The sequence below is a fragment of the Leiobunum rupestre genome, chromosome 2 (assembly GCF_980474605.1).
Source record: "Leiobunum rupestre chromosome 2, qqLeiRupe1.1.hap1, whole genome shotgun sequence".
Taxonomy (NCBI): Eukaryota; Metazoa; Arthropoda; class Arachnida; order Opiliones; family Sclerosomatidae; genus Leiobunum; species Leiobunum rupestre.
Window position 1 is genome coordinate 16,590,510 of NC_143385.1, and position 71,584 is coordinate 16,662,093.

A 71,584-nucleotide genomic window follows, 5' to 3' on the forward strand; every position below is an offset into this window, starting at 1 on the left:
TCTAATTTTCGATTATGCGTAATAAGTGTCGGTGGTTCTGTGGTAGAACGTCCGACTGTTAAACCGGAGGTTTCGGGTTCAAATCCCGCCTGATGCGATCGCAAATTGATACTAAGACGAATACCGGAAACAATTGTTGGAAACCCTCAGCACTCAGTCTGTCCCAAAAAGGCAATAAGAATAAGTTGGAGAGCAAAGACGCATGTGCAAATTCAACACTCACAACCGCCATTACACAAACTCACAACCGCCATAACAAACAAACTCAACATTCCTACACTACACATAAACATTGCAACAAATTCCCATTACAACAGAGCCGAAACCGAAACGACGGCGAGCGTTAACGAAAAAAAACGACTAAACCGCACCCTACGCAACCGCAACTTTACCCGTTAACGCTCACCGTCAGACGGTGGTTTTGCCAACCTTTAACAACGATTTCACGACTATTGGACTTTGCCCCCGGTAACGCGTTCGGACACACACACAGACACGATGATTGTAAAACCCCTCGGAGAGGTAAAAATATTGAACACACATTTAAAGAAATTAAGGTAATAACTTTATATCATAGTAATTTCAGCCTCTCCAGTTCTTTTTTTTTTGGAAGCTAGTCCGGTCTTACTATTGACTTTCAAAAGTCGTTCTAAATTTGGAGGGCGAAAGGTAATTGCACAATTTATTTTAATATTTCCATTATAAAATTTCCGTTTGCCATTATAAAATATACATCACAAAATTACGTTTGTACTAAACATTAAGGTCGGCCGACCTTTGGATTGAGGGTCGAAATGTCCAAGGGGTAAAAGGGTCGGCCGATTATAAACCGTCGACTCTTTACCGCCTTTTAATAGACCTAAGAACCGACTCCGAAACGACGTTATCCCGACTTAGCATGTACTGTATTATTACGTCGAAACGACTTACTTTTTGACATTTTAAGTGACTGAAAATGACCGAATAAAACCGTAAATATAGCTTTATACATGTATGCAGTTGGTCAAGTCCAATGAACGGGAGTGAAACAATGAGTTTATTTCCGTCAATCTGAAAGTTCTTGAATCTAGAGTACAGAGTTCTAGAGTTTCTTGGGGCTTAGTAAAAGTAACGAATTAATCTTCATAAATAATATCTTAGCCTAACATATTTAGCTATACGAATCTAACCTACTTAAGCTGAGAGATTTTTAATAAGGAAGCATTCTCAGATTGAATATATAATCTTTTTCGAAAAAATATAATACAGAAAGGAAGTTATTTTAAAAATATTTCAATTTGTTTTATTAAATCGTCAAAGTTTCACAGTTTTGAGCGATTAATTGGCAAAGCACGACCTTAAATCGACTCTTTGTGCTACAGGGGTAACAATATAATGTAAGGTCTATTTTAAGTCGGATAATGGTCGGCATACCGACCATAAATAGTCCCAAAAAAGGATTTACGGTTTTAGTGTCGAAAAACGTTCGGACGTTTTTAGGTCGGCATTTGGTCGTCGACTATAAAGCGACTTTTCGACCGTATCCCGACCCTAAAACGACTTCATGTGCTACAGGGGTATTCTTAGACGTTCCCTTTGCAATTCTGGTGCGCGACTTCTTACAACCACCAAATCAACCCGCTTCCCTACTTCGTCGACGGCTTGCAAAACACCCATCAAAAAGGCAGCCGTTGATTTCAGTACTTCTCCGGCCCACAAAACTACTTTTCCGGCCCACAAAACGCCCGTTAAAAAGGCAGCCGCCCCTCCAGTAAAGTAACTATTTTTCCCGTTAATGAATTTCTAAAATATTTTTTTTTATTAAATAACGTTATTCTAAAAGGAGAAACCTTTCGGACGATCTGGAGTTTAACGTCGACAGTGACGACGAATTCGACCAATTAGCCAGTTGGATACCGTTCACTTGACGTCGCCTCTAGCGCCCCCTACCACCCCCTCCACTTCTCTACAAAACTTTTCCGTACAACGCGCTCCTATCCCCGTCTAGCACCCCCTACCCTCTCGTTCTCTTTCTCTCTCTCGCAACCCCGTGGCTCATACCATTCCTCTTTCTCTTGCACCCCCCCTCCTTTGAAACTTACTATCAGACGGACGGCCTTATAAACTTACTAACGGACGGACAAAACTTTCCCATAGAACTCGCTGATAAGAGAGCTACGCTCGCTTTGCTCGCTCCGCTCAATAATATGGAGATGTTTAAACAAAGTTATTATTTGCATATTTCCAGGAATGACTGCCGTAAATGATGTATTGAATGTGTCACATTTTGATAAACTTTTTCGTTTGTGGCTTAAAAGTAAGTTCTATTAGTTTCTCGTAACAAGCTGTAATTATCTGGTTTATTATAAACTAAAGGTGGAATTATTTTGTCACAGATAAATTTTGCAGAAGTTGAAGCATGAGTGTCATTGAAATCACACTGTAAAAAGTAGAAAGTTTCGGCAATAGGTAATATTCAATTTGTTAAAATTCCAGGAGTTTCTCGTAAATATGGAATCGCTCCCTCTATGAAGGTCAAAACAATTGAGATAATCATGACAAACTTCTGCTTCGGGTATTTTAGACCACCTTAGTCTGATAGTTAAATTAAAACAAGGAGTGGTGAATAGTAAATACCAATTCGAAATTTGATTAATTTAATCAATAAATCTAATATTATTTGTTTGAATTTGGTTACTTGATTTTTAAGAGGAAAGAAAATGACTAAACTTTATTTAAATTTTTGAGGGGCTACTATGAGATTTTTATGGTGGGCTAATTTTTAATTTCAGGTCACTATATCCCACCGCCAAGGGCCTAGAGACGCCAGTGCATTTATATCCAAATTGTTTACAGGTTCTTTGAAAATGTCAAAGATGAATTCTGTAGCTTTACGAAAATCTGTGTTACTAAAGTGTAAACTGCATATTACCCTTGATGCTGATGTGTCATTTATTTTCTAATTATCACGTGATATGATTTTCAGCCATCTTTCTCGCAGAGTTTCATCACTTTTTTAGATTTGCAATAAGGAACGCAACGCAAAAGCATTTTAATCTAGTTAAGTAAGGGTAACTAAATTGTCGAATAAAAATTATTTATTTTCTAATTACCTGTAAACTGTATTACTACGTTCCAATAGTTTGTATAATCTAGTGAATCCATTGACTTATTGAAAAATGAAACTCAAAACCATATAAATATATGTTGGAACTTATTATTAAAAGGGTTTCAAACAATGTAAATCTTAGAACATATTTATAATAAAAATTAACAAATTCCACCTCAATAAACATTTTATTTTCTTTAGAAGATAATGAAGTTTATATAGTTATATGTATGGAAAAATGGCTACAAGACAAGGTAAAGTTGTAGCTAAAACTATCTAGGGTTAAATTTTTGGCTAAACAATTTGAAAAAAACTGAACTGAAACCTAATTTTTTAGGTTATAAATGGAAATGTAACTTTCAATTATAATTTAAAAATTAAAAAAATTAGCTTTAAGAATTTTGAGGTACTTTTTAGCATCACGTACTCATCAGTTGTTGAGTTTCCCACCATAGAGTCTTGGAGGAATAAAACAAGTATACAGGAGTTGCGGAGAGCTGCGAAATCGGTTTCGTCAGTGACCGTGATCTTGCGCGATTCGGAGGGGTTCAAACGCGACTAGCGCCAACTGCATTCGGGATTTTGTAACTATTCTCATTTTATAGCATTGTTTTCGCGTCGTCTGGTTTGTTTTATTCCCCCAAACAAATACGAGTCATTTTGGAAAAAGGTGCAAAGAATTTAGAAATGTTTCAAAACAAACCAGACGACGCGAAAACAATGATATAAAATGAGAATAGTTGCAAAATTCCGTATGCAGCTGGCGCTAGTCGCGTTTGAACCCCTCCGTCTCGCACGAGTTCACAGTCACTGACGAAACCGATTTCACAGCTCTCCGCAACTCCTGTATACTTGTTTTATTCCTCCAAGATAGAGTATGATGTTAAATCGGTTGTAAAATGACGCGTTTTTAGGGTTGGGAGGAAGCGCTCTCGGCGGACGACGATGACACTAAACGCTAAACTTTAGTTTCGCGCCAATGCATTGATTTGAAATTCTTTGAGCGGGCCGCTATGGGGCGAGAGAACGCGAGTGCATGTGCAGTAGGCCGTGGTCGAGCGAAGGTATCGTCGTATCGTCCGATCGCAGCAATGTGTGCTCTAAACTCAGTAAGTTATAATTAATGTTATTTCCTCGGGTTAATCCAAGGCTCGGGGTCCTTTTCCTTAATTAAATCCGGATTAAAATGATGAAATCCGGATTAAAATGATTAAATCCGGATTAAAATGATTAAATCCGGATTAAAATGATGAAATCCGGATTAAAATGATTAAATCCGGATTAAAATGATTAAATCCGGATTAAAATGATTAAATCCGGATTAAAATGATTAAATCCGGATTAAAATGATTAAATCCGGATTAAAATGATTAAATCCGGATTAAAATGATTAAGTCCGGATTAAAAATATTAGATCATGATTAGAATAATTAAATCGTTTAAATCGTGATTAGAGTGATTAAATCGTAATTAGATTTTCTATGATTAAGAGGCATCCAAAATGGAAGTGACCTGCCCCTCGAATTTAGTCACTAAAATTTTTAAGATTTAACGATGAATTCGAGATTCACGTGACAAGTCTTCAATCGTTGGGGCAAGATTCGGCAACGTACGGCGCACTGTTGTTTCGATTCATGATGAGAAATCTCCCTCCAGAACTTAAGAGTTGTTGTTTTTTTTTAAATTCGACTTTTTCACAATAAAAGTTACTTTATTAAAACAATAAAGGCACTACATGTTTCGACGTTCACTCACTTCGTCGTGCGAAACATTTAGTGCCTTTATTGTTTTAATGAAGTAACTTTCATTGTGTTACTTTGTGTAAAAGTCGAATTTTTAAAAAAATATCAATATACAGAAGAAAACGCTATCTTCAATTTAATTAAGAGTTGATTTCAGCAGAAATACTGGCAACTGCGTTCGTGATATTGAAGAGCTCCTGAAATTCCTGCGAAAAGAAGTTGAATGCCGAGAAAGTACTCACACGACTTGCCCGACGGTTGATTACGAAGCTGAAAGATCACGTAATCCACAATTCTCAAATACTAGGAAGATGTCAACAGGTATATCAAAGATTTACCATCAGATGCGGCGTTAACAGTATACGGCAATGAAAGGAAGGAAGGCTGCTGTTTCTGCGGGCAGTATGACCACAAACGAGAAGAGTGCTCCCGTTTTACTGTTGAAGAACGGCGAAGGTCATTAAGGAGACAAGGAACATGTTACGTCGGCCTGGAAAAGAGACATCTCACGCGGAACTGTCCCAAGAAGAAATAATGCCCGAAATGTAAGCAGAATCATCACGTATCTGTTTGAGCAGTCGATAGCGAGAATACAAAATTCCGGGACAACTAGAATGAAGCTCACCCAGAAGTTCGTCCAGCGACAGATTCAGTACAACTATTGAACTATCCTTTGTCACAAGTCAGTTGGGGAAAGTCTTTCTTCAACCAGCGACAGCGAAGATAGCAATGTCTAACGAGGTAGTTTCTGGCCCTCCCTATCCAGTACGGCGTATTCTGGATAGTGGAAGCACGAGAACGTACATTTTTTTTTAAATAGAGCTAATACGATAGCTTGACTTTCTTCTCCTCAATTAAATCTCGAACGTGAAACAATCTGAAGCTAATGTGTTTAGATATGTCGGACGTTGCGGGGTTCTCCGCTAACTTTATAGCTCCTTGGTTGTAAATGTTAATGGTTGTTGGTGTGCACTACTGTGCAGATAAATTTACTTTGTCCAATTTCCTCGAGTAAAATTTTGTAACAAACAACATTCTTTGGTTGCTTCACTAACAATTTTAAGTGCCACGAATTCGGCTTCGACCGTGCTTAAAGCCCCGCCTAGTTTCACCGCGTAACCACTGAACGATTTTCTATCAGACGCGTCTGAACCCCAATCTGCGTCAGTAAAGATTTCGACTTTCGTCCCTGTTCTTCTAAAATATAGAGCTCGATTCTTAGTTCCATTCAAATAACGTAGCAGGTGCTTCATTGCAGTCCAGTGTTCGTTATAGGGTTTTTGACTAATGTGAGTTGCGGCGAAAGCCAAATCCGGTCTCATGTGAGTTTCTAAATAAAGCAAACTTCCAATAACGTGTCTATAGAGCGATGCTCTTTCTTCGTCTAGTTCCTGACCGTCTTCGCCTTTAGTGTACTTTGTAACTAGGCAAAGTGGTGGCTCTGCACTCTTCGAGTTAAACATTCCCATTGCTTAAAGAAGCTCGGTCGTGTAACGAATTTGGTCCAACAAATATCCATCTTCAGTTTTCTTAACTCTCATTGATAAGATATTACGAATCTCACCAAGGTCGTTCACTTCTAGGTGTTTTCTTAGCGCAATCTTCATTCGTTCGATTTCTTCGTCCGTTCCATAGAGAACTTCATCGTCCACGTAGGTTGTAATTATCAATTTTCTACGTGGTTGATAATAGACACAGGGATATGCGCGAGAGCGCTTGAGCCCTTCAGCTTGTAGTACTCCATCCAAATGCCTGTTTCACTGACGACTTGATTTAAGCCGTAAATGCTCTTGCGTAATCTGGGAACGAACTCCTTCTCTTCGAGTTATTTACTAGTTGGTATATTTGGGAACGTTTTACGTAGTTCTCCTGATAATTCGTCGATGTTATTGGGAACTCCCATACAGACTTCTTCTTCTAGGTCAGCTTTTCAATACGCCGCGGTTATATCCAACTTTATCCAAGTGATGTATCTTCCAATTTCTTTCGGCTGCGATACCAAATAGTAGACGAGTTGTTTTCATCTGTACTACCGGAGCGTAGGTTTGGTCATAATCAAGACCTGGTCTTTCAGTGTTACCCAAAGCCACCAGTCTCGCTCTGTATCTGGCGATCTTTCCAGCTTCGTCGTACTTGCTTTTATAAACCCATTTTGCTCTTATAGTTTTACGATGTTTTGGCCTTTCGGCGAATTCAAACGTCTCATGTCCTAAAAGATTTCCGGCTTCCTCAGTCATAGCTTCTTTCCATTGTTTCGAATTCTGCGAAGTTACTGCCTCTCTCGTTGTTTGTGGGTCCAACTTCGTGTAGTCTTCGACCGTCGCCAAATTACACGGGTTCGTTATCATCAATTACATAATCAACCATCCAGCCTAGTCTTCGCAGTTGTCTTCCAGCTTGTGTTTTTCTTACGTCTTGCCATTATAAAAATGTGTCTATAGAAAACCCTATAAGTCGCTAGCTGACTTGGCCCCCCGAAACGTTTGTACTACTTAATAATTTCTGGAAAGAAAATAAATAAAAATGATTGATTGATTGAACCCACGTTTTATCTCTATAGTTTTGCCTTGGATTTTTAATGGTTTTTCTTTAGATATTTGGGTCAATTTTCTATAACAAAATAACTTTTTCTTTAAGTGCTTGTTATAGGATCAACTGATTTTTTTTTAGAAAATGCCAATTTTTCACTTGTAAATATAGTGGGTTTTTAATGGTGTTTCTTTAGATACTTGGGTCAAATTTCAATCACAAAAGAACCTTTTTAAAGTTTTTCTATGCAATTAACTGATTGTTTTCTTAGAAAACACAAATTTTTGACTTACAAATCTAGTGGAATATTTTTGTATATCTTTAATTAGCCGGGAAATTCCAATTTTCGCTTTATTCTTATTTTTAGAGTTCTTGAAATAGTTTAGTGATTTTAAATTCAATATTTAAATGTATGGCAGTTTTAAACTCATAGTATAGTAAATGAATTTTTTATTAGTGACTAGAATGTGTGGGACATCATTTAGTCTGCTCGAACAATTGATTAATCAAGGGTGAGATTTGTGTGACGGCCACACCATTAACGGGGTGATAATTGGGGATATGGATGAGACACCCGTAGCGGAAGTATTACAACCACCCGTTGGTGGAATGTTGTTTGTTCTCACAAGGCCGTCCACATTATCTGTCTCCAAAACGCTTTGGATTACAGGACTATGCTACTTGTCCCGACAGTTATTGAAATAAACCAAGTTATAAGTAAATCTAAAGTATTATTTTTTAAGACGACATTATTTGTAAGGTACAGAAGTACTAGAGAATCAGACTGTATACCGTATTGAACTAGGTTAAAATTCTACTGGTTCGATATATACGAGGGGTTAGTGACTCCGCGAACTCGGTGTACACTGTCGTACCTTTGACTGTGCTTATAAGAGTTCATGCACTCTTTAAAATCCGTATCTTTAGCAGTACTAAGTACGAGAACTCGGTGTACAGGTCATCCGAGAGTGACTTACCCCTCGAATATATATACAACATATTAGAAAACAAAGTAGGTTATTATCAGTAAAACGTTCTCTTGTTTACAAACACCCTAGCTACATAAAGAAACGGTGTAGCGTAATTTGAATATCGGTTGGTTTTTTTTTCATTTCTTCAACACTTGCCTACGATGAAGACCTTGCCATACGCGTGTTGATTTAACTTCCGGCGTAACGATGGAAAGGCTCTGCCGGTAATAGTTTCGGGAAGATATCTTCATTCGGAACGTAGGCTTTATCCGGGTTGTATTTATTAATGAATCCTTTGCTGAACACACTACTGCCGAACTCTAGCCTTGTGTTTCGTGATTGTTGGAAATGTTATGTATGTATACTTGTTTTTTCCCTTTGTATTAATCCTCCTTGGTTTTCTTTTTTTCTCCCTCTAACCTCTCGCTCGGTAGACTTTGTTAGTAACGCGCACTCACACCCACATATACTTGTACATAGTAGATTGTATTTCTTTTGTTATTTACCGAACTCAATAAAAACAGTTTCGTTTAGACTGATTGCGCTTTCTTTTATAAGTTTTAAGTTCGATCTTTAGGCAGTTAAAATACGATAAAAACCTCAACAGTGATTGTTCCACCTTCATCTGTTTTCACACGGAAAAACCATTTGTTCCGAATAATTTTACGTTCACCGTGGGGGAGTGATCAAGTCGTAGACTCCGTGTTTGTCCATCGCTCTTTTCAAGATCGGAAAGAACTGTTTTGGCAAAGCGTTGCAGGAGGAGGAGGAGAGCAGACACTACATAATGGCTTCCTCGGCGTCGAGCGATCCCGCTGGACAGGGCCGTCTGCTCGAGTTGGACATGTTTTGGGTAGTTCGATGGGTAAGGTATCTGCGACTTCTCGTTTCTCGACGTATTTGGTAGTCACATCATCTCTTGACCTGACGGATCTGGTAGTCGCGTTATCCCCCCTCTCATCTGATTCCGATGTTGCATCATGAGAGTTCGTCGACCGCTCACCCTGGCTAAAGGCATCTTCCGAACCAGGAATCCACGTTTCCACAACGAATTTCTCGGGACTGAACCGACCGTCCCGAGACCGTAAGACATCTGAGCTCAGGAACGTAGACTCGTTATCCATCGGAATTTTCTTCGTAGCCGGCGATCACACCTTTATAGGATTTCTTCCCCAGTTTCTTTCTACACCTTTGGACTGTGAACGAAGCATTCTGTTCCGAAAAATCAAAGGTGGTTAATGGACGAATTCGTCTTCCCAGTCGATAGCTCATACGGTGTCTTCCCGGCAATACGTGTCGGAGCCGTTGAGTTTAATACATACGTCTTGGTATTAACCGCGTAGGCCCCACAGCTTTGGTGGGAGATCTGAATTAACATGTACACTAACATCGATAGGACGGAATCCATAATCGTTCGGTTATCTCTTTTGGCTACCCCGTTCGGATCTGGGGTTTATGGTATTTACTCGAGATTTCATCTGGTGTAACTCGTCGTGTACGTTCTCAGTACCATTGCCGGTTACCAACTCTCGAACAGTGTACCCGTGGGTTTTACATAGAGCAATAAAGTCTCTAAAACTGTCGACCACATCAGATTTCTTCGCCAGAAAATACGTGACCCTTAAGCCTGAGTATTCATCCTTAAGGAGTAGGTAGTATCTCTTGCCCTTCATAAACGGTGTTGGCGATAGTCTCCAGAGATTAGATTGAATCCGGTCCAGACGAGTGCTAAAACTGTGTATGGTCATTTTGCTGTACATACAGGCTTTTCAGCGCTTGACAATCTTCGACTCAACCACTTCATAGTAGAGTTTCTTTAGCGTAGCTGAAACGTGACGCTTATCTTGATGAACAAAGCGCTTGTGCCAGACTTGGAGATCTGCCTTTCTTTCATTATTTGGATCAGCCGCCAGATGTACGGATATTCTCGATGTCCAGACGGAATAGGTGCTAGACCTTCCCAGGTCGACGCATTTTTTGTGTTCCCTCACCATTCTCGTACACGCCGCGTGACTTTTCCGAAGCTCTAATTTCCAAGCTATTGTTCTCGTAACTGCACTTTTTAACGAAAAAACATTACAAGCGAAATCTCTGATATGCTAGACATTGTGAATGACCTCTCGATGTAACTCCTTTCCGATGCGGAATACTACTGCAAGGCCACCTTCAACGTCTGCAAACATCTGGGGTGTGGAATTTCCGGAATCGTGTATACTTCCCACTGCTACCTTGTGTATGGTCACCTCCACCGTCGCCTTCATCCTTCCACGGTCTCATAATATATTTTGAGCAACAAACTGTGAAGCCCGGTAAATGCGATTTGTTTAACCAATAAAAGCGTTTCTTCTTTGTACTTCTTGTTTTAATCGTAAAAAAACCCTTTTTTAAAAAAAAATAAAATTATGGTAATTTACCGCAACACGGTAAATTACGCTGTAAATTACCGCGTAATATACTGTTTTCCTAAATTACGGTAATTTAAGAACTCTAACCCGGATCGCCTCGTGATTCAACGATAGTGGCCCGTAGCTTTTTAAGGCTAACGGCGGCAGACAGTAAGAGGGAACACACCACGCGCCGTTACAACATAAAAGTGGGAACTACAGTTGCGCCTGCATGTTCTCAGCTAACATTAATTCACTCTTGGTAAAACTGGTTCCCCCTTTTTCGACGTTCTCCCCCTTTCGGAAGCGGGCCACCTTCGGGACGCTGAATATTGCACTCTTTTGGTTTTTGTGGCGCGCTAAGTAAGGGCGCGATGTTCTTCTTAAAGGGCGGGATTGTTGAATTTCCATACTTTGGATTGTCTTTAACGGGGCGTGAAATTCTAATCATCTATTTAGTTTTACTTTTAGAGTGCTTGAAATAGACAGTGATTCAATATTTAAATAGTTGTTAAATTTATTCTTAGCTCACTCATTACGCTGATCATAAAAAAATTAACAAGGTTAAAACCGTGTCTGAAATTTACGGCAAAATAGTTTAATAAGATTACGATATAATCGGTAAAAAAGATAACGTCCAAATAGGGGAATAAGATTACCATATAATAGGTAAATATGATTACGATATAATAGGTAAATAAGCTTACGTTAAAATAGGTGAATAAGCTTACGTTAAAATAGGTTAATAAGATTACGATATAATAGGTAAATAAGCTTACGTTCAAATAGGTGAATAAGCTTACGTTAAAATAGGTGAATAAGATTACGATATAATAGGTAAATAAGCTTACGTTAAAATAGGTGAATAAGCTTACGTTAAAATAGGTGAATAAGATTACGATATAATAGGTAAATAAGCTTACGTTAAAATAGGTGAATAAGCTTACGTTAAAATAGGTGAATAAGATTGCGATATAATAGGTAAATAAGCTTACGTTAAAATAGGTGAATAAGATTACGATATAATAGGTAAATAAGCTTACGTTAAAATAGGTGAATAAGCTTACGTTAAAATAGGTGAATAAGATTACGATATAATAGGTAAATAAGCTTACGTTAAAATAGGTGAATAAGATTACGATATAATAGGTAAATAAGCTTACGTTAAAATAGGTGAATAAGCTTACGTTAAAATAGGTGAATAAGATTACGATATAATAGGTAAATAAGCTTACGTTAAAATAGGTGAATAAGATTACGATATAATAGGTGAATTATATTACGATAAAATAGGTTAATAAGATTACGATAAAATATTCAAATAGTCATAGTGATAATTTTGCCACGGGTTTAGAAAAGTCTGCTTCACAAGTTCAACTTCAATATTTAAAGGATGGTGGATGGGCTCTCCTATCGTCAAAAATACCTTTAATTTCTTTCTTTTGAGATGGAATTATCCTTCAGTTGGTCAGGATTATTTAATTTGAGCGTGGGCGCCCGCAATGGGGGGAGGAACGGGGCAAATGCCCCCCTTTTATGAGCTATAAATGCACTAATAAAGGTATGAAGTTCCTTCCCCCTTTTTATTAGGAAAACTTTCTGCGGGCGCCCCTGAATTTGAGTCCTTAAGAATTTGTCCCATAAAAGGTAATGAAGAAGATGATCTTTATGTTAAACGCCTACCTTTCGCATTAAATGGATTTATCTTCCGGATTAAGTGCTAAAACGTAACAATCAAATCAATATCATCTGTTTTTAACTCAAAAATTCTTTAATATCATCGTGATCGTACGGTTGGCTGTATAAAAAACCATGGTTTATTTTTTTTTTAATTTGGCGGTTGGAAACCGCGGGGTACCCACAAGGATCGAACAAGGGTCGAAAAACTGCCTCGGGCCGAGGCTGAGGCCGAGCATGGATTAACAATAACTCACAGGGATAGTTCTCTTACATAGAACTATCATTGCCAGCCAAAAATACGTTTGCTACAAACTCTTCCCCCCTTACAGTCCTACCTCCCCACTTTCCGCCCCAAAAACGATTCAAATCTGGAAATAGTAACACCATCTCGTGTCTGAAATCGGCACTATGGTTTTTTAATAAGGTTTTTAAATATGGCGATTGTCAGTAAAATTGGTCAGCAGATTATTTTATTCGGAATTTAATAGGATTTGTCATTGTTTGCCGCGGAGTATAATTATATAATTTTCAATTATTTTTCGCAGCTCCATCTACCGTGTCGTCGCTTTCCACGCCAAACAAACAAACAAACAACAACAACAACAAACACTTAAGGACATTCCGTCCATATCAATAGTCCCACTTCGATATATATATATGTCGATGTGGAACTAAAAAGCTTGTGTTTTCAATCTTGGCTGTTTTCAAACAAGACTCAAAGAAAACAAACCCGGTTATTTATTATTTAGGCTCAAAATCTAAACCTTAAATCCAATTCAAATTATGTTTGTAGCAGTAACGGAGTTATTATTTACGAAAAAGTACTAAGCAATTAGAAATTGATTTTATAGATTTTAAACCAATAGAATTAGAGTATATTATGTACTTCTGATAAAATGTAATTTCGAAAAATACTTATTTACCTATTATATCCCAATCATATTCGCTTTTTTTACCGTAATCTTATTCACCAATTTTAACGTAAGCACTCTTTTGGTTTTTCAAGCGCGCTAAAAAAGGGGGCGATATTCTCCTTTAAGTGCGGGATTGCTGAATTTCAATACTTTGTTTTGCCTTTAATACCAATTTGGGTATTTTATGGTTTGCCCTACTTCTGGATAGGTGCAATAGTGGACAAATAGTTTTGGATAAAATTTTACCCATTTGACCCAACCTTTTTAAGAGTTTACGGGTGTCGTAACTATCGTTACAGTGGCGTAGCACAGAGGGTTACAGGGGAACCATATACCCCTTTTGAAATTGGAAAGGGGCGCTAAAAATGTATTTTGATAAAGATTAAAAGGGGCGCCAAATTCCATATTCCAACTGTACCACCCTTAATCCAAAACGTTCCTACGCGCCTGTGTCGTTGGAAACATCAGCTCCTGTAATGATTACTTCCGATGGAAGCGGCAATCGTGTACAATCTCCATGTTCAGCTTCGATTACTGGACGTAAATTTGTCGGCGCGCCCAGTGGCGTAGCTGAAAACTCAGAGCCCCCCCCCCGCAAAAATCTCTATGAGGCCTCCCTTTTTAATTTTTTTATAGTTAGCGCCCCCCATCTCCGAAGCTCGAGGACCCCCGAAACTCAAGGCCCACCGCACCGCGGGCCCTGCGAACCATCAGCTACGCCACTGGGCGCGCCATCTTCTGATCAGCCTTAATCTTTATTTCGTTATCAGATACGTTGAAAATTGGCAGATACGTTTCTCTTTCGCTAACAATCGAGCAGACAGATCGTACTGGTATGCAATATTCGCTTCCAGGTTTCATTCTAACGCTTGCTTCAATGTACAGCTCATGGTTATGAAATCCCGGCTCGCGGGATATCAGGTCTACGAATATAATTCGGTGGAAGGAATAACCGTAGCTTCTTTAGCCCACAGATTTATTTTTGGTTCCGGTAACGATGGTATGTCCAAATTAAGAAGTCACATTCTTTTTCATTAGGACGCTCTTCGAAAATGTGTCAATTTTGTGACATGTTAATTTTCATGTCCTTTGGAGATTTCTTTGACCATAGTTTTACAAGTTGGACCCTGACTGAACTCTACCTTACCCTAGACCTTCGGATAATGGTTTATCGTTTTCCTCAGTTGACGCAACAAATGTTCCTTTGGCCTAACTGCGGACCAGATGGTATAACTCCTCGACTTCTCAAGATTATGGCTTCAGCTATTATTGATCCCTTGTGAAGCTTTTTAACTTTTCGCTCTCGACGTCTTCGCTTTCTCGAGTTGGAAGCTTACTAATGTCATTCCAGTCTCTAAAGGGTCTGGAAAGCGTATTGATCTTCCGACGTCTATCATTGGCAAGTTACCGGAATCCATAGTTTCCGAGAAGCTTTCAATACGTTCCTACATGCTAATTCCGTAATACCAGCCCCGCAATTGGGATTCCGCCAGGGACGTTCTTGTACCCACCAGCTTCTACAATCCTGCCATGACACAAAAATGGTTCTGGTGAGTCACCAGTGGTGACCAATTGAAGTAGGAGGACAAGGGATACCAACCTTATACCCTTGCGAATTCGAAATTTCGATGTTAACGTACCATTTAGCTTGCAATAATGAAAACCGGTACGGTGTGCAACAACTGTTTCCTTTTAACCAGGTTTATTTTTTTGACATATTAAAGCTTAACAAAAACACGACGTTCTGTTTCCATTATATCAAAAAGCACCAAACAAACAGTAACTTACAGTACCTGGCTTTCGGAAATATTACTTCTTGGCGATTTCCTTTACGATGTTTTATCAAAATCAAAAATCAAATTTTATTTCATATTGCCAAAACAAAATAAAAAAAGAGACATATGGCCAAGTCTTAAAAGACTTTTAGGCCTTGAACCCGACAGAGAACGGCTTTTGGGTTACATTTATTCTTCTAACAAAGAATACTTTATTTAAAAAAAAAGATTCGTTAATAGGTAGTACACATCGTTTAGTTTAAGGATTCTGTGATTATTATTATATTTCGAATTGAAATTGTTATATTTTAATTTTATAATTCCCTGATAGTTTTTTATTTACTTTTTGAATCCTGTTATGTTTAGTGAGTTTTGAACTTTTCTGGTAAAGAGTTATATAATTTAATGCCAGTGTAAAATAAAGAATTAATTTTTCTTGATGTATTTGCCGAAGGTACAATTAGTAGATCATTTGACCTAAGGTTATATTGGTGGGGGCAAATTGAAAGATATCATTTTCAGGTTGATTTAAAGAGTTAAAGATAAAATTAGACAGTTATATTTATATAATTCTCTTATATTGTACAATCCAAGTGATAAGAATACAGAGGTGGACAAACAATGTGAGCGTTCATTTTTGAAAATCTTCTCGAAACGAACGAGCACTTCAAATACGAAGGTCGGTTGGTCTTGTTAAGCGAGAAAGAGAAATTGAGCCAGCTCAGGGTGATCGCCGATTTGTTCGCTCAGTCAGTGATTTTTCACAGCGCGGTGAGCGAGATTGGCCGATCGAGGCACTAGCCTGCTCAATTTTAAGCGCCACTTCCCCTAGCGGCGGCATAATTCGTTCACTAGAAAGCGCTGACGGCGGGCTGAGTGAGATCGCGCCGAGAGAAGCGCTAGTTTTTTAACATTGGAATTTATAATCCCACTGAACGACGAGGTAGACTGTTTCCTAGAAAAAAATTATTACCGGGAGAATATAAATTTATTACTGGGATAATGGAAATTTATTACTGGAAGTAAATAAATTTATAACTGGGAGAATATAAAATTATTACAGGGATGATATAAATTTAATACTGGGATAATAGAACTTTATTACTGAGATAACATCAATAAATTACTGAGAGAACATAAATTTATTACTGGGATAATGTAAATTTATAACTGGAAGAAAATAAATTTAATAACTGGAAGAAATTAAATTTATTACAGGAAGAAAAGAAATATAACTGGAAGAAAATAAATTTATAACTGGGAGAATATAAAATTATTACAGGGATGATATAAATTTAATACTGGGATAATAGAACTTTATTACTGAGATAACATCAATAAATTACTGAGATAACATAAATTTATTACTGGGATAATGTAAATTTATAACTGGAAGAAAATAAATTTAATAACTGGAAGAAAATAAATTTAATAACTGGAAGAAATTAAATTTATTACAGGAAGAAAAGAAATATAACTGGAAGAAAATAAATTTATAACTGGGAGAATATAAAATTATTACAGGGATGATATAAATTTAATACTGGGATAATAGAACTTTATTACTGAGATAACATCAATAAATTACTGAGATAACATAAATTTATTACTGGGATAATGTAAATTTATAACTGGAAGAAAATAAATTTAATAACTGGAAGAAAATAAATTTAATAACTGGAAGAAATTAAATTTATTACAGGAAGAAAAGAAATATAACTGGAAGAAAATAAATTTATAACTGGGAGAATATAAAATTATTACAGGGATGATATAAATTTAATACTGGGATAATATAACTTTATTACTGAGATAACATCAATTAATTACTGAGAGAACATAAATTTATTACTGGGATAATGTAAATTTATAACTGGAATAAAATAAATTTAATAACTGGAAGAAATTAAATTTATTACAGGAAGAAAAGAAATATAACTGGAAGAAAATAAATTTGTAACTGGAAGAAATTAAATTTTTTACAGGGAGAAAATAAATTTATTACTGGAAGAAAATAAATTTATTACTGGGATGATTGAACTTTATTACTTGGATAATAGAAATTTATTACTGGGAGATTTGAATTTTATTACCAGGAGATTTGAACTTTATTGCAGGGAGAAAATAAATTTATAACTGGAAGAAAATAAATTTATTACTGGAAGAATATAATTTTATTACAGGGATAATATAAATTTAATACTGGGAGAATGGAAATTTATTATTGGGAGAATAGAACTTGATTTCTTGGAGAATAGAAATTTAAATCTGGGAGAATACACTTAGGAAAAATGTCACGTTGAATTTACAAGAACTACCTGGAAACCGGTGAAGCCAGGTGGTTCTCGTAAAATTTACAAGTGATTATGTTTTTTTATCGTTATAAATCACATCTTTCAAGTAAAATTAACGAGATAGTGTTTCTCTAAATATAATAAAATCCCCGTTAGTTTTTACTAGTGGTCCCGTTATTTTAACAAGTGCATTCGCGTTAAAATTACAGGAATTTTAATCATCCCTGTATATTTTACTGCAAACTGCTTTGTCTATTGCACAGTTAAAAACTTTTAGTATTTACTACATGCTGTATTATTTTCACAATTTAATAGATCAATAATCTGAACATACGCGTTTCAAATTAGTTGGTGTGTATTTTACCAGTTCCAAAAATAAAACTCATAATTTGCATATGTTCCGCACATATTTAGTATTTTAGATATAACTCGGAAATGATAAATCCTACGGACCTGCGAAAATATGGTTGGTCTTGACTAAGTTTTTGATATATCCATACCTCATTTAGAAAAAACCACGTTTGTTAATGTAATTTTGATCATAACTGTGAAACTCTTTGACCTAGTCACATTCAACTCGGCGTTAAAAAATACTACAGAAACGATACTGAACTCACCCGATCGCTAAATTAAAAATTCTGGGATTTTTTTGCATATTAGAGAAAACAAGACGTACGACGGTCAGAATACACACAATCCTTCAATTGTGTTAAGTTTGTTTGAGCTATTCACAGCAAACCTGCAACGCGTTCCTCAAACTAAATCTAACAAGTTGGCAAGCCAAAATATACCTCTCCTCGGAAGAATTGCCCCTAGTGGTATTAATTTCGAGATAACCCTTAAAGATATATCTCCGCAATTTAGAGTTATTTGTTAAAAATGTTATCCCAGTTCTATCCCGCCCGGTATAAAATTTTAATTATAATTAAAATAATTGAGACGAAATGACCATTTTTAATTTATTCAGAATATCAGAGTTAAATAGTTACAACAGTGAGTTAGACGTACTATAACAATGCACAATTGAATTAAACCCTTTTTACAGTACAAGTTGATCAGTTGAATATAATACGAAGCAAATTTTAATGAAAGAAATATCTACAGAGGGTATTATAACGACCGTTCGCTTTTTGGTTTATAATTTTAACGGAATCGGGCCGATTTTAATTAAACGATAGTTTATCGAAATTTGGTTAAAAGAATATTCCCTAAGGCCGCGCAATAAATTTACGAGAATAATTTCCCGTCGCCGTTATACATAGCTGCACACCAAGACTTGGTCTCGGGCTCAGTCTCACCAAACGTTTTGATTGGCCTTAGTCTCATCTCGTTCTCCCCATAATTTCCGCAAAAACACGAGAGCTCGTCTAGGGCTCATAAGTTTTTTTCTTTAATTCAAAAGCTCGTCTCGGGATCATATTTTTTTAAACTTAATACGAGAGCTCGTCACGGGCTAATAGTTTTTTTTCTAAGTACGAGAGCTCGTCTCGGGGTCATTTTTTTTAAAACTAAATACGAGAACTCGTCTCGAACTCACAATTCCTCTCCCTAAGCATTTGAGCTTGTCTCGGGCTCATACTTATTTCTGTTACTAACAAGGGCTCGCCCTAAGCTCATAATAATTTGCATAACTCGCGGGGCTCATTCCAGTCTTTTAATATACTACTCAGTTCCGTTGCAAGTCCAAGCTGTCCAACTGTCCAAAAAAGTTTGGCCGATAAATTGGTATTGAGTTTGGCACAATTAGCAATGCCATAATTATTATTTCACTTAGGAGCGATAAAAACGAAACTTCATCCAAGCGTTAGCCTATTATTCATCTTTATTATTTTAACTTTTTTCTTTAACAAGAAATAAAATAACCAATCTGATGGTTATGACCAAACCTTGGAATAAATACAGGAATGGTAAATGAGTGACAAGTGACGTTTCACCAGTGGGCAGTGGCTGAAGGGATGGAGAAGCCCCACCCTCGGAGGCGGGGTTAATTTTTTCTAACGCTTTCTCTATGCAGCAGTAAGTTCAGCAACTATATTCCTATTTTATCTTAGTTGTTTCCATCTGCATAGAGATGGCGATACAACCCCGATTCCGAAGGCGTGGCTTCTGCTGCTCATCAGTCACTGGCGAAACAAAATTTCCCACCTATTTACTACTCTGATATTTATTTCTCCGGATGATAAAATTAGCGAATAAGTAGATTAGTCCAACTTGAACTTATTTATTTATCCAACATACTATTACCTCGACTATTACTTTTAAATTATACGCGCGTAGGCCGTAGCTTGTGATCATTTACTTTTAGAAATAACCGTATTTATGTAATCTTTACGGCTTTCTTTTATCAGCAATAACTTTTCAATAGTTTCTGGTTTCAAAGATGATCTTCTTGATCTTTGAATTCAAAATCCAATAACACTATTATAACTAGTGTTTACAGAAAACCTTTCTCTGTCGCCATGCCCCCACACGTGAATTCCTGTCACCCTTACTCCCAAAAATTAACTGCATTTTACGCATATATAAATTGAGCAGCGATAATATGTTCTAACGATAACATACTTAAAGACGAACTGTGTCTCATCAAAGCCATCGCTGCCGATAGAGGTTTTAACCCCATGATTCTTATAGAGGGATAGATCGGATACTATACCATAACCAAATTCTCAAGCAAACCAAATTACAATTAGCTTTTAAATTAAAAGACATCGCAGTCATTCCTTTTATACCACCAATAGCTAACTCTTTTGGCAACTTATTTAAACAGGTCAATATGAAACCAGTGTTCAAACCTCTTAATAAAATTCGAGATATAGTAGGGTCTCTCAAGGACAAAATTCCAGCTAACAACAAATTTGGCATCTATCAGATAAATTGTAATTGCAACTCGACATCGGCCAAACAAGACGAAATCTGAAATTCCGCACCAATGAGCATAAAAACGACGTAAAAACAACAAGTACTACTCTTCCGCGCTCGCTGAACATTTTAATTTGAATCCACGTAATCGATTTTGTAAACGTAAAAAATATTGTAATGTTTGACAATAGTATTAAATTAAATGTACGCGAATCTTTGGAAATTTTAAAACATAGAAAAAAAAACAAATTGCATTAAATAGAGATAACGGACCAGGCGTCGCGATCGCGGAACTTTGGTTTAAAAAAATTGTGTGACGCGCCCTCTATGAAATCACGTGACGGAGTTAAAAACCGAACTTTCAAGCCCGCTCTAGAATTTAGCCTTGAAGATGCGCCTGAAGAGACGCGAAACTAGTTGTCGTCGCCGTATTTAAATGACATAGGTAAAATATGCTTTTAATTATAGCTTTTATTGCGTAAATAAAGTTGTAATTTTTAAAATTTAGATTATTTTATACGTAAGTAGCCAACATATTTTATTTAAGGTAAAAATACTACAGATATTGTTTTATTCAAAAAATAAATAACTGAACTTGGGTTAGTTACTTCAGAAATTCTCACATCTCTTGCTAGAGTATTTTTTTGTTGAGGACGTTATAATCGTCGGTACTATCTAATCCACATTGCATATCAGTTCTTTGTAGGTCATTTTCTGAAACGCTTTGATCTTGAGGTTCTTTCTTAGCCATGCGTTTGAATTCCTTATTGAATATTTCCAGAGCTGAGGTTTCATTTAGACTACTTAGCTTAAATTCTTGGTTCCAAATTGGATTACAAAATGCATCTTGGAAAAATTAGATACATTATTACTACACAAAACTAAACTAAAGCCAAAATATTTTACCTTGAAACATTCGTAATTTTTGTTGAGGGTCCAAAATTGAGGCAATAACATAATGCTTATTTGCTAAAATACTTTGAAACCTATTAGACAGACCTAAAAGGAGATGTGCTTTTAGATCTGGGAAATAGGTTTTTATTGGAATATCGTAATTGGCATTAAACGTTGCAACGATTTTCATTATCACAAGGTTGGACGTCGGAAAACTTCCCCGAAGGACATCTGTTGCATTTCGAATAGGTTTCAAGAGAGTTAAAAGATCTGTAATTCGTGTGCGCGTGAAATTTGTAGGAGGATGAATTTCTTCATTTCCCGAAGACGCTTCTAGAACAATCTTCTGAAGATCAGAGAAAAACTGCGTCTGTCAAAGATAAACAAATTAAAATTTACAATGATATGGTTTTTCAAATTGTTACCTTAGTTTGAAAACCAAGTATCTTAAAAAAGTAAAAATTTGAGCTGTAAAGTTTGGGCACAACAACCCAGTCTCGGTGGTTTTCTTAAAATCCGGTCTAAAAATATCTCACCTATTTTTTCTATATCGGATTCTGAATAAAACATCATCTTACTTAGTATATTTAATAAAATTAACAAGAAGTGAAAACATACCACTTATTCTTCATCCAGGTATTCTGCAATGTCTTCAACATCACCCGTATCCAAAACATTATCATCTTTATCCCCCAATACAATATTTTCTTCCTCAAGGACACTGGTGACATCTTTCTCATCAAACACGTACATCATATTACACGCTTTAGTCATGTTCGATGCGTTATCAGCCATGAGATTCCTACCTAAAATTAATATTCAATTAAAGATTGAAATATATTTTTCGCAACTATATACTCTACCTGGTGTGCTTTAAGATTCCTTCTATTGATAATGTCCATCAAATTCCTGGCGATTTCTTCACCAGTATGTCTACTTGGGAAATGCACAAACCCTAAAGTTGAACTGAGGATTTTCCACTCATCTGTGATGTACTGGCATCGCACACCTAAGACACCATCTTGCCTCTTGCTTGTCCATATGTCTAGCGATATGTGAAGACATTGACTTTGGATGGGAGAAAGGATTTTGGTAAGGTTTGGTAAAACCTCCTTTTCATATTTATTCTGTATATCGCGAGCAACTGTTGTTCTTGTCTGTATATTGATATCAGGTAAAAACATCTGCATAAAAACCCGAAACCCAAGATTGTCTACAAAACTTAAAGGTAGACCATCTGTGGCAATCCAATCTACAATTGCACTCTTAAATAGTTTTTGTCGCAAGCTGTTCACATCAATTTTTTGTGGTTTTCTTTGTGCCGAAAAAAAGTGTTCTGAACATAATCACTTGTAGAGGCCTCCTTAACTTTCACATCAGGATGCATTGACTGAAAAACAATACAAATATTCTCTATAAAAACAACTACTAGGTATAACAGTATAAGAAGTGATTGTAAGTCATAATCTCAATGTTCAACTACCTAGTGTCTGGCCAACCCTTAACTTTAAAAATGACTACCCGATGTGATTTAAACCGAAAGACTGAAATTTATCAAGAGGCAACACCTGTTGGAAATGTAAACAACCTATACAAAAATTTTGAAATTTAACTTACAGTAAGGTGACGCTTGAAATTGAAAGATTTTGTGCCATATTTTTCTTCTTTGCAGTAATTACACTGAAAGACAGCAGTCTTTGTTAGCTTTCCCTGAAGAGTTTTGTGCCCAACATAGCTGAAATGTTCCCCAAATTGTTTCATCCAATGGTACCTTGCATTGTATCCCCCAGATTGAAAGAGCTTTTTTACGTCCGGAATTATTGTCTTTTCAAATTCCACTGATTCCATATTAGATTCACATTCAGAGTCATCAGTTGAAATATCTGCACCTACAATATTGAATTCTGGGTTATCTTCAATAGGATTCCTGGATTTAGAGTTACTAGTACTTTGATTGATTTTGTCGTCTAAATTGTGAATTCTATCTGCGTAAATAAGTTTCTATGTTCTTTTTCTAGCTCTTCCTCTACCAGTAAATCCAGTACTTCTTGCTGGAGATCGTTGTCTAGTTCCTCCTCTTATTTGCACTTTTGGTCCGTCTAGTAAGGGTGGAGCACTTTTTGACGTTTAAATTCCACATAAGTGACATTACTAGAAATATCATCATCACTATCTATGGACATTGGAGTCCCAAGGCCAGCAGCATCAGTCCCTGGGTTGGATGAAGTTGAAGACAAGGTGTCACTGTCAATAGCACCTAACCCTGGAAAACACCGATCCGAATCCTGAGAAGGAATGACAATTTACAACACCTTATTGATATTCAAATTTAAAGACAGTAAATTCAGCAATTTTACTTTTATTTTCAATACTTCCTGCCATTCCTTCGACACTCTCAGACCGAGAATGGAGCGCTTTAAAAAGATAATAACATAAATTAAAGTTTTGATGTCGTCAATTGATAATTTGTGGGTAAAAGATATACAAATAATAATACATCACCTTTTTAAATCGAATCCAATCCCACTAGCTAGTAGCTATTAGGCTTAGCTAATGGCTCTAGCAGCCAAGGCTAAACCGTAGTACAGTCTCCTTGGGCTGGGCTACCTTACGCACGTGGGTCACCGGGTGACGCTGAACTGCACGTTACAAAAGTAAAACAAAACAGCCGGGCGACCTCAGACCAGGCTGTCCCAAGATAAAACGGACTAAGGGCATTTTTTGCGATTTTCTGAAAATTACAATTTATTAACCCTTATTTGGAGTCTGATATATATGCTTAATTTCAATCGTCTATTCCTTTTAGTTTTTAAGATATTGTAACACATTTTTTATGCAAATTAGCCTATTTCCAATTTTACCAAGGTAAAAAAGGTCATAAAATGTATTTAGATCGTTCTTCCTTGGTAATTTTATATTACGATGGTAAAACGTACTAAATTTAAATAAAGTTCGATTTTCCAAAATAAAGATTTAGTGTTTCACTGAGCAAAACGAACTAAATAAATATTTGGGCCGTTTTACTAAAAACAAAGGAAATAAGTTGCGATATGAAAACAAACTATAATATTTTTTAGTTTGTTTTGGCGGTAGCACTTTTTGTTTTTCGAATGTTACAACACTAACTATATTTGTTACCTCTCCGAGGGGTTGTCCCCAAGGAGGGGTTATTTTTGATTGTTTTTCCATTAGTAAATCTAAAATCTCTTAAAAAGTGTTATGTCGAAACAGATCATATTTATTTTCAAAGATAATTTTTTTTATAGTTTGTTTTTCCATCTGTGACTTTAAAAATCGTATTTTAAAAACATATTTAGTCTCTTATACCGCTATGTATAAGTTTGTAAATTAATATTAAAACGGACTACAAATAAATATAGTTCGTTTTACTGCCAAAAATTCTAAATGAACAAAGTGAAAGACAGACTATATCCAAATATAATTCGTTTTACACGTTGAATTTAGCGAAAAAAATTATTTTGAAGGGAATAAAGAATTTCCTTTATTTAAGTTGATTAATTTGATTTATTTTGAAATTATGAGAAAACCATTAGATTCTAAATTAAATTTTACTATAGGGTAACCTAATATTCCATGGGAAAATATTTTTATTTTTTATTTACTCACGGAAAAAGATAAAAATATTTGAGGCTTCATTTCTCAAAAAGGGGAAAATGCCTATAGTCCGTTTTACCTTAAACATCTTCGAAAATTCTAGAAGGTAGTTTACTTTGGACCAATCGGAAAACGACTGGGTTCAATCACGTTAACCTAAATAGCCAATTACGTAAATTCCGTATTCATGCACCTACACGGTCACACCCAGTAGGTCAGAGCTCTCTTCAAGGGCGACTCTCCCGACACGGCCAACTGTGATCACGCGCTGTTCGCGCTATAGCTTTTCAAAGTTGGTCGTGTGAGTGAGAAAGTAAGCGTTACGGTTACGGCACGTGTTGCTCTGCGTCGCAGCGCTTCCCAGTGGCCAAGGGAAACATAGTCGTGCAAAAACGAACTCACAACCATCTCTTGAAAAATTAAAGGCCTCGTATCGGGCTCGTTACAAAAATTTGGTCTCAGCTCGGACTCGTAGTAACACACTATATTATATTGGACTCAGCTCAGGCTCACAGCAATTTACTATATTTAAATGGTCTCATCTCGAGCTCACAAATATACGCTACATTTAAAAATGTCTCATCTCGGGCTCAAATTAAATGACCACTATGTTTTGGTCTCTACTCGGGCTCGTCTCAGTCTCATAATAAATCCTGGGCTTAGTCTCACATCGAGCTCGGGCTCTTAGTGTGAGACGAGCCCGTTAAGGTATGCCGTTATATCGAAAATTTATTTGATTCGGGATTGCCAGAACTGTAATGTTGTGGGCGAGTGATTAGAAAATAAAATGGCAACCAGAATTATGCAAAATTATAAAAGTTTATTTTTATTCAGAACAATCTATGGAACGTTCTAGATTTAACTTTCATCAATAACCCAACAATATATATCCCTTCTACGTAATTGTACAGAACTGGTACTCAAGTGTCTAAGACTAGATTTGTCTTAGTTCATCGTGATTGAAAAATAAACCAAAACACACTTACACTTAAGTAAATATCATAAATTATACTGAGTAATTTTCGTTACTAGTTACTTCCAATCTACTTAATTACCCTCACATGTTGAGTTGATAATTTCAAGGGTATAATTAGGTTATTCCAATTCAAAAAATAATAACAATAAATTTTATCTTACCGTTGACTTGAGTTAGTTCACAATTACTTTAACACTTTCAGTCTTAAACACGCACTGTTCATACACTTAAGACCATTCGTTCACGTTCCAAACGCGAAACACAATTTAACTCTTTTCTTGACCGAAGACCGAACATACTAATTAAAACCGCAAAGTTACCTCATAACTTTTGACCGACACCAGGACCCCGTCCTGTAGTATTTCGTCTGACAGCCAAGAACTAAGAAAGACTATATCTTCTATATTGACGGCATCGGCCTTATATACTATTATTTTGTGTTTTATTTTGACCCGTCGAGATTTGACTAAAGTTCGAAAAATTGAAGAGATTATATTTTTTACCCGGTTTGATTGATAGTTCTCCACATGGTGGCGCTATATTATTACTTTGATATAGTTTCCGCGGGAGATTTTAATAATTAACCTTTTTCTAAGCGTTATTAAAAGGTAACAATGAACTCCTTTTTGTGTTTTAACGAATTTTTTTTAAGAATTTAACAAAAATTTAAAACAAAACAAAAAACCGTACCAAAGAATAAACAAAATATATAGAGATATTGTATTCATCCGTTTAGTAAAAAAACCCGCCTTATCATAATGGTTCCTTTACTTTAATATTTTCCCTAAAGAAGTCAATGGCTCGGCGGTGAACTATCCGCATTGTTACGATGCGACCCGAGTTCAATTCCTGATAATATAAATTATAAATATTTAATTAAATATAAGATTAATATAATTTATAAATATTTAAAATGATGTAGAATAAATTATAGTACCTAACGTTATAACTTTGTAAAGGACATTCGAAAAAGCGGTTTTTTATAAAATCACCGTAAATTAACAAGCGTTGGTGGTTGAGTGGTTAGAGTACATCTCTTGCACGAGGCAGACCCGAGTTCGATTCCCGGCCGGCGCCAAAAAAATACTACGACGAATACTGTGTACAGTTGGTGGAAACCCTGCCATTGGACGATTAAAGTTTGCATAACACTCAGCACTCGGTCCGTCTCAAAGTCATTAAGAAGAAGTTGGAGAGAAAATGCCCATACAAACACAAAAAACTCAACACCCACAACTGTCATAACACGAACTCGACATCCGCAACAGTTATAGCACAAACTCAACACCCACAACCGTCACAACACGAACTCAACATTTACAACCTACACATAAACCTTACAATAACGAAATATCCAATCAAACTGAATTAAAACTGTCGCGATGGTGACGAAAAAAAGACCAACAAAACCAAATTCAACCGCAAATCAAGCCGTTAACGCTCACCGTCACACGGTGGTTTTGCCAACCCTTCGAGAAACTGCGTACGCAATGATAAACCTTTGCCCCGAAAATGCGAACACGTTCGCAGGCCTGACAGACGGACCCACAGACCGACCCACTGACGGACACGGTAATTGTTTAACCCCTCCTAGGGGACTTCGTCCCCTCGGAGAGGTAAAAAGACGGAACTGAATATTACTCGCCCCTCCTAAATTATGGTTCGCCCAGTCTACGTCTATAGTCTGGCTACGGCCCTGTGTCACTCTTATTTTATACTTCTGATCACACTTATTTGTTACTTTTGGTGAGCCGTTGAGTGTCACACTTATTTCTTCTGGTTATACGACAAAGACTAGTTCGATCGGGTTCATACTTTATTGTTACTTCAAATAAGGTCAACCTTAGTAAATGTAAACTAATAAAAATATGAAAAGTAAATAGTAAGTTTTGAGAAATTAATTGTTTACCTGAATTTTATCCATCGTGTCATATAAAAATCTGTTTCAAATATCAGACTCGAAATGTCTTAGACGCCATGGTTGCAGTTTAATAGGTTAAGGTTTAATCTTTAATATTTAATCTTGTATAGGAAGTGCAGATGTCATTTTTACATCAATGGGTAGCCTGCCTTTTGCATTACAAATGGGAGTAATGTGAATGTGATCCACTGTGTCATATATAAATAAATCTGGTTGAAATATCAGACTCGAAATTAAGTTTGGTTTCTACCTGTCTATCTTTAAATTTGTTAATCGGTAATATGTAGTCTACTAAAACCACCCCCACCGAAATGAATTTATCTTTACACATTAGAATATATTGAAATATAATTCATTTCAATCACTTTTCCTATTCATATTTGATGAAACAAGAATTGTAGCATCATTGTCGTTGATTTCAACAAAATAATTTTTATTTCAATCACTTTTCCTATGGCAAATTTAAGTAAATTAAATTAAAATTCTAAAAATACAATCTGAGTCGATAAATATAAGACACTGGTTTTTTTTCATTATTATATATAATAATGGCTCTTTCGTTATTATTAATAGTAAAAGAAGTGTTAAGTGGAATAGTGGACATGATAATTTTTCCGATATGTTATTGAAGTTTGAAAGCAATTTTAATTTTTGGCGCCGTAGCTATGACCATAGATTAATTCTGTTTCGTCGGATACTCCGTCGCACCGTAAATATTATCTTTTACAACTTTCATAGTTCTAGCAGATTGACGGTGTTTTTAGGATCTGCACTTTGTAACAACCACAGCCTGGAGAGGAGCAATGAAATAAGCTAAACTATTTAAAAAGCTATAGGTCAGTCAATAGATTCAAAAAAGGATATTCTTTAGCACCATTATATTGATATATTAACCTTTATTGTTTAGTTTTGATGTTTTAGTTATGGATCCTTTCAGGCTTTTAACAGGAAAGCCAAGGCCCAATAAGGTATTTTTTTTTATTATAACGTAGGTATCGGTGGATACCTGTGTACAAAAATAATTTTTTGTTTTAGATAAAAACTCGACCAAATGCAGTGTCTTACTCTTGCTACTAGTGTACTTATTCTTCAAGTGGAAGGAGAATTTTATTATTCTTCAAGTGGAAGGATAATTTTAAGGAACATTTTACACTTGATGAACTTACGTATCAGGTGTAATTTTTGTGCAATTCAGGAGAACAAATTAAAATGACCTCACTGTTGTACTAGCTCTTTTACATGCTAATTTGAGATGAAATTCAGTTAGTGTTTCTTTTCTTAATCACCATCAGTCATTTCCAAACCAGGAGTATTTAAATCTTATCCGAAACTTTGTCCTTAAGTAACTGTCCAATCTGTAAGGAAAATGTATGCTTTGTATAAAAAATGATTCAACATTTTCCAGACATTGTACTGCGTATTTCAGAAGAGTATCAGATTTAATTTTAAAATGGGAGTAGCTGACTAAATTAAAACCTCTAAACAAATTGAACCTACATTGATTAACAATTTAGATGAATCGGCCGATTCTGATCAAGAACTCGAGATTAGGTACTTCAAAGAACAATTTTCAGAGGGTTTCCATAGAAGTTCCTCTTGCGTGAATACTATATCTGACTCGAACGAAATCTGTGCTTCTCATCCGAGCAATTGCAGTGGAAATAACTGCAACATTCTTGAAATTGTTTGACAGAAGTGACAAATTACATTTCCCTTGTTTTGTGCGTATTCAGAAACTTGAAATTTCAACTCATATCAATCTCAATCTTTAGAAACGGTACATTTGTTAGCACAAAAAGACGAGTCTAAAGCGTCCTGGGAAGATGGCTTAAACGCTGCAAAAACTGAAAAGACAATTGTGCATGAGATAAAGTATCGAGGGATATTTCATGTCCGTAAATGCAAATCCACTTTCACCCGACCCAAAAATTTACAGTTGCATTTAAGGGTTCATCAAAACGGTAGACCGGTACACTGCACGCTCTGCAAATCCAGTTTTACTCGAAAGGGTTATTTGAAAAAGCATTTACTGGAAATAATTAAAGTGGAAAGGCAAGTTATGGACACATCCGAGCGCAAAAACGAAAGAAAAATTGGAAATCCAACTTTTAATGAAGCGTGGCAACACTTGAGGTCATTCGACAATAACGACAAAATACACCTTCGATGCTTTGTTCGCATGAAAGAATTAAATGTGAAATCGAGAGATACAGAAAGTCGGGAAATAAGGAAGCAACGCGGCCGAAATTCTTTTCTTGACGAAACACACCAAGACGACTTTCCAAATGTAAAGCTTTCTAAAGATGTCAAAGAAGAACCAAACTTTTATTTATGTCCAGATTTCAATATTGAAAACAGGCAAAACATTGATTCCTCGAAAACGGTCCCATTTAAGTTGAACGAGGAAGATTTCATAACAACTAATTTTAAAGTGGATTTGGAACACATTTACCCCATGGAAACTAATAGTACAATCGACCAAAAAGACATCCATCTTACTGAAATTAGCGATGATGATTCTAAAAGCATTGAGAAAGAATCACAAGAAAGTCGAGTACGCGCTATTTCGAAAGAAGAGACACTTCTCAATGGTTCAGTTCATTCCCATTTGCCAGTTCAAGATTCTAGAAATATCGGCAAAGGAATAACTGACCAAAATGAAGTGACAGATAATCGAGAAATAGTTCCTGATCATTCGAATCATGAAAGCGCTAGGAGTAAGCTGAATTGTCCCTCTAATTCCTACGACTCAAAAGGTCAAACCCATACCGAGGGCAAAGTAGATTTTGGTATGCATCTCAGAACAGAAATGAACCTGAATATGTTTTCGTGTGAACACTGTATGGCCAGTTTCACTCGGAGGGAAAATTTAGAACGCCACATGAAGATTAATACCACAGAGAGAACGTTTCAATGTACGTTTGGCGAATCCGTTCTTAGCACAAAGGGTCATTTGAAGAGGCATTTGTTGATTCATTCCGGTGATAGACCCTTTCGCTGCACGCTCTGCCAATCCAGTTTCAACCGAAAGGGTCATTTGAAGATGCATTTAGAAACTCATCGCGTAGAAAGACTGTTTTCCTGCACACTCTGCGGGTTCAGTTTCACCCGAAAGGAACATTTGAAGAGGCATATAGAAACTCACAGCGTTCAAAGACCGTTTTCCTGCATACTCTGCGAATCCAGATTCACGCAAAAGCAACACTTGAAGAAGCATTTAAGTATTCACCACGGCGAAAGACCATTTCAGGGCACGCACTCTTTGGAAAGGCATTTTTTAATTCATGCCAGTAAAAGATTGTTTCCCTGCACGCTCTGCGATGCAAGTTTTAGGAAAAACGAATATTTAAAGAGGCATTTAGAAACTCATCGCAGCGAAAGACCGTTTCCCTGCACGCTCTGCGATGCAAGTTTTAAGAAAAACGAATATTTAAAGAGACATTTAAAAACTCATAGCGGCGAAAGACCGTTTCCATGCACGCTCTGCGATGCAAGTTTTAAGAAAAACGAATATTTAAAGAGACATTTAAAAACTCATAGCGGCGAAAGACCGTTTCCATGCAAGCTCTGCCAATCTACTTTCACCCGTAAAGGACATTTGAAGAGGCATTTAGAAAGTCATCGCAGCGAAAGACCGTTTCCCTGCACGCTCTGCGATGCAACTTTTAAGAAAAACGAATATTTAAAGAGACATTTAAAAACTCATAGCGGCGAAAGACCGTTTCCATGCAAGCTCTGCCAATCTACTTTCACCCTTAAAGGACTTTTGAAGAGGCATTTAGAAACTCATCGCGGTGAAAGACCGTTTCCCTGCACGCTCTGCGACTTCAGTTTTACCAGAAAAGAACATTTGCAAAAGCATTTAGAAACTCATAACGGTGAAAGACGATATCAATGCACGCTCTGTGATTCAAGTTTCACCCGAAAAAAACATTTGAAGTGGCATTCACTTCATATTGATCATGCCCAAAAACCTACTAATCACAGAATTAATGAATTGCTAAATGGGCAACTTCCTGACCAATCCAATATCAGGGTATGTATAAATTCAACGCAGGATGAAAATATAAAAGAGGAACCGAAATTCGATGGATCTAAAACTAGCCCGGATAATTTGAATGACGAAGAAGCATTTTTGAATAAATTGAAAATGAAAAAGGAAAATATTATAATCTCAGTCGGAGATGATTTTGATACCAACACAAACTTAAAGATTATCAAAAATCCTTATGATAAAAAAATAAATGAAGTGGAAGCTATGGACACTCCAAATGGCAAACTCGAAAGAAAAATTGGAAATCCAACCTTTAATGAAGTTTGGAAACACTTGAAATCATTCGACAGTAACGACAAAATACACCTTCGCTGCTTTGTTCGCATCGAAAAATTAAATGTGAAAGTGAGAGATACAGAAAGTCAGGCAAAGACTAAACACCCTGACCAAACTGTCCCTTTTAAGTTGAACGAAGAAGATTTCATGACAACGAATTTCAAAATGGATTTGGAACATTTTTACCCCACGGAAAGTGAATCGTATGGTGATGTTGCTTCCCTTGGCGGAAAAGATTTATTTTCTTCACTAGACGAAAGTTTGCAAATGATTCAAATGCCCGAGGTTTTTGAAACTGTTCCATTTCTGCGAAAGCACGAAGAAGCCACGGCAAATAATAACAAAATAAAAACCATAGTAGAAAACTATCCGTCGACAGTGAAACCACCAGTTCATTTTACGGAAGACGTTTTTGTACCTGATGGTGTTTCTGATGAAATAACCCCAGATACTTGCTTTGGACCACTCGAACAAGACGTTTTTCCTCTAAATAATACAGAAACTGATACTTATAACAATAATCTGAAGCAACACTTCACACCGTTCAGTGCTGACGATAAGACCAATTTTCCCGTTATTATTCCAATTCCTAGATTAGATATGCTTGAAATGAATCTGTCTCAAACGACACGTTTGCCCGATAGTAGAAGGTCAGTCGACCAAGTCGCCATCCCGGTTTCTGAAATTGAAGATTCCGAAAGAAATGGGAAACAATCACAAGAAAGTCCGGTAAGCGCTATTTTAAAAGAACAGAAGCATAAAAACAGTTCAGTTCATTCGCATTTGGCAGTTCAAGATTTAAAAAGTATCAGTGAAGAAATTACGGATCAAAATAAAGTGATACATATCCAAGAAAGAGTTCCTGAGCTATTTCCTCAATTGCTTTCGTGTAAACACTGTATGGCGAATTTCAATCGGAAGGACAAATTAGAGCGCCACATGAAGATTCATATAACCAAGACAACCTTTCACTGCACGTTCTGCGAATGCATTTTTGCCAAAAGGGGTCATTTGAAGAGGCATTTAATGATGCACTCCGGCGAAAGACCATTTCGCTGCACGCTTTGTCAATCCAGTTTCACCAGAAAGGATAAATTGAAGAATCATTTAATGATTCATTCCGGTGATAGACCATTTCGCTGCACGCTTTGTCAATCCAGTTTCACCAGAAAGGATTATTTGAATAAGCATTTAATGATTCATTCCGGTGAAAGACCTTATCGCTGCACACTCTGCGAGTTCAGTTTCACTCGAAAGGAACATTTGAAGAGGCATTTAGAAACTCATAACGGTGAAAGACCGTTTTCCTGCATACTCTGCGAATCCAGATTCACCCAAAAGCAACACTTAAAGAAGCATATAAGTAATCAACACGGCGAAAGACCGTTTCCCGGCACGCACTCTTTGGAAAGGCATTTTTGTAGTTATGACATTAAAAGATCGTTTCCCTGCACGCTCTGCGTTGCAAGTTTTAGGAAAAACGAATATTTAAAGAGGCATTTAAAAACTCATAGCGGGGAAAGACCGTTTCCATGCACGCTCTGCCAATCTACTTTCACCCTTAAAGGACATTTAAAGAGGCATTTAGAAACTCACCGCGCTGAAAGAGCGTTTCCCTGCACGCTCTGCGAGTTCAGTTTTACCCGAAAGGAACATTTGGAAAGGCATTTAGAAACTCATAACGGCGAAAGACCATATCCATCCACGCTCTGCGACTCAAGTTTCAGTCGAATAGAACATTTGAAGTCTTATTTACTTCATTTTGATCATGCCCAAAAACCTACTAATCTCAGAATTAATGAATTGCTAAATGGGCAACTTCCTGGCCAATCCAATATCAAGGTATGTTTAAATTCAACGCAGGATGAAAATGTAAAAAAGGAACCGGAACTTGATGGTTCAGAAACTATCCCGGGTAATTTGAATGACGAAGAAGCATTTTTGAATAAATTGAAAAGGAAAAAGGAAAATATTATAATATCAACCGAAGATGATTTTGATACCAACATAAACTTAAAGATTATCAAAAATCCTTTTGAACAAAAAATAAATGAAGAGGAAGGGAAATTTATGGACACTCCAAATGGCAAACTCGAAAGAAAAATTGGAATTCCAACCTTTAATGAAGCGTGGAAACACTTGAAGACATTTAACAGTAACGACAAAATACACCTTCGATGCTTTGTTTGCATTAAAAAAATAACTGTGAAAATGACAGATAGAGAAAGTCATGCAATGGCGGAACACCCCGACCAAAATTATTTTCCTGATGAAGCTGACATGCCAAATGTGAATATTCCTAAAGATGCCAAACGAGAACCAAATTCGTATTTATATCCTGATTTCAATATTCAAAACACCCCAAAAATACTCTCCTCCCAAACTGTCCCTTTTAAGTTGAACGAAGAAGATTTCATGACAACGAGTTTCAAAGTGGATTTCGATAATTTTTACCCCATGGAATCTGAATCGTATGGTGATGTTGCTTCTCTTGATGGAAAAGGGTTAAATTGTTCATTAGACGAAAGTTTGCAAAAGAAGCAGATTCCCGAGGTTTTCGAAACTGTCCCATTTCTGCTAAACGACGAAGAAGCCACGGCAAATAATTTCAAAATAGAAGCAGAATTAGAAGACTATCCGTGGACAGTGAAACCACCAGGTCATTTGACCGGAGGCGTTTTTGTACATAGTGATGTTAAAGATGATGATTCTGGGAAACAATCACAAGAAAATCGGATAAGCGCTATTTTCAAACAACAGACGCATAAAAACGGTTTAGTTCATTCGCATTTGACAGTTCAAGATTTGAAAAGTATCAGCGAAGAAATTACGGACCAAAATAAAGTGATACATATCCAAGAAAGAGTTCCTGAGCTATTTCCTCAATTGCTTTCGTGTAAACACTGTATGGCGAATTTCAATCGGAAGGACAAATTAGAACGCCACATGAAGATTCATACCGCAGAGAGAATGTTTAACTGCAAGTTCTGCGAATCCATTTTTACCGAAAAGGGTCATTTGAAGAGGCATTTAATGATGCACTCCGGCGAAAGACCATTTCGCTGCACGCTCTGTCAATCCAGTTTCACCAGAAAGGATAATTTGAAGAAGCATTTAATGATTCATTCCGGTGATAAACCTTATCGCTGCACGCTTTGCCAATGCAGTTTCACCCAAAAGGAACACTTGAAGAAGCATTTAATGATTCATTCCGGTGAAAGACCGTTTCAATGCAAGATCTGCAATTGCAGTTTCAACCGAAAATACAATTTAGAGAGGCATTTTGAAGTTCATGCCAGGGAAAGAGCATTTCGCTGCACTCTTTGCGAAATAAGTTTCACCAGTCACGAATATTTGAATATGCATTTAATGACTCATTAAAGCGAAATACCCTTTCGATACACGTGCTGCGATAACTTTCAGCCGAGATTACGCGTTGTAAAATAATTTTGTGATTTATACAGGGATAGACCATTTGGAATGTGCCGATCACCCCGACAAACTTGGCTGCAATGAAAGATCTTATAGGGCGCGGATTTAGCCGAGAAACATCTTTAAAAAGCTGGAAATTCCGGTTTTAATAGCCGGTTTTCCACACGTCAGCGAAATCAGCGCAAAGTCAGAATATTTTTTCTAAAAAATCGTGGAAAATACAGGGAATTAAATTTTATCTTAACATTTTTTGAAGATAATTTCACTCTAGATCTATGACAAATTATCTGATTATTAGTTAGTTATTTGAACGTTTTTCAATTTGTTTCAACGTTGCAATCACTGAAATATAAGTTGATTTAAATGTATTAACTTCTTAGAAAAGTAAAGTATTAAAACAAAATTGGCAAATTTTGGCCTTACAAAGTCATAGAAAATCTTTTTGTTGTCAGGGAAAACTTGAGTATTCAAGGAATTTGAATCTGAAAATATTGTGGTAAACTTGAATATTAATAAACGTATAAAGATTTATTCGGTTTGAAAATCTTCCATTTAGTGCTTAATATTTTCCAAACATTCAATCGCATTCATATTTTAAAACTGCTTTCATTATTAATTATAATTTCTAAATTTAATTTTTGTTATTAATGGCTGTATTTATCATTTTGATTTTAGCACTAAACGGAAATGAGCGGAGCAAAAATTTATTGGTTCAAAAAACGGCAAAGACAATAGCGAAAATTTCGCGAGCGCCAACGGACATTACACGAGCGAGAGCGAGGCGAGCTGAGTAGTTCTTTAATAAAAGTGCCCATCACTGATTAGTCGATGTATTATTTAAATTTAATGCCTAAACTCTTAAAGCGTCATGTGTAATGCAAAAATTTATGGGTCCCAGGGAATTCAATTGGTGTCGTGATCGAGGGTGATTTCCATACCCCAAAGTATCGACGTATAATTTATATTTGCAGTCGCAAAGATTGCAGCGAAATCTAGGGCCGAAATGGATATTGCGACCAGGAGAAAATTGGATACCAGATGTATCGATTATATTTGCCGTTTCAGCGACTTCGGCGATTTGCCGGTGAACTATAGCGTAAAGCTGGTGGGTCATTCCATGACAGATGGGCACAGCATGTCAACCCCACCCCAATCGATTTGGTTCAAAATTTGTATAGGGGATTTTTACTATCGTGAAAACCGAAATCCCAAATTATTTTGAAATCGGAGCAGTAGTTTTGGAGATACAGAAAATAGCCATTTTCAAAAAATGACTTGACCCCTCAAACTGACCAATGCATAACTTCGTCAATTCTTAACCGATTTTAATTATTGGAACGTCATTTTAAAGACAATGCGCTGTACCTTTATTAATACCTGAATATGATTTAAAGTTCATCATATTAAATACTATAAATTGCGATTAAACAATTTGACCTTTGACCTTTGGCTTTAACCACGGTTTTAAATTCAAAATAACAATTTTTTTCGAATTCTCCGCCTGCGGTTTACCCAAGAAGATTCAAACCCCAAATGCATATTTTTGGTTATCGAGATACATATTTTTACATTTTACCCCCGAATATGTTCTCGAGATATTTAGAATTATGTACAGCCCCTATATTTCAATATTTATTTTTACGAAAGTTGTCTGCTTCAACGTCGGTCATATTTAGGATTCTACGACGCGCGATGGATGTGTGTTCCTTTTTTCAAGTTCCGGATAGTTGTCATCGACAATCTTTTACTAAGAATGTCGATTTAAAAGTGCCTAATCAAGTGCAAAGTGGGGTGGCGGAGTGGTTAGCACTTTCGCCTCGCAGCAAGAGGAGCCGGGTTCGATCCCAGCTATTGGCACTGGGTGAAAATCCGGAACCACTCCTTCTGCGTAGAGTTTGTAAGTTCTCTCCCCACTGGTTAAAGGGGTTTTCCACCGAGATCTTCGGTTTCCCCTTCCCATAAAAACTTGCTGAGGTTAACGGTAATAGTTAGTGTAGGGAGCTGTTGGCTCGCGTGGCATGAAGGGCTTGCCACCACCCTCCTACGTATTGTAACCCGGCCACCTGTTACTTGATCACGCACAAGCAACATTGCTTAGGTGGTCGAAGGTGGTGCCTTGGGTATTAGCTCTATTTAAAAAAAAAAAAAAAACGAAAAAACTATCCTTAGCTTACGTACGGGTGTTATCAGAAAATCTATAAAAACTGTATGTTCGCATCATGCTGAGTTGCATTTAAAAAGATATTTGCATAAGCAATTTAAATGTTCAAATATCTTTAATCATCACAAGAAACTTCGTAAAAAGGGACTAACTGTAATTAATTTTGAAGAATACAAACGAAGCAAAGGATTTATTGAAGGAGTTATACCTGGCAAGAAACTTTGTGTTCAATGTTTTTGTAAATTTCGTGAAATACTTAATTTGAATGAACCCACTTGTCCTTCAAATTCTCAAGCCACAAACAGTGAAGAATGTCCAAATTCTCAAATAAGTGTAGAACCTTCTACACCACAACTTACTCTGACTCCCATTTGCGCTTTAATCGATAAAGAAGTGCAACAGGACAAAGTTAATGCTACGCTATCCTTACTTGACCAATCACCAATTAAAAAAAGTAAGAGTTTCGAAGTTTTTCTCAATTAGATCCGAATTTTAAGGAAAAATCAGTAGCAACTACAAAAAAAGCGTTTACTATCATAGGCAAAAAAAAATAAACAAATTTCCCTTCGTCGAATTGACTCTTAATTGCTTTTATACTACTGTTCACTTAAAAGAGTAATTGGTTAAATTTACAGAAGGACTCAATTCTCGTGGATTACAACGCATGGTAAAAAATAAATATAATTCGGCTACTAATAACTTGAAAAGAAAGTTTGAAGAAACTTGCGATGTGTTTCTCCAAGAAGTTGTGGATTCGTAAAGTGCTAAAGATAAACTTAATGAGCATGCTTTATATGAAACAATGATGACCGAATTAGTAGCAAAATTCAACGATCAAAATACAACATATTCGGAAAAATTACGTATTTTAACCATATCACCATTTAGTATTCGTTCAACTCAAAATCGTTTCGGAGCTTCAAAATATTTAGTTAAACGTAGTCGCCAGTTGAAAAATGAAAAGGGAATTTTAAGTGTGCCCGGTTATCAATCGAAAGGGCAGAAACTAAGCAGTAATGTAAAAGACGCAGTATCAAACTTTTATGAGAGCGATGACTATAGTAGATTGACTCCAGGTCAAAAAGACTTTGTTTCAGTTAGAAATAAAATCACCGGTATCAAAGAACATAGACAGAAGCGGCTTATATTATTAAACCTTAAAGAACTTTATCAAAAATATTAGGAAGAAGGAAATCCAAATGTTGGATTTTCAACCTTTTGCTCACTACGACCTCCTTGGTGCATTTTAGCTGGGCCAAAGGGTACACACACAGTCTGTGTATGTACATACCACCAAAATGCGAAGTTAATGGTGTTAGCGTTACCGAAAGAAAACACATTAACAATATCTGATATTATGGCCCTAACTGTTTGTAACGTTGAAGAGAAAAATTGTATGATGAGATGGTGCAAAAAATGTCCTGGAAAAAATGGAGTTCTTTACAATGAATACCTAGGAAAAATGCTGGACGATGTCGAAACAATTGATTATAGTCAATGGGTTTCGACTGATAAAACAAATCTCCTTACTATATCAGAACCAGCAGATGATTTTTTACAAACTCTTTCTATTAAAATATTAGAACTTACTCGGCATCATATAATATCTAAAGCTCAATCTCAATCTTTGAAGTCACTAAAAGAATCTGTACTTCCTGGAACAGTAATAGTGATAGGTGATTTCTCAGAAAACTACTCTTTTGTCATTCAAGACGAAGCACAAGGATTTCACTGGGAAAATTCACAAGCGACCTTACACCCTTACATAATTTACTACAGAACAAATTTAAATGAGCCTCTAAAACATATTAGTGTTTGTATAATTAGTGATACAAGGTCTCATTCTGTAAGCACTGTATATACATTCCAAACTAAATTAATTAATTTTCTAAAAGTAACGATTCCAAATTTACAAAGTATTAAATATTTTTCTGATGGTTGTGCAGGCCAGTATAAAAACAAATTTAATTTTTGCAATCTTTGTCATCACAAAGATGATTTTGGATTAAATGGAGAGTGGCATTTTTTTGCCACGTCCCACGGAAAAGGCCCCTGTGACGGAATTGGAGGCACGGAAAAGAGATTAACTGCTAAATCTAGCCTTCAACGTCCAGTTTCTGGTCAAATAATTACACCAAAGGACATGTTTAATTTCTGCGTTGAAGCTTTTCAAAACATTACATTTTTCTATGTTGACAATAACGAGATATCTGAAAAAGAGAATTTTCTACAAAATAGGTTCTCTAAAGCAGTAACAATAAAAGGTACACGTGGCTTTCATAAATTTGTTCCACTGAGTAAAACTCAAATAAAAACTGCTCCACTATCAAATATGGAAGAAATGAAAATTTTCAACATTTCTTGTAATACTGTTGAAACTTCTGACGAATCTGAAGAAATACCACCAGAAACCTACGTGGCCACTGTTTATGAAAGTAAATGTTATATTGGTGTTGTAAAAGAATACTCAAATGAATGTGGAGATTATTTGATATCTTATATGTATCCCCCTTTTAAATCAACAAATTATTACTGGCCACTAATAAAAGATGAATGTTGGATTTTACCAGAAAACATTCTTTGTAGAATTGATTATCCAACAACAGCAATGTATTCTAGATCAAAGTTAAGGATAAGCAATAAATTAAAATTGAATATTTTTAAGTTAGAAATTAAACATTTTGGAAAGAAACGTGCAATTTGCTTTTTATACTTATTCGGGGGTAAACTGTAAAAATATGTATCTCGATAACCAAAAATATGCATTTGGGGTTTGAATCTTTTTGGGTAAACCGCAGGCGGGGAATTCTAAAAAAATTGTTATTTTGAATTTAAAACCGTGGTTAAAGCCAAAGGTCAAATTGTTTAATCGCAATTTATAGTATTTAATATGATGAACTTTAAATCATATTAAGGTATTGTCTTTAAAATGACGTTTCAATAATTAAAATCCGTTAAGAATTGACGAAGATATGCATTGGTCAGTTTTAGGGGTCAAGTCATTTTTTGAAAATGGCTATTTTCTGTATCTCCAAAACTACTGCTCCGATTTCAAAATAATTTGGGATTTCGGTTTTCACGATAGTAAAAACCCCCTATACAAATTTTGAACCAAATCGGTTGGGGTCGGGTTGACATGCTGTGCCCATTTGTCATGGAATGACCCTGGTTTCACACTCGACGGAAAATATGCCGGAAATACGATAATAAACGCCGAGCTGAAAATTGATTCTTATTCGATATACCGCTAACGTTCAACTTTACGCTGCTAATTTTCCGTCGAGTGTGAAACCAGCTTAAGACGTTACTCGCCACTGCTCACGTAGGTTATAAATGGCTATAGCTGTTTACCTTTCATAGAAAAAAGGCGCGAAAAAATAATAATTTTTATATTTTGGGCAATATGACAAGGGGACATACATGTACCCAAAACCACACGCCAAATAAAATTAATCGTTTCTTTTTCCAATTTCGCACAATTGTCCCACTCGTAATAATATTTGTGTATTAGTGTGGCATTATGTTTAAAAAACTCGTGTGCAGGTAAGTGGTACAATATGATGGCAGATACCAATTTTTTCAGAAAAATGAGGATAATTTGAATATCGATGGAAGTAGTTTTGGGGGTGCGCCGGGGGGGGGGGCAGTAGCCACCTCAATATTTTTTAGGGATTCATAATTATAAAATAATTCATTATTTAATTAAAAAATAATCAATTATTTATTTAAAAAATAATTAATTATTTAATTAATACATATTTAAATGCTTTAGTATAAACATAAATATAGTAGTTACCACCATGGTTCCGTAAAACTTAATTTATGTAAAGTTTTATAGATAAAGGGTGCATTAAACTCCGCCCCTCTCCATTTTCAAGCCAACTAGTTTTTGATATTTAACTCCATGGTGTTACGTATCAAATGACAGCTCATTGCATGAAGACTTTTACTATGCACAGCAAATTAACCGTTCTTGTATGTACGTGAAGTATTATCGATAAGTGGCGCATCAAATTGAACCCCAAAATACTTTCATTTCGCTTTTGGAAGTTAATCTTTCGATATAGGGAATCAGTTTACCTTATAGAAAATAATGTCGAAGGGTACACTCAAACACAAGTTGGCAAGCCAAAATATACCTCTTCTCGGAAGAATTGTCCCTAGTGGTATTAATTTCGAGATAACCCTTAAAGATATATCTCCGCAATTTAGAGTTATTTGTTAAAAATGTTATCCCAGTTCTATCCCGCCCGGTATAAAATTTTAATTATAATAAAAATAATTGAGACGAAATGACCAATTTTAATTTATTCAGAATATCAGAGTTAAGTAGTTACAACAGTGAGTTAGACGTACTATAACAATGCACAATTGAATTAAACCCTTTTTACAGTACAAGTTTATCAGTTGAATATAATACGAAACAAATTTTAATGAAATAAATATTTACAGAGGGTATTATAACGACCGTTCGCTTTTTGGTTTATAATTTTAACGGAATCGGGCCGATTTTAATTAAACGATAGTTTATCGAAATTTGGTTAAAAGAATATTCCCTAAGGCCGCGCGATAAATTTACGAGAATAATTTCCCGTCGCCGTTATATCGAAAATTTATTTGATTCGGGATTGCCAGAACTGTAATGTTGGGGCGAGTGATTAGAAAATACAATGGCAACCAGAATTATGCAAAATTATAAATGTTTATTTTTATTCAGAACAGTCTATGGAACGTTCTAGATTTAACTTTCATCAATGACACAACAATATATATCCCTTCTACGTAATTGTACAGAACTGGTACTCAAGTGTCTAAGACTAGATTTGTCTTAGTTCATCGTGATTGAAACATAAACCAAAACACACTTACACTTAAGTAAATATCATAAATTATACTGAGTAATTTTAACTAAATTCAAACTACGTAACTATAAACTCTGTCTTAATTAACAGCTGAGAGCTGTTCTCTACTAATTACTTCCAATCTACTTAATTACCCTCACAGGTTGAGTTGATAATTTCAAGGGTATAATTAGGTTACTCCAATTCAAAAAATAATAACAATCAATTTTATTTTACAGCTGACTTGAGTTAGTTCACAATTACTTTAACACTTTCAGTCTTAAACACGCACTGTTCATACACTTAAGTCCATTCACTCACGTTCCAAACGCGAAACACAATTTAACTCTTTTCTTGACCGAAGACCGAACATACTAATTAAAACCGTAAATTTACCTCATAACTTTTGACCGACACCAGAACCCCGTCCTGTAGTAGTTCGTCTGACAGCTAAGAACTAAGACCCCCCGAGATATGACTAAAGTTCGAAATATTGAAGAGATTATATTTTTTACCCGGTCTAATTGATAGTTCCCCACACGGTGGCGCTATATTATTACTTTGATATAGTTTCCGCGGGAGTTTTGAATAATTATCCTTTTTCTAAGCGTTATTAAAAGGTAACAATGAACTACTTTTTGTGTTTTAACGAAATTTTGTTAAGAATTCAACAACAATTTAAAAAAAAAAACGTACCAAAGAATAAACAAACAAAGTTCAATAAACAATATATAGAGATATTGTATTAATCCGTTTAGTAAAAAAACCTGCCTTATCATAATTGTTCCTTTACTTTAATATTTTCCCTAAGGAAGTCAATGGCTCGGCGGTGAACTATGCGCATTGTTACAAAGCGACCCGAGTACAATTCCTGATCACGATCAAATTTTAAATTAAAATACTAAAATATTTCATTAATTATAAGATTAATATAATTTATAAATATTTCATTAAATATAAGATTCATATAATTTACAAATATTTCATGAAATATAAGATTAATATAATTTATAAATATTTCATGAAATATAAGATTAATATAATTTATAAATATTTCATGAAATATAAGATTAATATAATTTATAAATATTTAAAATGATGTAGAATAAATTATAGTACCTAACGTTACAACTTTGTAAAGGACATTCGCCAAAGCTGTTTTTTAGGAAAACACCGTAAATTAACAAACGTTGGTGGCTGAGTGGTTAGAGTACATCTCTTGCGCGAGGTAGACCCGGGTTCGATTCCCGGCCAGCGCCAAAAAATCGCAAATTTATACTAAGACGAATACCGTGTACAACTGGTGGAAACCCTGCCATTGGACGTTGAGAGGTTGCATGACACACAGCACTCGGTCCGTCCCAAAGTCATTAGGAAGTTGGAGAAAAAACGCCCATACAGACTTAACATCCACAACCATCATAACACAAACTCAACACCCACAACAATCATAACACAAACTCAACACTCACCACATTCACAACACGAACTCAACATTCACATAACAATAACGAAATATCCGGTGAGCGTTGACGAAAAAAGAACAACCAAACCAAACCGCAAATCAATCCGTTAACGCTCATCGTCACATGGTGGTTTTGTCAATCCTTCGAGAAACTGCGTAAGCAATGATTACCCTTTCCCCCAAAAATGCGAACACGTTCGCAGGTCTGACAGACAGACACGATGATTGTATAACACCTCCTAGGGGACAACCCCTCGGAGAGGTAAAAATTAACAAAATTTCAAGGGCTTAAAGTGACTCAGGGTTAGGCGGGTCAATCGAAACCGAACTTATTAAGCGGACTCACTCAGAGTTCGAGAAAGATAGGTGGGCAAATATAACAAGTGGTTCGGGTTATAACACCGAGGTGTTTACTCTGGGTACAACTTCAGTCCAATTAAGGGTCACGTGAATGGCAAGGATAGCGTTTGTTCACTTTGAGTACCTCTAGTTAGAATAGAGTATCGTTTTCGATAGTGCTTTATTTAAAACATGTCTCGTGCGCTTAAACGTGATACCTGTGTGTTTTGTAAAAATAATACGCGGAACAAGAAGACGACGACTAGCTAAGAACTATTAAATCTTCTCGGTGGAAATGTAACAATTGAAAACTTAAAGAAGCGAAAGGTACAGTGGCATTTGACTTGTTTTAAAAAATTTACCGTGAAGTCTCGTGGAAAACAAATTGAAAAATGTTATCGTGAAAAATCAAAGTCTGCAGCGTGCGAAAAAAATTTAGAACTAGCCCCATCTGCTAGCGGAACTGAGAAGCAAAACCACAAATAAACTTCTTTGTTTCTTTTGTGATAACAAAGAAACCAAGAAGCATCCTTTCCGTACTATATCTTAAGACTCAAGCGGTGCATCTGTAAGAGAAGCAGTTGAATTAAGTGGTAACGACACATGGAGGGTACGATTAAATGAATGTATCAATGAAATTGACACGCACGCAATAGATATTACGTATCATTTGCCATGCTGGGTAAAGAACGTAACTCACGTTTTCAGTGTTGGGTAAAATACTTCACTTTCGGTATTTAAAATAAAATACTAAAAACTCCTACGATAAAGAATTTAAAATAAAATACTAAATACTCCTACGATAAAGTATTTAATATAAAATGCTAAATACTCCTACGATAAAGAATTTAAAATAAAATACTAAGTGCTCCTACGATAAAGTATTTAAAATAAAATACTAAATACTCCTACGATAAAGTATTTAAAATAAAATAATAAATACTCCTACGATAAATTATTTAAAATAAAATACTAAATACACATAGCGTAAAGTATTTAAAATAAAATACTTAATACTCATAGCGTAAAGTATTTAAAATAAATTACTTTATTTTAGTATTTTAAAATTAGATTAAGTAGATAAATATTTATTTTATCTTTCATACAAAACAAATCCCTTTTAAAACTGGGAGGAATTCACCTTACATGAGCTCGCGAGTAGATTGATACTATATTTGTTGTAACTGAAAAAGACCATCTCTGGGTCTACTGTTTTATATTTTACCTTTCATTTTTTGGCAACAAATGTTTTTTACAAGATGGACGGGAAGGAAACCCATCCAAAGTTATCTGCGATGTTGAAATAAATTCACCCACTGAAACGACGAACGTCGAACCAACTGAAGCTGGAGTGCAACGCGTCGGTTCAACGGAATTGAAGAAAGGACCTGGGTGGCCTAAACTAATACGTACTGGAGAGCCCGGAAGACCAAAAAAGCAGTACAATATGATCCCAAACAGCAGTACTCTATCTGAAATCGAAAATGAGTCCGCAAGCCTGATTGGTATACCAGACCCAGCAAACATGAAGGAGGCGATGACTTCCGAAAATGCAATGGACTGGAAGGAGGCGACCGTAAGCGAATTCGTGTCCCAAATAAAGTGCAAGACATGGGAAATTGTTACCAAGCCGGAAAACCGCAAAGCCATTGGCAACCGCCGCGCCGGATTCTTCGAACAAAATATGACGGAAACGGCCAAGTTGAGCGACGAAAAGTTCAACTAGTCACCAAAGGTTTTGCCCAGAAGACTGGAGTGGATTTCCAAGAAACATTTGCCCCAGTTGTCAGATCCAGTTCAATCAGACTCTTAATGGCATTGGCCGTGGAGATTGACTTGATGGTTCATCAAAAGGACGTCGTAACTGCATATCTAAATGGCGACATTGATGAAGAAATTTATATGGATGTACCAGATGGCCTCACAGATGTCCTCCAAGAGATCGTTAAAGCAAACAAAGAAAGCTAAGAAGTCGTCAAATGGCTCTCCGACTTACAAGGATCCAATGAAGTATGTCGCATCAAGAAGGCCTTGTACGGGTTGAAGCAGTCTGGAAGACAGTAGTACAAACAACTGGACAAACGTCTCCGTGAGATAGGAATGCGGCCCTTAAAGGCTGACCCCTGCGTTTACTTCTCGAAGAAAGGCGAAGACATAATGCTCATCGCCATTTACGTCGATGACGTAATCATTGCTTGCAACAATGCCCGATGGATGGAGGAGACGAAATCCGAACTGAAAAAGAAATTTAAAATGAAGGACCTGGGTGCCATTCACCATTGCCTAGCCATCGAATTCCGGCAAGGCCTCGTTAAATCAACTATCCGCATGTCGCAATCAAAGTATACGGAGGCGGTACTTCAACGTTTTTCAATGCAAGACCAATATCTACCCCGCTGAACGCCAACGAGAAATTGATAAAACCCGAATCTCCGTCGGAAGAGAGCATGGAAAGTTTTCCGTACCAAAGCCTTGTCGAATCCTTGGTGTACTTGGCCGTATCCCTCGTCCCGATATCTCGTACGCAGTGAGCACCTTAAGTAAGTTCAATACCAACTACAACGAAGAGCACTGGAAAGCTGGAAAGCGAGTTTTACGTTACTTGAGGGGTACAACTCGACATGATCTTCTTTTCAAAAAGAGTGGAGAAGAGCTTCAAGGATTCGTTGATGCCGATCGGGGAGGCTGTGTCAATGATCGACGTTCGTACAACGGTCACTTTTTTAAACTGGCAAATGGAGCTGTCGTGTGGGAGGCGAAAAAACAAAAGACAGTCGCACTCTCAAGCATTGAGGCCGAATACATGGATATGATGGAGGCGACAAAAGAAGCGATGTACCTTAAACAGTTCCTAGGGGAGATTGGAATTTCGACCAATTCCATCTTAATTTACAATGACAACCAAGGAGCCCAAAAGCTTGTCCGAAACCCGATCTTCCATCCCCGCACAAAACATATAGACATCCGTCATCACTTCATCAGAGAAGCGTTCGAATCGGGAGCCATCGACTTGAAATACATGTCAACGAATGATATGCCTGCAGACGTGTTATCGAAGGGACTCTTTGCACCAAAACACCATTCCTGCATCCAGAATTTGGGTATAAAAGATCATCAGTAAATCTGACGACAAAGCTAAGATATCAAGAATCCAGCTCTGGACTTTAAGGGGAACTGTTGTAACTGATAAAGACCATCTCTGGGTCTACTGTACTTTGATATTTTACCTTTCATTTTTTGGCAACAAATGTTTTTTTTTAACTCAATATATATACGTATAAAATTTGTTTTCTGTCACCTCATTGTTTATAGCTCTGAATAAACTCAGTTCATTTTAATCTTGCGTCCTCCATCCGCATAACGACAATATTTATATTCATATACTAGTACCGGTGCCTACGTTATTAATAAGGCCTGTGCACGCTCCAATTTTTATTTTTGAAATCGACATTTTTAGTTCGCCAGTTTTTGGCTCTAGAGGCGCTCTTCCTTGTCTTTTCGTTTAAATCTTGGGAGTTTTCGCGCCCGATATGCATTGTTGTTCGGAATGCCGTGAGTCTGCACCTTTACGTAAGAGCGCGGAAAGACGTTTTGATCTTGAAATAAAGCATAAGGTAAGACATTTCATTAATTTTATTTAGAATTTTTCACTTATTTAATTTAAAAATTTACTTAAAATATGTTATTATTTTTAAAACCATATTATTATTTTTAAAACCATATTATTACTTTATTTCAAGAAAATTTAACAAAGGCCTGATGGTACTTAATAAATATTAGTATTGCTAATTTGGTTCTGTATTTTTATAGGTATTAAAATGGCCATCTGTTTATTCCCATTCTGTAATGAAAGTAATCGAACACGTAAAGGGCAAAAAGAGGACTCAACCAAAGAACAGCAGTGTTTTACTTTCCATGCAGTACCAAAACATAGTGATATCAGAAAAAATGGATACGTGCAATATTTAACAAAGATTTAAATGAAGACATCAGTGATTTAGAAGCTTTAGTTGATGGAAAAAATGAGCCCAAGGTTTGCAGTAAACATTTTAAAACTGTTAAAAGCTCATTTATATTGGTCTTCGTATAGACTCCAATTTTCTAATAAAACTGTATGATCTCCAAAAACACTTTCTCATCTCGCCTGTGAGAAATTTAACTAGAAAGGTTCTCTTTCCTACAAATTTCGAGAAGATGAATGTCCTACGTGCAGTAATGTTATTCTCTAGCCCGGTTACTGCAGCATTAAAGACCATCTTAACACTACGTATGTGTGATAATGATGTAAGGGCAAACTTGGAATATACCATATATTTCATGGAAATGGTTCGCACTTGGTGGGAAATTCACGACATATGTAATACCACTCACGGATTTTATACCAGAAATGAAAACAAGCTACCTTTCTCTGATGTGAATGATGCAAGACTATACTGGCTTTTAGAAGAGCTCCTTCCATTCCTAGAGGTTATTCAAACAAACGCCACTATCAAAGAAGAACAATTAACAGCAGAAACCTTTGAAGCCATAAATGTTACCACTAAATCAACTGTAGCCCTAGTAAAAGATTTATTGGAAAATGGGTATCACTATGTCCTAACGAGAAAACTGTCCAGTGATGCGGTTGAGGAAGCATTTTCACATTTAAGAGGCTACTCTGGGTACAATGACACTTTGGATGTACGATCTTGCACCCTTAGTTTGGAGCACACGCTAAAACTAGGCATAATGAAAGCCTCTGGAGATTCAAACGCTAACAGAGGAAGCAAATCTGAAGTTACAGGTATGATATTGCCAAACTTTAATTAAAATTGTGGTCTAAATATGGTTGTTATCTTTAGAGCTTTCAGAAAATGGCAGCCAACAGCAAACTAAACGTAAACCTGTCACGCAGATTGAGAAACCAAAGCCCGAGACAATAAAATTAACTCCATATTTGCTCTTAGATCTAGCGACCGCGGTGGGTCACATTCGACTCGGCGTTAAAAAATATTACAGAAACGATACTGAACTCGGCCCGATCGCTAAATTATCTTTAAATTTGTTAATCGGTAATACGTAGTCTTCTAAAACCACCCCCACCGAAATGAATTTATCATTACACTGTCGCTGCCCAGGTTTTGAACCCGAGCCCTTCTACCACAGAACCACCGATACATGTAACATTTATTTGAAAATTATAAACTCAGCTTAGCGGAAGAGTATATTAATGGTTTTTAAAGTCTACATTTTTTACGTATGAAATTTTAAGGTCAAATCTTGTTTTAGCGCAGTCAGCTCAGCAGAGATAAGAGTGTTAAAGGGTAGAACCTGTGGGTTTTTTGTTATTTATTTACGAGTTTTCTTATCGTCTTTAAAAAAGTTGTAATAATGCAAAAGCGTTTATTTAACGTGTATTGATGTAAGAGCGGTCGTTTCGTCAAGTGGCTCTCTGTGCATTTTTGATGGTAAGGTTTTTGCTTCTTGTTAATACATTTGGTGTGGAAATTTGGATATCTACGATTCCTAATGCTGTCGTTGATTTCCTGGGTGAGAAAAATACAAATACCCTCTGTAGATATTTCTTTCATTAAAATTTGCTTCGTATTATATTTAACTGATAAACTTGTTCTGTAAATAGGGTTAAATTCAATTGTGAATTGTTTTAGTACGTCTAACTCGCTGTTGTAACTACTTAATTTATATTATTCTGAATAAATTAAACTCGGTTGTTTGGTCTCAATTATTTAAATTAAAATTAAAATTTTACACCGGGCGGGACTGAACCGGGATTACGTTGTTAGTAAATAACTCTGAATTGCGGATATATCTTTAAGGGTCATCTCGAGAGATTAATACCACTAGGGACAATTCTTCCGAGGAGAGATATAATTTGGCTTGCCAACTTGTTTTAATATAATATGTATCTGGGTTTTACGCAAAGGAAGGGTCGTATGTTAAAATACTAAATACTCCTACGATAAAGTATTTAAAATTTATAACAAATATTCATAGGGTTAAATATTTAAAATAAATTACTTTAGTTTAGTATTTTAAAATTAGATTAAATAAATAAATATTTATTTTATCTTTCATACAAAACAAATCCCTTTTCAAACTGGGAGGAATTCACCTTACATGAGCTCGCGAGTAGATTGAAACTATATTTAAACGATTAAGTCATATACTAGTTCATGATGATAAAATTAGCGAATTAGACGATTAGTCCATTATGAAAAAGGTTAAAAAAGCTTAACCCTAAACAAATTTGAAGAAATTTAAAAACTTTCAAATAGCTCGTGCCGATAGGTCTTCGGGATATTTTAGTATAATGACTTGGCAACATGACGTCACCGGAACGCTTTTTTTCGCCATTGGAAACCACATATCTGATGTACTATCTAACAAAGGAGAGTACCCGAGGTGTTTATTTAACGGTAATATTTAGTTTAGGGAGCTGTTGGCTCCCGTGGCTTCCAGGGCTTGCCACCACCTTCCTACGCATTGTAACCCGGCCACCGGAATTAATGGCTTTAAAAGTCGCTTGATGATTTAGGCCTAAGGTGGTGCCTAGCTGATTATTATTATTATTATTATTATTATTGCCGATTGGGTTCAAATTTGGGCGTTATGTAGACCTATATGAGATTTCCCAAAAGGAATTATTGCATTCGAAAATGTTTTTGACCACTTAAAACAATAAAATCTCCATTTAAAAAAGCATGGGATTTTCTCGGTTTCACAGAAATATTTTGAAAATCACGAAATGGGCAATTTGGACCACAATTAGGTAAATTTCATCAAGTTTGGGTAAATTGGAACATTTTTGGGGTTAAATTGTTACAATTTTTAGGTGAAATAAGGAAAAAAATCTTATTTATGTTTTATGTAGTCAAAAACATTTTCGATTGCCATGGCAAATCGAATGGGTAGTGCGACGTCTCCTTTTGGGAAATTTCATATCTCAAATAGGTCTAAATTACGGCCGACTTTGAAAGAAATCGGCAATAAAAACCTCGGGTACTCTCCTTTTAAGTGATGCTGCCAAGTCCCTATTGTTTTGGTCGTGCGTTGTCGTATCGTAGTACATGTCTCCTGTTTCTCAAATTCAACCCGCTCTCTTACTCGCTTACTTTCTAACAATTGTTAGAACAAGCTAAAATTCATTTTTTATTTAGTAGTCGTTGGAAATAAATTGGAGATGCAAGGGCCAAGTCATCAAGCGAGCTATAGTCAACGTGGCCTTAGGGTCATTGAAGAAAAATACCGAAACTTTCCTCCTCGCAAGGTACTTTAAATTCAAATTTGCCCGAATATTTCGATGGCAAGCGGTTCAAGTAGCTCCCTGGCCGCCGTATCGGTACATTTCCGGAAAAGTAATATTATCCGATTCAGCAAAGGGTTCAGATAAAAATAAAAAATTCTTTTGAATAATAATATTAGTAGGATTTTGTTGTGCCTGGCTTCAAATAGGTTCGAACTAGTTAGGGGTTTCTCCTTCGTAGTAGGTTTTATAGTTACGAAAAGGCAAACGAGATGTACAGAGACACCATGAATTAGCTATTTCAAGAAATATTTTGAAACGTGATAAAACTTGATATATCTCAAAAATAACTTGCAATTTTCGGATAAAAAGCCTCTAGAAAAAGCCGTATTTTGGTGGAAATTGGCCCTTTGATTGCATTTTACAGAAGATCTGTTCAACCAAATTCCACAAAACTTTAAATTTATGTATAGCATAATTCTATACACGCTTTGCAAAAAGATATTCAGTGGAATTTCATGTAGGGAACATTTGGCCCTCTGGTGGCAGGTTGCGAAATATAATTTATATTTTCAAACACAACTTAAAACAACATTTTAAAATATATATACATTAATTATACTGAGTTTGTATTTAATTTTGTCACTAAAAAGTCGGTTTCGAAACACGGTGCATACCCAGAGGGAGCCGTCGTTGTTTCAAAGATGATTCCGGCACCCCGTTAATTCTCTATAGGGTATGCAACGCTTACAAACCATATGGGAAATGTGCAGCCCGTGGTTAGGAACTATCGGAAGGGACGGTAGTCCCTATGCAAGGTCCGGGTATAGAGCACCTACCCGAGCACTTGCTATATTATCTCGAGTCAGAATGAAGCCGATTATACCCCCTCGTATCTCAAAAACTATAAGTCGTATCGAAACAAGTGATGCATCGTTTGAAAGGTTACACGAGACAAACATATACGAATCCCATCGAACAGGGTTGACGCGACGTTTCGTAGGAATGGGGCAAATTTAGGCTTAATTTTCTTCATCTTCCATCTTCTCCTCGCAGATCGCTCTAGAGCAAAAACGACCGACCCAATTTAAATGCAATTTCGTATACCGTTTTATATTAGGCTCCCATTGTGTCCTTCCAAAGTAGAAGTTTCTATCTCGTATAGTTCTGGAGCTACGGCGACAAATGTACAGTTCAGCGAGTCGGTAACGAAACCATGGAGAAATAAACACATAAGAAGTACTAAACCGGAGTGACCAGTGATTAAAAAAAAATAACGGTTTGAGGGTTGATTCTGGGTTAAAACGTGGCGCTGTGTTAATATATACATGCTATTTTTAAGAAAATATATTTATAAATGTTTGATACTAAAACGACAACTTCATTTTTTTAATAATCTATTATAAGGCGTAAAATCCACCCAAAAACTATTCGGTTAAAAATGGCAAGGTCCTTTAAAGAGAAACGTCACGTCCTATATTACTCTAAGCCACAAAAGTAGTGAAATCAAATAACGGGCAAGATCTGTAATTATATTCCCATAAACGTCATAAACTGGACTTATTTTTCGACAAGTGATGTGCTCTGAAGTAATATGCTAGACCTTGCGCGACCTAAGTGTTTTACTGAGTTAAAATCCTTTGTACTACCATAAAACATTTCAAAGAGAATGGCTACTATTAAAATCGCATTGTATCAAATACACCCGTTAAATAAATTGGTTTTAAAATTTCCAACGGTTCTTGGGATGTTCGCAAACCATTCTGGGAAAGAAAGAAATTATTGGCTGAAAATGCTATCTCTCACTCATGCACTAAAACGTATTTTCGGCTCGATGGCCGAAACAAGTTTTCTTAGCTTAGCTGTAACGATTCTAATGATACAGAATAAGTTAAATAATTTACCAAGTTCAGTAAAGAAAAAGGTCATGATAACATAAAACGTTTTCTTAAGAATGTATGAAGAGTGAACAAATTAAAAAATTTACAACGTAGCGGGCAAACATAAATATCAAGAATTAGTTCCTAAGAACGATGTACATGTAGATGGCAGCATCACCTAATCACGGGTACATTTCAACCTCCCGACTTTAAAGTTTTCTTTCGCTCTCGCAAAACGTGGCCCGGATGTTTATTTTTTTATAGGGGCATATATTGTTTGGATCGAAATATATTATCTACTCTGTTTAGATTTACTCTTTTACCTTAAAAGCATAGTAAGCGAGTTTCAATAACCAGAGTCAACATAACTTGGCAGTGGAATAAACGTAGGCACGTGTTTAATTCTTGTCTCGCTGAAAGTACCACCTTGACCAACCGAGACAAAATAAAATACTCGATAAATTTACTGAAACTGTCCGTACTAGTGGTACTCGAACCAGTGCCCGATTTACGTATGTGCTAAGTGTGCTGCAGCACAGGGCCTCGCGATTTGAAGGGGCCTCGCCTAGGTTAGGCTTCCATTCTCCTCCAAAAGGTTTTACATTAAATAATATAGCCTTGCCACCTACAAAATGTTTGTAGTAATTTGCACAATTTTCCCGGAACTGCATGATTTTCCTCTCCCCTCCTTGGTGAAGTTAGTTCATAGACTGGCTCGTAGTTTTTTGCCTTCGTTGTGCCGGCCACACAAATAAAATCGTCACTGAGGGAAGAACCAGTGTTGCCAATGTGTGGGATAAATTCCACATTGTGGGATATTTGGCGATTTTTTGGGCTGTGTGGGATAACGGGATTTTTAAGCGAAAATCATTGATTTGGTGGGATTTTTGGACTGAATTTTTGAAAAAGCCTATTTCCAGAAATTCATAAACAGAAAATATCAGACTTCTATAATCACAATAACAATAATATTAATTATCTAGCAATTTTAAAAATACTGCTCATTTAAGCGTACGTTTCAATCAAAGAAGATGGTAAAATGACTTAACAAAACATTTATTATAGATTTTTTTTATAAAAATTATTAGTAATTTTTATTTAATTTTTTTCCCGCGCTGGCCTACGAAACCTGAAAATATTTGGCATATTTTCCGCTGAGTTTTGGGAGGGGGCGTGGCTAAAAACGTGTAGGGTTTTGGCTGGAAATTTTGGAACTGGACTGTGGGATTTTCGCTCGTCAAACATTGGCAACACTGGGAAGAACTGCTTTCAAGGTTATTCCCTCGGAGTGACGAGTTGCGCTGTCAAAATTCCGCTCCTGGTACGTGACACTTTTCAAAATAAAAACAGTAGAAGTAAATTTGTTACATACGATTATTGAATATAAGATTTTAATTCCGCTGAGAAAATCACGAATAAGAAAAAGATCAATCTACAATCTTCACAAAAGGGCAAATCACAATTTAAACAAACCTTTGACAAGTTTTTTTATGTAGAAGTTTAAATCAAGCTTTATATGAATGCAATTCAAATGAATTTGTATTTGTATAAATATAAATATTAAAGTATTTCATATTATGATTGTCCGTTTAAATAATTGGTTTACATGTCAATTTATTTTACTTTTACAACATCAGTATGTAGTTAAAAAGTGTGCCCCACATACAATTTAATTCTGTAAAAAAAAACTTTGCACGCCGCACGACCACGATTAAAATAAATGTAATAACTTAAATCATCAAAATAACAATTTAAAAAAATATATAAAATTTAATAAGTCTTTTTAAACATTTTATTCGTCATTAGTCTCTCTGCATCAAACATTTTTATAAAAAGGTAGTTAGTGGTTCCAATTCTACCACACTTTGTGAAGATGGACGGATAAGTACATACATTTAGAAGGTGGACGATATTAAATTTTAATAACATATATGATATTGTGTAGATTATTCGGCTTATTCCCGGGGGTTCCCGGGTTAGCGCAATGTAGCTGAAATGTAACTGTTCAAATAATAAATAACTGATTCCTCCGAAACTGCTTATTTGATACCAAAGCTATTAAGTCTCCATTTATTTTTTTAAATTATATTTTTTTTTAAACAAATAATTATTTTTTAAATAATCGGTGCTTAATTTTAAGCAACGACATATTCTTCCTTAAATTGGCTTAGCGAAAGTAGCCACAGTAGTACATAACACGCGTTTTATAACGTTTGTCTCTACCTTTCTATATAATTGAGTTTTTTAAATATTATTACCATAAACGTATGCTAGTACTCAGATCCTACAAACATAGTTACACGGACAGTTATACGAATTTAAAAGAACTACATGATAAAATCACACACGCGACCATTTTAAATAGATTTGTAACCTTATGGGGGCCTCCATAAGTACTTTAAGCACAGGGCCTCCAGTAGTCTAAATCCGGCACTGACTCGAACATTTCTGTTCATTAACGATAGGTGGCGGTGCGACTATTGAAACTGGAAAAAGCAGACAAGTTGTTGACTTACTTCAGTCAACTACTTGTCTCAAGTTGTCTGCTTTATATAATTATGCTTTTAAGGTAAAAGAGTAAATTTAAACAGAGTAGATAATATATTTCGATCTAAACAATATATTTGATACAATGCGATTCTAATATTAGCCATTCTCTTTGAAATGTTTTATGGTTGTACAAAGGATTTTAACTCCGTAAAACACTTAGGACGCGCAAGGTCTAGCATATTACTTCAGAGCACATCACTTGTCGACAAATAGGTCCAGTTTATGACGTTTATGGGAATATAATTACAGATCTTGCCCGTTATTGGATTTCACGACGTTTATGGCCTAGAGTAATATAGGACGTGACGTTATTGTTTAAGGACCTTGCTATTTTTAACCGAATGATTTTTGGGTGGATAGAAATTTATAACAGGAAAATAAAAATTAAGTACCGAAAGAAAAGTAGTTTATAAAAGGGATAATATAAATTTAAAACAGTGATAATAGAAATTTATTGCAAGGAAAATAGATATTTACAACAAAAAGAATAGAAAATAACAGGGGTAATATAAATTTATAACAAGGTTAATAGAAATTTATAACAGGGTTAATAAAAATTTATTGCAAGGATTATGTATTTTTATAACCGGGATAATAGAAATTAATTACAGTGTTAATATAAATTTATATCAGGGATAATATAAATTTATATCAGGGGTAATATAAATTTATATCAGGGATAATAGAAATTTATATCAGGGATAATATAAATTTATATCAGGGATAATGGAAATTGATATCAGGGATAATATAAATTAATTATCGGAATAATAGAAATTCATTACCGGCATAACATAAATTTATTACATCAAGAATACAAATTTATTACTGGGAGAGAAGAAAATTATAACCATGCAGGTAAATATAATTTTTATACAGGTAGCACAGAGAATCTATAAAGGGGTAATAGAAATTCCTAACAGGGATAATATAAATTTTAACAGAGATAATACAAGTTTATAACAGGAAGGATAGAAATTTATAACAGGGAAAATAGAAATAAGAATAGAAATTTAAAACCGGGATAATATAAATTTATAACAGGGATAATATAAATTCAAATGCAGGGATAATAGATCTTTACAACAGAGATAATAGAAATTTATAACAAGGGTAAAAGATATTTATACCAGGGATAAAAGCATTGTATAACAGGGACAATTTACATTTATAACAGGGATAATAGAAATTAATAACAGGGATAATATAAACTAATAAGAGGGATAATAGAAATTAATAACAGGGATAAAATAAATTAATTACAAGGATAATAGAAATTCATTACAGGTATAATGGATATTAATTCCCTTTTATTAGAAATTTATTACAGGAAGATTAGAAATTTATAACAGGGAGAATAGAAATTCAGTTCAGGTATAATAGATATTTGTTACCTCGAGAATAAAACATTTTTACTCCGAGAGTAGAAATTAATTACCAGGTGAATTGAAACTTTATACCGGTAGCACAAAGATTTAATACAGGGAGAATGGAAATGAATTACAGCTACAATATATATTTATAATAGGGATAATATAAATTTATTTCAGGGATAAAATAAATTTTAAGAGGGAAAATAGAAATTAATAACAGGGATAATATAAATTTATTGCAGGAAGAATAGATCTTTAAAACAGAGATAATATAAATTTATGACAGGGATAAAAGATAATTATAACAATGATAATAGCCATTTATAACCGGTACAATATAAATTTATGACAGGGATAAAAGATAATTATAACAATGATAATAGCCATTTATAACCGGTACAATATAAATTTATAACAGGGATAATGGAAAGTTATTACAGGGATAATTTAAATTTATAACAGGGATAATAGAAAGTTATTACAGGGATAATTTAAATTTATAACAGGGATAATAGAAAGTTATTACAGGGATAATAGAAAGTTATTACAGGGATAATATAAATTTATAACAGGGAAAATAGATATTGAAAACAGGGATAATATAAATTTATAACAGAAAGAATAGAAATTTACAACTGGGTTAATAAAAGTTTAAAACGGGGATAATAGAAATAAATAACAGGGATAAAAGATATTTATAACAGCGATAAAAGATATTTATAACAGGGATAATGGAAAGTTATTACAGGGATAATATAAATTTATAACAGGGATAATAGTAAGTTATTACAGGGATAATTTAAATTTATAACAGGGATAATAAAAAGTTATTACAGGGATAATAGAAAGTTATTTCAGGGATAATATAAATTTATAACAGGGAAAATAGATATTGAAAACAGGGATAATAGAAATTTATAACAGAAAGAATAGAAATTTACAACTTGTTTAATAAAAATTTAAAACGGGGATAATAGAAATAAATAACAGGGATAAAAGATATTTATAACAGAAAGAATAGAAATTTACAACCGGGTTATTAAAAATTTAAAACGGGGATAATAGAAATATATAACAGGGATAAAAGATATTTATAACAACGATAAAATATATTTATAACAGGGATAATTGAAATTTTTAACAGGGATAATAGAAAGTTATTACAGGGATAATTTAAATTTATAACAGGGATAAAAGAAAGTTATTACAGGGATAATAGAAAGTTATTACAGGGATAATATAAATTTATAACAGGGAAAATAGATATTGAAAACAGGGATAATATAAATTTATAACAGAAAGAATATAAATTTACAACTGGGTTAATAAAAATTTAAAACGGGGATAATAGAAATAAATAACAGGGATAAAAGATATTTATAACAGCGGTAAAAGATATTTATAACAGCGATAAAAGCATTTTATAACAGGGACAATATAAATTTATAACAGGGATAATATAAATTTATTACAGGGATAATTTAAATTTATAACATGGAATATTTAAATTTATAACATAAACAATAGAAATTAATTACATGGATTATATACATTTATAACAGGAATAACTTAAATTAATTTCAGGGATAGTATAAATTTATAACAGAAATATAGAAATTGTTTATAGGAATAATAGAAATTGTTTATAGGAATAATAGAAATTGTTTATAGGAATAATAGAAATTGTTTATAGGAATAATATATATTCATTACAGGTGTAATAGAAATTTATTACATCGAGAATAAAACTTAATTACTGGGAGAGTAGAAATTTATTATTAGGTGAACAGAAATTTTATACAGGTAGCACAGAGATTCAATACATGGAGAATGGAATGTATTATAGCAAAAGTAAATAGGGGGAGAAAGTCTATCACTGCCTCCAGATTTTACCTTCCACCATGCTTGACACCCTTTTTAACGAGCTACCCAGGTAGCACCATCACGTACATATTACGTTTTTATCGAGGTTTTTAAAACGTATACGAAACACGTTTGGTAAACGTTGATCATGTCACCAGTTAGCACGTGTTTCACCACGTAGTTTTTAAGTGTTAAATTACGCGTACATTTAGATAAAAAAGCGCCTATTAAGTTCAAATAGCATTAAGTTTGAAAACAATAACCGTGTTTTTTATTTAAATTATACCGTATTAATCAGCGATTTTGCGTGTATTAAGGAGTTTTTTTTGGTGTATTAAGCGTTTAGTTTTCGTGAATTCAGGTATTATTTCGCGTACATTAATTGCAATCGTTTTTTTTTTGGTTGGTCAATCGGTTATTTATTGTATATTTTATGTACCTTAATTGGTTATTTTGTGTGAATTCATTGGTTAGTTTGTGTGCAATAATAAGTTCGTTTCTGTGCATTAGTTGCTTATTTTGGTTGCATTAATTGGTTATTTTGGTTGCATTAATAGGTTTTTTTGTGTACATTAATTGTTTGTTTTGGGTACATTAATTTTTTTTGTATGCAGTCATTGGTTATTTTGCGTGCATACATTAGTTATTTGGCGTGCATTAATTAGTTGGTTTTTGTGCAATTTAGTTGGATATTTTGGGTGCATTAATTGACTATTTTGCGTGCATTTATTGATTATTTTTCGTTCATTTATTTGTTATTTTGCGTGAATTTATTATTTTTCGTGCATTAATTAATTGTTTAATTTGTTTAATTATGTGATGAAAAGGTACACATTTCACGATGAGTTTTCGTCTAATACTAGATAGAATAAAGTTTTTGGTATACAATATATTTATTGATTATGTGTTATACTGATAAATAATTTTTGAACAGTGCATATTTTAACTTTCATTCTCTTTAGGACTAGAATGCATAAGAGGGTAAAAGATAGTTTAATGAATATCTAAAACATATGATTAAGAAACAACTACTACCTCTTCTAAGCAGTATTTCTTCAATAGATCTCCATTCTCTATAATTCTGCCCAATTATCTAACAAAATGTATGTGAAGGACATACGCCACGCTTTTGAAATCTTGAAATGGAGACCTTTTCAGCGTTTGAAAGTCAAACAATCCTTCGGAAAACAGTACGCCATAAATAAAAAACCGCTTTATATACACGAAAAAAGCTTTATGCACGCAAAATAATAGATTAATATATTCGAAATAATTTCTTCATGCACGCAAAATAAGTGCTTATTACTCGAAAAATAATGTCTTATTGTAAACCAAATATCCGCTTAATACACGAAAACTTACAGCATAATTTACGGCAAATATCCCTAACTACGTGAAAAATAACCAATTAATGCACGCAAAATAGCAAATTAATGTACTCGAAATTCAACCGCTAAATACACGAAAAATAACTCCTTACTACACGCCAAATACTAGCTTAATACCGTATGATTTAATGTAATTTAAACTTAATTATGGTCATATTTTTCTATTAAAAAAAAACTGTGACGTAGCACTGCCAAGTCCCTATACCTGGTGAAAGCGAAGAGGGTGTAACGAAGGTGATACAAATTTTGCATAGTCAAAGATACGCCCAAGGGAGGGGTTTTAAAAGGAACCATTCACTTATCTACGCCACTGGTTATTTGTCCACCTTTTGAAACCTCAATTACCAATCTACTAATATATTTAGCAAATATATCCGGTATGGCAGGACCACGTGTAAATTAGGCATATATCTACGTAAGCTCAACGTTAAGCTTAACACTTTTTCAACCTAGTTATTTATCTACTATTTATGTACGAAAAGACTACCTGTCTGCCAATCTAATGATATAATCACCATATATATACGTAGGAAACACGTGTAGTGAAACACATGACTGAATAAGTGTCTTTTATACTAACTTAACACGTTGAAACGACGTATGTATTTTACTCAACACGGAATATAAACGATGAATACTAAATATCAACCTAAAATACGAGTGATCACGTGATATTTCTAACCAATAAGGATAGCACATTACGCGCGAAGTAGTGCATTTGTGGTATTCCGGTCCGCGCTCAAGATGAAAATTTTGAATTTTATTCCCTGGCAACCATGTCACCGCCTCGCGATTTCAAATAGTCTCTCTGTCAAATGCCGACCATTATTTCCTTCGATAACGGTTGATTTTAATTATTAATTACTATATCAATTGTAAAATAAACAAAAAAAGCTCGTAGCTATAGCTCTTATTTCAGTTAAACTTCCAAATTGTTAGGCCTTATCATCGTAGATTTACCAATTAGCTCCCGATCTCTGCTCTTAGATGGCGCCATGCTCTCCACGATTGAAGTAAGTGTTATTCTAGTTACGGTTTATTTCTTTTCAAAAGTCGTGTTATTATTTTTAAAATGTCGCATTTTAGTTTCTATCATACATGTATATCTACTTTATTTAGGAACTAAATTAACCAAATTATTGAAAGCAAAAGTTTAATATTCACGTATTTTATAGATAACTATTTTTCATCGTGGCGGAGTACAACCGATAGCTTTGTGTCCCTGTAAAGAGGCGAGGGGGAAGTCATTTCCGAAGCCCAACAATTTTACCCCTCAAATAAGACGTCGTGCGGTTGGACCCAAGTGCCAGACTTTCTCCCCCTATTTACTTTTGATTAAAGGTATAATATAAATCTATAACGGGGATAATAGAAATTAATATCAGGAAAAAAAGAAATTTTAACACGGAGAATAGAAATTTAATAGAGAGAGAATAGAATTTTATAACTGGGATAATAAAAATTATAACAGGGAAAATAGATAGTTCTAGTAATTATTTAGAAAAAACAACAATTTTTCGTACACTATAAATTTTTTTTTAACTTCCCTTAAAGAGGTGCGTTACATTTAGTAATAGAAATTTTAAACAGGATAATAGAAATTTATAATAGGGATAATATAAATTTATTGCAGGGATAATAGATCTTTACAACTGAGATAGTAGAAATTAAATAACAGGGATAAAAGATAATTATAACAATGATAATAGCCATTTATAACAGGTACAATATAAATTTATATTAGAAAGTTATTACAATGATAATTTAAATTTTAACAGGTATAATAGAAATTAATTATAAGAAGGCGGGTTTATAAAGGAGCGAGAAAATCCAAAGAATCTTGTGCATGAAGCTGAAAGCTGATCGACGCTATCGGAAAAAGCTTTCGGAATCTGCCTCTGCGCAGAAAGCTACTGTTTACAAAAGCGCTTGTCGTACTGAGCCCGTTCCTGAACTTTACGTGATCACGTGGTTTGTTTAGAATAAATGGCAGCTACGAAAGAAAGTCGAAATATTGCTGTGCTGAATTAATTTTTTTTATTATTGCTTCAAAAACGGAAATTGCTAATTTTTAAAAAAAATAATTAATTAAATTAAAAAATTCAAGAAATCCACGAAGGTCATAAAAATGCTTGCATTATTATTGGTTAAATACGACCACGTGATTTCAAGCGAGAGCCGAGACCCCAGAAAAACACGCGAGAATATCAAACGGAGTTTGATGCCGCCAGCGTCGGAATTCGGCGTAAGCTGTCTGCTACAGCAAGTAGGAAATTGGCTCTCGCTTCTTTGTAAACGCTTACGCGAGAGCCGACGCCGACGAAAACGTTTCAGTTTCTACAAAAAGCTTCGGCTTTTCGCTCGCTTATAAACCCGCCTTTTAATATACACATAATTACAGGTAAACTAGAAATTTATTACCAGGTGAATAGAAAATTTATTACCGGGTGAATAGAAAATTTATACAGGTAGCACAGAGATTCAATACAGGGAGAATGGAAATTCAATACAGGGATAATATAAATTTATTAAATCGGTTCTTAAGATTATTACTGGGAGAATAGAGATTTATAGCAAGGAGAATATAAATTTATAGCAAGGATAATAGAAATTTATAGCAAGGAGAATAGAAATTTATAGCAAGGAGAATATAAATTTATAGCAAGGAGAATATAAATTTATAGCAAGGATAATAGAAATTTATAGCAAGGAGAATAGAAATATATAGCAAGGAGAATATAAATTTATAGCAAGGAGAATATAAATTTATAGCAAGGAGAATAGAAATTTATAGCAAGGAGAATAGAAATTTATAGCAAGGAGAATATAAATTTATTACAGGAAGAATATAAATTTATAGCAAGGAGAATAAAAATTTATAACAGGAATAATATAAAATTATAGCAAGGATAATATAAATTTATTACAGGAAGAATATAAATTTATTACAGGGGGAATATAAATTTATTACAAGGATAATAGAAATTAATAACAGGGAGAGTAGAAATTTTCAACATTGATAATAGTAATTTATAACAGGGAGAAAATAAATTTATAACAGGGAGAAAATAAATTTATAACAGGGAGAAAATAAATTTATAACAGGGAGAAAATAAATTTATAACAGGGAGAAAATAAATTTATAACAGGGATAAAATAGATTTACAACAGGGATAAAATAAATTTATAACAGGGAGAAAATAAATTTATAACATTGAGAATAGAAATTTATTTTAGAAATAATAGAATATCATTACAGGCATAATTGAAATTTTTTACATCGATAAAAATTTATTACTGAGAGAGTAGAAATTTATTACTAGGTGAAGAGAAATTTTATACAGGTACCACAGCTCACAGAGATTCAATACAGGAGGAATGGAAATTCATTACAGGGGTAATATAAATTTATGACACGGTGAATATAAATATTTACATGTTTAATAGAATTTTTTTACCAGGATAATATAATTTTATTACCGGGATAATAGAAATTTATTACAGGGGAATCGAAATTTATAAAAGGGATAATATAAATTTATAACAGGGATAATAACGCTCACCGTCGTGACAGTTTTAACTCAGTTTGATTGGATATTTCGTTATTGTAATGATTATGTGTAGGGAGTGAATGTCGAGTTTGTGTTATGACGGTTGTGGGTGTTGAGTCTGTTTTCTCTTCAACTTCTTCTTATTGACTTTTGGGACGGAGCGAGTGCTGAGTGTTATGCAACCTCTCAATACCCAATGGCCGTGTTTCCAACAATTGTTCACGGTTTTCGTCGTAGTACCAGTTTGATATTAGTTGGCGCCGGCCGGGAACCGAACCCGGGTCTGCTGCGTGCAAGATATTTACTCAAACCACTGAGCCACTGACGCTTTCGCAAATGTTAATCTATGTTCATCATTTTAAATATTTATAAATTATATTAATCTTATATTTAATTAAATATTTATAAATTATATTAATCTTATATTTAATTAAATATTTATAAATTATATTAATCTTATATTTAATTAAATATTTATAAATTATATTAATCTTATATTTAATTAAATATTTATAAATTATATTAATCTTATATTTAATTAAATATTTATAAATTATATTAATCTTATATTTAATTAAATATTTATAAATTATATTAATCTTATATTTAATTAAATATTTATAAATTATATTAATCTTATATTTAATTAAATATTTATAAATTATATTAATCTTATATTTAATTAAATATTTATAAATTATATTAATCTTATATTTAATTAAATATTTATAAATTATATTAATCTTATATTTAATTAAATATTTATAAATTATATTAATCTTATATTTAATTAAATATTTATAAATTATATTAATCTTATATTTAATTAAATATTTTAGTATTTTAATGTCAAATTTGATCGTGATCAGAACTAATACGCTAAACACACAATAGATAAAAAGTATACGACTGAAAAAAGAAATAAATTACAAAAAACTAACGGGTTCTACCCTTTAACCATCTTAACTTCTGACTGCGCTAAAACAAGATTTTACCTTGAAGTTTTCATACGTAAATAATTTAGACTTTAAAAACTATTAATATACTCTTCCGCTTAAGCTGAACTCATAATTTTCTTTGAACCGTGATTTGAATCGGTGGTTCTGTGGTAGAACACTCGCCTGTCATGCAGGAGGGCTCTGGTTCGTATCCCGCCCGATACGATCGCAAATTGATACTAAGACGAAAACCGTAAACAATTGGTGGAAACCCTGCCATTTGGATGTTGAGGACAGTGAAATAAGTTAAAGAAAAAGGTTTTTTTTAACAATTTGACTGATGTTTATTGTTTATTTTTAGAAAAACTATAATTTCATAAATGGCTGCAAGGTATTCTTCTAGTCAATATTTATTTTGAATTTGGTCGGGTTTACTTTCCAGGCCGTGATATATAGGCTTAAAAGCAAAACTCCTCTCTCAATACACAACAGACTTCAGTACCAGATAAGGTACAATTCCACTTAGGGCAAGGCCATCCGGTACTATATGCCATTTAGGGCGATACCACTAGGTACGATTCTACTAAGGGCAATGCCCCTTCGTACAATGTCTCTAAATAAGATGTCATTAGGTACGATGTCAGTTAGGGCGTTTTCAATTAATATAAAATTTAGTTAAAGGTAATTTATATTAATCTTTTATTTGCTTGAAATGACCCAACAATCTAAGCGCCATTTTTTCGTAAACTCAATCTACAGTGACGTCTCAGCCGTTTTACGCTTTGATTCGCTAGCTTTTCGTCCAATCTAACTCTTAGTTTCTTAGCAGCTGACAACTCAGTTAAGCCCGATCTTTTTAATTTTTGTTCCGAAACGTTTTCGACAAGCAAATTAAACTGTCTAACTGCATTATTAAAATCTGTCGTTATCGTATTTCTGACCAAAAAAGCCGATTTTTCTGTGTCCCTAGTTTTTCTAAAAACCTCCAACTTGCTCTTCAGTGGACTGAAAATGCTAATTATAAAATAAAAGCGTTTTATCAAGCCCTGGTCACAACCTTATAGGAAATTGGAGATGGAAGAAGGTTTCGTTCTTAAGAAAAGGCCACATTTTGCGTATGAGGCACATTTTTCCGAAGATTGTTTCACAAATGACTTAAGAGCCAAGCTCCGAAACAACGTTATTAAAAAGTAGTTGGTCGAAGCTGCTACATCTGATGATATATCGGAAGAAGTCATTGGTCGAAGCTGCTATTCCAAGAATATTGGGTATTAATAATACCTCTGATGATATATCGGAAGAAGTCATTGGTCGAAGCTGCTATTCCGAGAATATTGGGTATTAATAATACCTCTGATGATATATCGGAAGAAGTAATTGGTCGAAGCTGCTATTCCGAGAATATTGGGTATTAATAATACCTCTGATGATATATCGGAAGAAGTCATTGGTCCAAGCTGCTATTCCGAGAATATTGGGTATTAATAATACCTCTGATGATATATCGGAAGAAGTCATTGGTCCAAGCTGCTATTCCGAGAATATTGGGTATTAATAGTACCTCTGATGATATATCGGAAGAAGTCATTGGTTGAAGCTGCTATTCCGAGAATATTGGGTATTAATAATTTCTCTGATGATATATCGGAAGAAGTAATTGGTCGAAGCTGCTATTCCGAGAATATTGGGTATTAATAATTTCTCTGATGATATATCGGAAGAAGTAATTGGTCGAAGCTGCTATTCCGAGAATATTGGGTATTAATAATACCACTGATGATATATCGGAAGAAGTAATTGGTCGAAGCTGCTAGTCCGAGAATATTGGGTATTAATATTTTCTGTGATGATATATCGGAAGAAGTAATTGGTCGAATCTGTTATTCCGAGAATATTGGGTATTAATAATACCTCTGATGATATATCAGAAGAAGTCATTGGTCGAAGCTGCTATTCCGAGAATATTGGGTATTAATAATTTCTCTGATGATATATCGGAAGAAGTAATTGGTTGAAGCTGCTTTTCCGAGAATATTGGGTATTAATAATACCACTGATGATATATCGGAAGAAGTAATTGGTCGAAGCTGCTATTCCGAGAATATTGGGTATTAATATTTTCTCTGATGATATATCGGAAGAAGTAATTGGTCGAAGCTGTTATTCCGAGAATATTGGGTATTAATAATACCTCTGATGATATATCGGAAGAAGTAATTGGTCGAAGCTGTTATTCCGAGAATATTGGGTATTAATAATACCTCTGATGATATATCGGAAGAAGTAATCGGTCCAAGCTGCTATTCCGAGAATATTGGGTATTAATAATACCTCTGATGATATATCGGAAGAAGTCATTGGTCCAAGCTGCTATTCCGAGAATATTCGGTATTAATAATACCTCTTATGATATATCGGAAGAAGTCATTGGTCCAAGCTGCTACTCCGAGAATATTCGGTATTAATAATACCTCTGATGATATATCGGAAGAAGTAATTGGTCCAAGCTGCTATTCCGAGAATATTTGGTATTAATAATACCTCTGATGATATATCGGAAGAACATTACGAAACTGAAGCAGCTAACTTTATGCCGGACTCAAGAACTACCAGCTGCTCAAAGAAACCAAGAAACACAAACTGAGGGAGTATTCATTGAATTTAAAAAGCCGAAACAAACTTCCGTGGGAGTTTAAATAGCACTAACAACAGTTCGTACTTCTAATTGCGCTACTTATTTATGTGAATCCGAGATTGAATTTGAAGTAGAAGAACTACGTAAAGGACATGGGGTATTAACATGGGAAAACCCCCTAACGATTTTGGAGAAATTCTTGTAAAGTTTTAGATCGGATTATTGTTTTTTCCGGGAAATTTTCGCATTTTTCTTATATTTTCCATAGGAAAATGGGAACAATCACACATCCGGTGAGATATCTAAAACCACTAATCTCCTGAATATAAAACTACTAAAGGTTGTGGCTCATGACATTTGGAGGCAGTGTTTTTAATTTAGTCAAATTCTTAAAGGTCGTTTATGAGATTATCATCGAACAGTTGTTCATCAATTTCATCTATGGCATTTGGCCCAAAATATCCGAAGCAAACTTTTAAGCGTAGCTTAAAAGGAATCTGCTAAAGAATTACCGGTTTTGGTCTTAACTGTAAATATGCATCTTAGGTTATGCTCAGAAAATTGTGGTGATGACAGAGATGTTCTAATTGATATGTGCAAATCATTATTGTACCACATTAGAAATATCCATGAATTTCCAGAACTGGTAAATTTCTTTAAATGTGGTCATGAGCCTTCAAGCCCCGAAAAGACACTGATGACAAAATCGTTGTATATTGAGAAAATTTGTCACAAATGCCAAAATCTTAAACGATCTTGCGCAAGTTAACAAATTATCTCACACTTCTGGTCTTGAGGGCTATCATAGCCTAGAAAACAAGTACTGACCGAAACACCTAGATTTTGATCATGACTTGATGGAAGCTAAGCTTCAATTAACTGCTTTACATCCCAATTTCCACGTTGGACGCCAAACACTATATAGAAGAAGGCTTAGAATGTGACTCGAGTAGTAAAGAAGGATTAACATATTACTTTTTAAATGCTACAACAGAATGGCACGCACGTTCAATTAAGGAACTTTTATTATTATTTTTTTTAAATCCTTTAAAGTGTAGTTAGGAGGAAGATCCAACGGTTGAATGATTTAAAGGAACTGACTGTTATGACAAATATAGCTCCAATCTCTCAACCTGACCAAAACCAATTGGTAACAACTGCGAGAAAAGATTCACTTCAATCTAAAACACTACCGGTAAAGCAGTGTTATCGTGTGAAATAACAAACGCGAAATGTTTCATTATTAATAATATAGATATAATAAACAAATTAACTTTAGTAACTTTGTTTTGATAATAATCTCTTTGAAATGCTAAATTATATCACATTTAAAATTGCGTTTAGTTAAAGGTAATTTATATTAATCTTTTATTTGCTTGAAATGACCCAACAATCTAAGCGCCATTTTTTCGTAAACTCAATCTACAGTGACGTCTCAGCCGTTTTACGCTTTGATTCGCTAGCTTTTCGTCCAATCTAACTCTTAGTTTCTTAGCAGCTGACAACTCAGTTAAGCCCGATCTTTTTAATTTTTGTTCCGAAACGTTTTCGACAAGCAAATTAAACTGTCTAACTGCATTATTAAAATCTGTCGTTATCGTATTTCTGACCAAAAAAGCCGATTTTTCTGTGTCCCTAGTTTTTCTAAAAACCTCCAACTTGCTCTTCAGTGGACTGAAAATGCTAATTATAAAATAAAAGCGTTTTATCAAGCCCTGGTCACAACCTAATAGGAAATTGGAGATGGAAGAAGGTTTCGTTCTTAAGAAAAGGCCACATTTTGCGTATGAGGCACATTTTTCCGAAGATTGTTTCACAAATGACTTAAGAGCCAAGCTCCGAAACAACGTTATTAAAAAGTAGTTGGTCGAAGCTGCTACATCTGATGATATATCGGAAGAAGTAATTGGTCGAAGCTGCTATTCCGAGAATATTGAGTATTAATAAAACCTCTGATGATATATCAGAAGAAGTAATTGGTCGAAGCTGCTATTCCGAGAATATTGGGTATTAATAATTTCTCTGATGATATATCGGAAGAAGTAATTGGTCGAAGCTGCTATTCCGAGAATATTGGGTATTAATAATACCTCTGATGATATATCGGAAGAAGTAATTGGTAGAAGCTGCAGCTATTCCGAGAATATTGAGTATTAATAATACCTCTGATGATATATCGGAAGAAGTCATTGGTCGAAGCTGCTATTCCAAGAATATTGGGTATTAATAATACCTCTGATGATATATCGGAAGAAGTCATTGGTCGAAGCTGCTATTCCGAGAATATTGGGTATTAATAATACCTCTGATGATATATCGGAAGAAGTAATTGGTCGAAGCTGCTATTCCGAGAATATTGGGTATTAATAATACCTCTGATGATATATCGGAAGAAGTCATTGGTCCAAGCTGCTATTCCGAGAATATTGGGTATTAATAATACCTCTTATGATATATCGGAAGAAGTCATTGGTCCAAGCTGCTATTCCGAGAATATTGGGTATTAATAGTACCTCTGATGATATATCGGAAGAAGTCATTGGTTGAAGCTGCTATTCCGAGAATATTGGGTATTAATAATTTCTCTGATGATATATCGGAAGAAGTAATTGGTCGAAGCTGCTATTCCGAGAATATTGGGTATTAATAATTTCTCTGATGATATATCGGAAGAAGTAATTGGTCGAAGCTGCTATTCCGAGAATATTGGGTATTAATAATACCACTGATGATATATCGGAAGAAGTAATTGGTCGAAGCTGCTAGTCCGAGAATATTGGGTATTAATATTTTCTGTGATGATATATCGGAAGAAGTAATTGGTCGAATCTGTTATTCCGAGAATATTGGGTATTAATAATACCTCTGATGATATATCAGAAGAAGTCATTGGTCGAAGCTGCTATTCCGATAATATTGGGTATTAATAATTTCTCTGATGATATATCAGAAGAAGTCATTGGTCGAAGCTGCTATTCCGATAATATTGGGTATTAATAATACCTCTGATGATATATCGGAAGAAGTAATTGGTCGAAGCTGCTATTCCGAGAATATTGGGTATTAATAATACCACTGATGATATATCGGAAGAAGTAATTGGTCGAAGCTGCTAGTCCGAGAATATTGGGTATTAATATTTTCTGTGATGATATATCGGAAGAAGTAATTGGTCGAATCTGTTATTCCGAGAATATTGGGTATTAATAATACCTCTGATGATATATCAGAAGAAGTCATTGGTCGAAGCTGCTATTCCGATAATATTGGGTATTTATAATTTCTCTGATGATATATCGGAAGAAGTAATTGGTTGAAGCTGCTTTTCCGAGAATATTGGGTATTAATAATACCACTGATGATATATCGGAAGAAGTAATTGGTCGAAGCTGCTATTCCGAGAATATTGGGTATTAATATTTTCTCTGATGATATATCGGAAGAAGTAATTGGTCGAAGCTGTTATTCCGAGAATATTGGGTATTAATAATACCTCTGATGATATATCGGAAGAAGTAATTGGTCGAAGCTGTTATTCCGAGAATATTTGGGTATTAATAATACCTCTGATGATATATCGGAAGAAGTAATCGGTCCAAGCTGCTATTCCGAGAATATTGGGTATTAATAATACCTCTGATGATATATCGGAAGAAGTCATTGGTCCAAGCTGCTATTCCGAGAATATTCGGTATTAATAATACCTCTGATGATATATCGGAAGAAGTCATTGGTCCAAGCTGCTACTCCGAGAATATTCGGTATTAATAATACCTCTGATGATATATCGGAAGAAGTAATTGGTCCAAGCTGCTATTCCGAGAATATTTGGTATTAATAATACCTCTGATGATATATCGGAAGAACATTACGAAACTGAAGCAGCTAACTTTATGCCGGACTCAAGAACTACCAGCTGCTCAAAGAAACCAAGAAACACAAACTGAGGGAGT

General features: G+C 34.9%; 3 protein-coding genes and 1 long non-coding RNA gene across 4 annotated transcripts; 3 read left to right on the forward strand and 1 right to left on the reverse strand.

Moving 5' to 3' along the window:
• Positions 1–5,819: 5,819 nt before the first annotated feature.
• Positions 5,820–6,299, reverse strand: LOC149956235 (uncharacterized). Its single transcript, XM_090166811.1, has one exon. It carries the CDS (start codon positions 6,297–6,299, stop codon positions 5,820–5,822), a length of 480 nt encoding a protein of 159 aa, XP_090022937.1.
• A 22,096-nt stretch (positions 6,300–28,395) lies between these two features.
• On the forward strand, positions 28,396–29,144 carry LOC149956236 (uncharacterized). Its single transcript, XR_016478176.1, has 3 exons — positions 28,396–28,478; positions 28,550–28,610; positions 28,678–29,144. It is a non-coding gene; the product is annotated as an uncharacterized LOC149956236 (long non-coding RNA).
• Positions 29,145–29,156: 12 nt separating this feature from the next.
• Positions 29,157–32,033, forward strand: LOC149956237 (uncharacterized). The gene is made up of 3 exons (XM_090166812.1): positions 29,157–29,193; positions 29,415–31,916; positions 31,987–32,033. The coding sequence occupies exons 1-3, from the start codon at positions 29,157–29,159 to the stop codon at positions 32,031–32,033; spliced, it is 2,586 nt and encodes an 861-aa protein (XP_090022938.1).
• Positions 32,034–32,110: 77 nt separating this feature from the next.
• Positions 32,111–35,709, forward strand: LOC149956238 (uncharacterized). The gene has a single exon (XM_090165440.1). The coding sequence runs from the start codon at positions 32,120–32,122 to the stop codon at positions 35,351–35,353; it is 3,234 nt and encodes a 1,077-aa protein (XP_090021566.1). The 5' UTR covers positions 32,111–32,119; the 3' UTR covers positions 35,354–35,709.
• The last annotated feature ends 35,875 nt before the right edge of the window (positions 35,710–71,584 follow it).

Bases quoted from the DNA above. Each gene is read 5' to 3' on its own strand.
- LOC149956235 (XM_090166811.1), bottom strand. From the start codon at position 6,299: ATGGGAATGTTTAACTCGAAGAGTGCAGAGCCACCACTTTGCCTAGTT.
- LOC149956237 (XM_090166812.1), top strand. From the start codon at position 29,157: ATGAATCGGCCGATTCTGATCAAGAACTCGAGATTAG. The intron at 29,194-29,414 runs GTACTTCAAAGA...CTCAATCTTTAG, and splicing joins GATCAAGAACTCGAGATTAG to AAACGGTACATTTGTTAGCA. The intron at 31,917-31,986 runs GCAAACTCGAAA...ATCATTCGACAG, and splicing joins AGCTATGGACACTCCAAATG to TAACGACAAAATACACCTTC.
- LOC149956238 (XM_090165440.1), top strand. From the start codon at position 32,120: ATGACAACGAATTTCAAAATGGATTTGGAACATTTTTACCCCACGGAA.